Source organism: Indicator indicator, chromosome 4 (assembly GCF_027791375.1).
Source record: "Indicator indicator isolate 239-I01 chromosome 4, UM_Iind_1.1, whole genome shotgun sequence".
Classification (NCBI taxonomy): Eukaryota; Metazoa; Chordata; class Aves; order Piciformes; family Indicatoridae; genus Indicator; species Indicator indicator.
This window is the reverse complement of record NC_072013.1, coordinates 17,705,195-17,777,283: the sequence shown is the minus strand read 5'-3', so window position 1 is coordinate 17,777,283 and position 72,089 is coordinate 17,705,195. Positions and strand designations below refer to the sequence as shown.

Below are 72,089 nucleotides of genomic sequence, written 5' to 3'. Positions count from 1 at the left end.
AGGAACATTTGATGCCTTCTGCTATCTCTCTTAAGGTTTCTCTTTCATCCAGTTGTCTTCAGGTTTTCACCTTTGGGGGCACCAGCATGCATGAAGTCCAGCCTCTTAAAATGTCTGACCCTCAAGAGTATGCATATGCCTCCACCCTCAACTACCTTACATCACTGCTGAAATCCAAGAAGTGGTTACAAGAAAACCTGGCTTTCTTTGTAGACCTGGAAACTAGAGGTGTCCCATGGGGCCTGCTATTCCCAATATTTCTATGAAGGTACAGTTCATATCAGCCACCTAATTAAATCTCTGCCTGCTTTATTCTGAAGCTGTCTGCTTCAGTGAAATAAGAACATGCCTAAAATCTGACCTATCCCAAGCGCCTAGCACTTTGTGCATACTTTTCCTGGCAAGAAGCATTCACCTTCCTTCCCCACAGTATGGCTATTTGTTGTTTTTGGGGTTGGTTGGTTGGTTGGTGGTGTGTTTTCGGGGTTTTTTTATGTGTGGCAGAAGTATGCTAGATGCTAATAAAGCACTTATATTTAGTAAGTGCACTGTATGTACTGGCTGTGAAGCTGTCAGCAGTGCTGTTAAACAGCACAAGGCTAACACAAAGGTGCACTGCACTGAGAATGGAATTTTTATGCTATATAGAAGGGAAGTACATTTAATGAGTTTATTTTGGTTAGCCTTCAGTTTAGTTTCAGGTCTGCCAATACTGACATCATTTTTCCAAGCAGGGAGCACCATCTAAGACTTCTCTGCATCACTATCCTTGGGGTGGGCCTGTGTGTGGGCTGATGCAGCGCTCAGCACTCCAGATCATTTCACTTTGGCATCCATTCTGCTTCTGCTGTCTCTATCTCCATATTCTATTTTAGGTGCTTACAGAGCACCAATCTCCTTAACTAGAATATAACTGAAACAAGATATTCAGCATCAAATAAGCAAAAAACAAAAGACTCAGACTATTTTTTGTTATTATGGGGTTAAAATAAACATAGATATCTTTCTACTGCTACTCCTACTTCTACCTTGTTTTCTCCTCAGGGATGTACTGCTGGCCCACAAGCTTCTGCAAAAAAATGAACTGTTCCATGACGGGTCCATGAGTGCCAAGCAGCCATCTAGCCTAATTCTTGAAAAAAAGCCATTATCATTAGAATTTTGGCTGTCCCAAGATCCTTGTATCAATCCCTCAGCCTCCAGTGTGACCAGGGAACATACGTTAGAGTGAAACTCTTTAGATACCTTTGCTAGGCCCTTGTACAGGTTGTTCCATCTGGAAGTTTGATAACGTAAGGGATCTCAGTGCCCCAGGGCCAGCCACCGCATCAGCATTGCACTGGCACAAAGACACAGCTACAGAACCTGCGCTTCAGAGTGAAGTGTATTTGTTACTTCATCTGTCGCTATGGGGAAGGAGGTGGATTTTTAACCAAGCATCCCAAAGGAAGGATATAGAGAAGTAATTGTCAATACACTGAGGATTTCAGTTTGCTGCAGATCTAAAGTTGCTAAGACACCAAGCTTCCCTTATCACCTGCCCCATATTAGGGGGCTTACCTTTCTCCTTGGTGCCCTGCACTTGGCAATCAGCTCTGCAGGTACTGATGTTACTCTCAAAGGTGCTGTGGCTAATAATCGTTACTAACCGAGAGACATTACAGGGCTCTCAGCTGTGCCGCTAGAAAATACCGTTTGCTAGTTTGGCACAGATGGCTCTACAGCTTCTCCGGAGTCACTTTAATTTTGCCTGGGTTGAGCGTTTGGCTTGACTGGGCTCCGGTGAGGCTTCAGGCTCCCCGGTCTCCACGCAGGGCTGCCGATGACGATTAACGTTGTAACTAACAGCACGAGCCAGGATAGCACAGCACAAAACGCTCTGCTTTACCAGGAGCTTCCTGTAGCCTCCCAAGTGGAACTTTATTTTCCCCCTCCCTTTCCCGCAGCCAGAGAGGCCAGGACAGGAGGGCTCCGTGCGGGGCTGGACCCCGGCAGTGGCCGGTAGCTGCACGAAAGAACACGTCCGCCCCGCAGCCGCCTGCCGGCAGCACTCCACGCCCTGCCAGGTCCCATAGTGCGAGCAAGGGAGAGGCAGTAGTTCAGACTGCCTGCTTCCACGGGCGGGCTGGTGGTAACACCGCTCGCCTGCTCCTTCACTGCCGGCAGGGCCTATGTCCTTTCGCGGAAGATTACTGCCCTATGGCGGCGGAACCGACGTAAGCGGTGCCGAGACATCTGAGGCAGCACTTTGTCAAAGAACCCCTGATTGGCTAACGGGACTCTGCAATGGTTAGCTGGTAAGAGTCAAGCCCTCTGATTGGTTGCGCTGTACCTGCAATGCGTCAAGAGAAGATGCTGGAGTGCGTGTACTGGAGGGCTTCTGTGGGGATGGCTGCGGTCGCCAGTGGGAATGGCGGCGACGGTGGCCGCCCAGAGCCAGACCCTGCCCGCGCCCGCAGAGGCTTTCGAGGTCTTAGGGCTTTCGGCCTTTCCTGGCAATATCAGTAGTCGTAGTGCTCTATTTCCCGCCTCTTTGTGCTGCTGCAGCTTGCAGCAATAGCAATCGCTTGGCTCATGAGCCAGAACTGGCAGAAAGAAGCGCTTCCTTAGTTATGTGTTTAGAGTCAGGTTTCAGCATCAAAATGCAGCAGAAAGATAGTACTTCTTTTCTCATTCCTTCTCCATAGCACAAGGTGCCAGAGTTACAAAATGTGCCAGTGTAAATTTGTGTACTCTGTCCTTCCACTGTCAGTGTCTGAAACACTTCTTGGACTGCTGCTCGAAATGACAGTTTGAGTGACAGTCGGAGGAGGATATGCATGATGAAGCGATGAGTGATCTCTTAAATATCTTGCTGAAACCCTGCAAAATCTTTCAACACAAAGAGATGCTTCTGCAAAATTAAACCCAAGCCACAAAACTCTGCAGAGGCATGTGAGGTTGGCCTGCCTCCATCTGGGACTTCTGGACATTGTTGGGTGTCTCAGGCTTCCTTGGGCCTGGCCAAAACCCACTGCATCCCTGTTGCATAAGGAGCTGCAGGCATGCCGTAACCACTCATGCAGGGTCTTTCACATGTCTCTCATTGAAATAAGCATAGATAAACCAGAAGAAAACTAATAACAAAGCTTTCTCTGTGCCATTAAGAGGCTTACAGGTCTGCTTTAAAAACGGGGGGAGTTTCAAACCAGCAAAAACTTCCTGACGTATCTGAAAAGCTAGATATAATAACTGTCTAAACGTAGGTTACAGACTCTCATAATACTATCAAAATTCTTCAGTATTTCTGTAACTGGAGTGTTTCCATTGCTCTTTCTCAAAATCACATTCTTAAACAGTGACTTGGCAAGAAGTCTGTGAATGTGTCAGGGAGCAGTATTTTAAATAAGGTTTTGCTGCTAAACAATTATTGAAGACTAAGTTTACATATGAAAAAATAGTAAATTTGCATATAGACATAACAGCCCAATTTCTTGACCCTAGTGAAAGTTTTGTTCCTAATTACGATTTTCAGGATAAAATTCTCAGTGTGCTAATGAAGAATTTTGTGTTCAATTCCATGATAATTTGTTTCTTTTATTGTTTGCTTAGAGATCCTCTTTTCACAACCTTACTGAGTATAAACTGCCTTCTTGCTGGCATGAACACTTCTTATTGTCTTTTTTCCAAAGAATTCTTTCAAAATATTAAAGACAATCTAGCCACTTTTCCTTGTAGTCCTAGTCAAGTAGAACAATGAAACCTTTATGGGAAAATTATATGCCTGTGTAATTACAATTAAAATGTTTATGAGTGAGGGTTTGTGAAAGTGAAAGATAAAGGTGAGATTGCAGCTTGCTCCATTTCTTACTTGGTCATTTGAGGTATGATGCATTTTCATAAAGTTTATGTTTGAAAATATTAGGTCTAAAACAGCTCGAAGTCTTAACAAATTGAAAGGAAATGGCTATAATGCACTGGTAAAGGCATCACACAGTCTTCTCCAGAACAACCATAAACATTGTATATTAATTATAAGGCCAGTTTGTTTTATTAATTTACTATAATGACTGTACAAATAATAGAGCTACAGTAATGTCAGAGAACCTGAAAAAAGCTTTTAGAAGTGGCATCATCACACAACGAGAATTTAATATGCCAGTTTCAGGGTTAATAAGTAATTCATTGTTGCTCCAGAAGGTGTCCTGTAAAGCAGACTATTTAAAAGAGAAACTCAAGAACTTTCATGTGTTCAGGACATGTTATATTTTAAGAGTTAGCTTACTTTGAGCACAAGTTGCTAGAATGAATCAATGAATCTGTCAGAATAAATACCTCTGGTATGCTTATTCATTGATCAAGTTCAAGTAATCTCAAATCAGTTATTTCTAAGTGCTAATTCCACTTTTTTTTTTTTTTTAATGGGTGCTCTATGTAGGCCATGTCCAAAGCTATCACTGAATATAGGAAAGGTAATACAGAGTAATAAGCAAAGTTCATTACAAATTCTAAATATATCACATTCAGAATATTATGACTCAAAACACACACCATCCATTTAAAGCAACCATCTTAAAGCAACGTATTTACAGTAATGCCATTACATTAACATCTGTTAAATATATGCAGGTCTGCCATCTTATGGAGCCTGAATGGTACTGCCAAATAACAGAGTATGGAGCTACATGTTCATATTTGGAGAATAGCTTGAATTTTTCCTTTTCAGGTAATACATTCTTTCTGACAAAACTTGCACCACTTTGACTTACTGTATCTATTTGTTATGTATGTTTATTGCATTTATGTGTGCATGTGAGTGTACACATGCAAATTACACAGTCAAAGAAAGGCATTGCAGTTTCAAATTCAAGCATGGAAAAGCTGTGGAAGGTGGTTGTTTACATTATCTGACAGCCTTAAGCACCATCAGCATCTCCTATTTTCTTCTACAGAACCACTGTCTGATTAAATGTTCTGGTTAGGTGGTGCTATTTAGTGAAAAGCTGTTCAGAAGTTAGCTTTAGCCTCTTTGTTTTGGAGTGTGACTATGCTGTATTTGCTGCAAGCTACTCAAGCCCTATTCTAAAGACAAAATTATTAATTTCTATATGCGCTTTTCTGTAGCTGTTATTATTAGAGTATTATTATGAACAATTTTGAATTAAGTTTGTAATGGCCAAGGCAGACAATCATGATTAAGCCCAAGTGATTAAAGTTTGGCAATGCTATTAAAGTTGCTAAAATGGTGCTCTTTGATTTGGTTTATTTTCTATTTTTATAAAAAACAGTGTTAGATAAACCTGATATGTGACTTTTGGGTCAGCCAAGAACTAATGCACAGGAACACAAGAGTGTTATAATTAGTACGTCATGTATTAGTATACATTATTTTCTCTTTAACTGATGCAAAATTATTTTTTAGTTGAAAACAATTCCTTGGGAAGACCTTATTACTTTGCAACTGAATTTGATGATATGAAATACTGTTTACCATCACAATAAAAATATTAGCATAATTAGATTGTGTAAGAACCCAGGCAGAGTCTTCATCTTGTCAGTTACTTCCCACATATAGAAAAGGTTTTCACCACCATTTGATCGTGGTGGATTATAGTATCATATTTTTTTATGTGTCAGAGTCTAGTACTCTGACCAGGTTCTTTCAGATACTCCACATGAGGTTTTAATAGTTAGTATAAAAAAATGTTTAATAGATTTGGTGTTACAGGGGATTTTGATTTGGGATTGATTTGATTGGGATTGATACAGAAATCATGACACCAGGATAAAATATCAGTTGCAATATACAAGTGAATCACAGTACAAATATGTTTCTTGTTACAAGTCTCTGTATGCTCACCATCCTGATGCTGGGCATCCCTGTTCATCAGGAAGGAGTACATGGTTTGAAGCCAGCTCAGGCCCATTGCTCTATCCAAAGGGGGGTGGGGGGGATTGGTGGTTGCTCAGTTCCTATACTTTGTTCTGGTTTTGGCTGAGCCACATATACACTTGTTCCCTGCCACATTAGTCTGGCTAGCTCAGGAAGACATTATTGTCCAATAGTTATCTGAGGGAAGGCTGTTCATATAGCTGTATGTTTAAAGCAAAGTTTACCCTTTGTGTTAAGTTCAGCTTTAGGATAATTGGTGGTAATTTATTACAGTCTTCCTTGAGATTTTTTTTTTTTTTGTTCATCTCCTCTGACCTTTGATCTATTGTAGAGGGGTGTGGACTGGTCATGTTACACCCCTTGGCTTGTCCCAGCATTCAACAATCATTGGTGTTGCACAGTGAGGTTAATACTGTTGTCCTTTTGACAGGTACTGTATCATGTTTGAAAAAAAAGGTATGTGTGTAAAACAAATATTGCCACAGCTTTTGTCACAGGCTATCCTCTCCTTGAATCCCCTGAAGTAAATAGTAATTTTCAGTATGCTTTAGCCATTCCTGTACCCACTTGCTAGCCTTTCTGCCTCAAGTTTTGGAATACATTTATTTTAGCCAAATGATCAGCCATCAGATACCACTTTGCCTCAGAGTTACTAGTAGGTACATACACGTCACATGGATATGCACTTAGATTGGTCTGTATCATAAATCTTTTCCCAGTGTCTTTTTCCCAGTATGTCTCTACCATTTTCTTGCTGGTCGTTTTTCATCCATTTCTCCCACCACTGTGAACCAAATCTTTCTGTCTCACCTTCCCAGGGAAGCACATCAGTCTTTGGAGGGGAGGGCAGATAGGAGTATTCAGTAGGCATCCCAATTCACTTTACACTCTCTGATTATTTGTTTTCTTTTTTCATCTCATTACTTGTCACCTGGTGAAGCGTATACAGAGCCCCATCAGTGCACAGCAATTTCCTGGCCTACTATTAAGGCTTACCAGTTAAAATTGGTTTAAAAATAGTAACAGGAGGACATAAAACTTGATTTCCCTTTCTTGAATTAATGGCTCAGTAGTTAGCAGCCCTTCATATGCAGCTAACAGCACTTTCTCAAATGGACTGTAGTTGGAAGCCTTGCCATGATTTAGAGCAAAATGTAATAAGTAGGTTTCCTTAACTCGTACATCTTACTGCCATAATCCCCATTGCTATCCCTCATAACATGCCTATGTGAAGTGTAATTTGGTGTGCAGGGTTAAGGACTTCCATAGATTGGTTAGTAAAATGTCATCATTTAAAGCATGTCATGTTTCGTGATGATGATGTACCCAATTCCATATTGCATTTTTCTTCAGCAAACTGAAGATTCCCCTAAAATACTGAATCCAGGATTGTGTGATCTCCAAAACCCAAAAGTTCCTAATAAAGTTTGTAAATCTTTTTTATCAGAAAGTGACTGAATGCTTTGTATCTCTGCTAATACTGGTCCTAGAACAGTTTTTTTGTCTTATCTATCATGTACCTAAAAATGAAATTTCTTGATTTGGTCCTTGTCATTTCAAGTCAGTAACACTGGTATGTAATTCTTGTAAATGCTGGATGATAGCATTCACAGTTTAGTGAACCATTTCGTTGTCATGTCTTCCAATTGTTACTTCAGGTGGAAGAATGATAGATTATAGCTGTTTAGCTAACATGGCTTGAGCAAAGGTGGGGCCACGTTTAGAACCTTGGCATGGGTGATAAAAGGTATGGTGTCTTCTACTCCAAGTAAGTGCAAACCCCATGGTTTGTCTTGCTGTTGTATTGGGATCATAAAGACCATACCTTCTGCAGCTACCACTCCCACCTACAGAACAGCATTTTCATATCTACTATCCTGGGAACAAAGGCTGTTAAAGGGTTTGGTGCTTCACTGAAAGCCCTACAGTCAATAGTCATGTGCCATGTCTTCTCTGGTTTCTTAAAAGGCCATACTGGGCTGTTATATTGTGGATGATTTTTTTTTTCGATAGTACTCCATTGATTTAATTGTTTGACTGATTCTGTCATAGGCTTTATGGCAGGAGTTTATGGCTCTGAGCCTTCTTCCATTATGGAAGAGTGTTGATCAGTCACAGCGTGTGATCAACTTCCTGGGTATAAACTTTGCTTGTTATCCATCCCAGCATAGATTCCATGACAAGCAAACAGACTGGTAACAGAGCAAGGGTTCCCTGGCTTAATCCATTTCATAGGGGCAAATCTTTGGTGCAGCTGGTAGCATCAAACTTCTGTCCCTCAACTGATCTACATGGATGTGCAGGAAGATACATGCTTCCACACCTGCCCTCTTACGCCAGTTCTGGACCTGTGCCCATGCATCACGTATCAAAGCCTCTGATTTCAACTTGTCTTCCTCACATCTGCAAAAAAGAAAACAGCTCCATTCCTTTGTCCACCTCCACTCTATCCATGTCACATTGTCTTGCTCCCAGAGTCTTGGCTCTGACTAGGCTTCTACAGTGGAGGCCTTGGTGGTGAGGAGGCAGGAGCTGCTAGCCTGGAGAGTGCCTATCAGTGCCCATCTGGCTGGTGTTGGCTGCTGAACATGCACAACTCCAGGTGTAATTTGCTTACTCCATGCTGTTTCAGAGTAACTGCTCTATGCTGGAGTATACTGGAGATGCAGGGAGACTTTGGAAGTATGAATGGTTTGTGACTGCTTGGAACTACTTTTGTGGTGGTGATTGCTCCACAGCTCAAGTGAGTATGTATCTAGAACTTGTGTCATTCCTTGCAATTTAAAGGGTGTTAAGAAAGCAAAAATAATGTTGCTAATTAACAGAATTATTGATCTTGTCTGAATCTGAGAGCACTTCAGTAGTTAAACCCTCACTGCATTCCCTTGTTTAAATTGATTGGAAGCAGAATGTGGGTCAAGTTTTTGTGCACAGCTGCATTTAAAAAAGCCCCTCTGACTGCACTGTTTAAAATATAGTCAAGTTGGTATGTTGAGAAAAAAACCTGTAAACTGATGTCATTATTTAGGCACCTCATCTTTAAAATGGTTGTTACTGTTAAAGCAAAATGACAAAAAAAGTAACTGAAATTGGCATCCACCCTGCTTTCTTCAACTGATAAACAACAAGGAGCTCAGAGATTGATACATAGAAAATACTGTTTTGGACCAGACTTAACATCAGACTTGGCGACTGTCTTTCTACAGCTATGGCAAGAACCAGTCCTTCAAGAAGGTACTCACAGCTGGCAACAAAAGACAACTTATCCCCATAAAAGATTGTATTCTGCACTGTAAAATATTTTATCAGATTTGAAGCATGGCATGTAATAAGGGTTCCAGAATTATTGTGAACAACTGCAGCTCTGGGTAGTTTGTTACTCATGTACATTTTTAGAATTTACTCAGTTCTTGACCTCAATGAGTTACTGTGGCAGTATGTTTCACCACGTAATTACTCATTGATTTAGCAAACAGTAATCAAGTATATTACTACTTCTGCAAAAATGGTACAAGATTTGATGCGCCAGTACAAGGCAGGCAACATTTCAGCTCTTGTGGTTTGTCTGAGAAATAAGAGTAAACTGCCTCCAGCTGCCTGTATCTTTTAACTTGAGAAACCATAGTGGGATTCTGATGTTAATTTCTGGGTTTTCTAATAATTCAAACTATCTGTTTCTGGTTATTTTCATCTTTCCTAATTCTGTGGGGTTTTTTGTTTTTTATTTTTTACCTAGACATATCACAGATATGTATATCATTTAGTCCAGAATTTGCTTTACTCCTGTTTAACAATAAAAGCTTGCACAGATGGCTGCAAAACAGAAGCTTCAAAGACAGCCAGACTTGTACATTTGTGCTGATTTCTTGCTTAAGGGAATTCAGGTTCAAAATGCTGTACTGCCAAATCCATCCCTGCAATAATTCTTTTGACTTCAGTGGATGGCCACATGGGATTGCCTGTGGTATCTGGCTAAGCTAAGAAGTTCTGATTCATTTGACAATACAAAAAATGAAGTCTGAAGAGCCTGCTACTGTGTTAGGCGTTGGACAGTTCAACCATTTTGCTGTAGCTGAGAGAGCCGCTTTCCATTAAGAAACCCCAAGAAACAATTAAATTTTACTTTGATTTAGAAAATATTGTACTCACACTGAGTCATAAACAGGTGCAGACAACAGGAGGTTCAAAGAGTCCAGCTGGTTTTCTGAGGATTTAGAAATACTTCCAGCACTGAAAAAGTACTGTGGAAGCTGCTGTATTTCTGTCTGTGTGGCATCAGAAATACTGGAAGGAAGATTTTTAGAATACAGCTGCCTACAGAGAGTCTGAGAACTACAGGTAAATAAATTGTTCCTACTCATCTGAATTTCTTCGTGCTCCATAAATGAGGATGTTATGCCCATTCTTCCTAAATCAAGAGGATCATAACAAATTTCATCAATTTCATTTTCAAATGGAAACAACCTTAAAAATGTGGAAAGCTGGTCAATTCTTGGGGCCAAAATGAATTTGCATTACTACAGAATATAATATCACACAAGACAGCAACACAGGAACAGACCAGAAGGCTGTTTGGCTTTGTTGGTATTGCTTACATGGGGCAGACAAAACGTATGTAAGTGAAAATCCCAAAGCTAACTGATTTAATGAAGTTGTGCACATTATTTGAGTATTTGCAAAGAATCAATTAGTTTTGAATTGTTGACGATCCATTGAAGGCAAAGTGATGGCTACTAGTGTAAAAATATTTGTGTTCACTTGAAAGTTTGTTTGCTTTTCCATGGCAAACCATATTATTTTAAAATAATCCAAACCCATTTATGGTGCAATATAAATAATACAGAATAATCATCTGCAAAACTACTATATAGCACTAAAATGTACTTCCACACTGAGAGGTGATTGTTTTAATTGTAGTTTGGGGAAAACTAATGTGCTTGTAAGCTTTGAGTTAGCACTGTAACAGACAATCAAGAAACAGTCACCTTTTAACTCCAGCTTGATCCCCCGTGTCATCCAACTCAGTTAGGTTGGAGCTGCGCCAAAGACTGAACGTTTCTCAACATCCTACTTCTAACTTTAATATTTCCTGTTTTCTTTTGCAAGTAATACTTTCTAGTGTAAATTCTTCTCTGGTGGTGTCACGTAAGACATTGTAATCTTTTCATTCTGCTTCCACACTTCCCTCAAGAAACTGGCTAGGCTTCTTGTTGGTGTGTGTTAATTCTATCTCCTTAGCTCCCTGTAGGAAAGTTTGTTGGGTCAGATATCGAAACTGGATCCGTATCGTATTCACCTGACCTAAAAGGCCTCCCATAATCCCATGTGCTGGGGATCATTTCAGCTATCTCTACATGAAGCTGGCTGCAGTTGGCCTGAAGCCCAGCTACGTTTGAGCTGTTTCTGAGGGGAAGCAGTGAGGTGTGACTGCAGCATGCTGTCTGTCACTCCTGGTTCTGGGAACATGGTGAGGAGAAGCCTCAGCTGCTTCTTCACAAAGGCAACCTCGGTTCAACTGAATTTATGATCTCTGGCTCTGCATGAAGGTACATGTATTGTTTTCATGCCAGGCACAGTCTTGCAAGAGACATTTTACAGTGGTGGGACTCAGCTCATACCTATGCTGGGTGCAGAATGGTTGTTTTACATTTGTGGTATAGATAACCTGAAATGTAGATTATCTAATCATAGATAATTGTGACTTGGCTCAATGGGTGTTACAAGCCTGCTCTCACTTTTGATCTCGCATACGCCGTTATTTTACTGCTGTCCATGCAGCAGTATCAGCTTGAGGTATTGCTGCTTCCCTTTTTTGTCGTTCCCTCTTCTGCCTGTGGCATGTCGCCCATTCAGTTTAGTAGCACAACTTTTCGAGATTTTTTGATTTTTAATTGAATAAGTTCCCTGATTTAGTGCTGACAATTTTTAATGAGTGTTATTTTAAAAGCCCTACAAGCTATTATTTTGACTCAGCCAAGGGGCAGAGAGGGTATTAAGAAAGCTTTAAGCTATTACTGCCATTTTTTATTGTGAAACAGTAGTCACAGGGCAGCTATACTCCTGTAATTTCACTAATTTTAGTAGCTGTACCACTGTAAATTAGGAGTAATCTCAAATAAAATAATGCTTCCAGGATCACTACACATGTTTTCTCTGGGAAGGTGAAATATTAAAAAATGAAAATTGGTGGTAGGTAGCTGGAAACTTGAGAGAAGGTTTTTTCTCCCTTGCAAATAAAATAATTTAAGAATGGCATTAAGAAATAGAATTATTTCATTTTAGCACAGGAAAATGGTATTCTCTTTGTTTTTGTACTGAACCACTACTTAGAAAACTGCAGGGCTGCAGAATTACAAACCACACACAGTACTCTGTGAAAAACTACATGGCTTCACTGAGCCATGTACCACTGTGCTCTTCATGGCTTGTTGGGAATGAAAAACAAAGCCTTAGCTTTCCTAGTCATTTTTGTCAGCAATTTCAGTGAAGAAAAGGTTATAAATAAAGTGGCTGCAGGGGGCTCCCTGCCCCACAGGCACAGTTTCACAGGGCCAGAAATCACAGATAAATCCCTGTTTGTCCTTGCTGCTGCCTCCTCTTGCTCCACCCTACTTGTGAGGAAGGAAGATGTACAGGATGAGGGGAGACATGATCATCAGGCTTCAGAAGTCACTTCTTAGCATGGCATATGATAGGTCTAACCTTGAGAGGTTGAGAATTGTTTTGTGCAGACAACATCATTGAAAAGTAAAAGAGATCCAAACAAAGGCAATAAATACAGAGCAGGAACTTTGCCAAGGAGCAAAAAAAATCCCTTGACAAGCAAAGGAACTGATTGCTTCAAGCTGTTTCCTTGATAGGGAAGAAAGATGTCAGAATCTGCTGCAAGAGAAATTTCTCACCCAATGCAGCTATCAAAATACAGCTGGCAACATGAGGGAAAGAAATCCCTGAACAACAGAGATCACCTGAAAATACTGTATTACTCTTGACTTGAGAAGAACAATTTCTATTACCAGGAAATTCTCTATAGCTATTATAATTTACATTATTGGCATTCAGCAGCTCTCATTTTCTAACTCAAACCTTTTTTATTGCTTTCATTCCTTCCTTTCCTTAGGTCTTTCTCCACACTGCTCCCCAACTCACCTATGTTCCTGACAACTCACTTAACATATTGTGCTGCTTAGCTGAATGTGCTTATCTCCAGGCTTGTCTGCAACTCCTAGTGCTATTACTTTATCTTTCTAAAATAGTTGTGTACTGAATAGCAATAAAAAGTAATTACTTCTAGCAGCCAAGGAAAAGTCCTGCTCTTAGCATTTTAAGATATGATGCTTTCTAGGCTAGGTCTTAAAGTCTTCAGGGTTCATATTTCAGTAGTGGTACTCTAGTACAGGGCGTCCATTAATGATTATGCTTGCTCAAGTACTTCTATGTCATCGTTTGAGGTTTTTTTCCTTTCCAGTATATCATTACTGCTTTGTTTGCTCACAGATTTGGGATACCAGCTCACAAACGCAAGGTACAGTGTTCTATAAATAAACTTGGATGAACCTAGAAGAGCCTGCTTTATGCAGCTCTTCCTAAATGAAGACTGCTTTGACAGTGTTTAGAGATTCCATAGTTCATACGAGGCTACTGTGTGCTTCTGCCAAAGGCCGTAACATAGTTTAGGGTGGAGTGCAGCTTCCCCTTTCGGTGTTTAGATGCCAGGAGTTTTCAATTTAAGCATATGGTGTAGTTTCTTCATTTAAACACCAATATGCTTACCTCAAATGAAATACTTCAGTTTAAAACTCACTGGCACTCTTTTGGTATAAAAGGCAGCAGAATGACATTTCAGTATTATTTGGATTTTAGAACTTGGAACAGTCCCAAATATTAGGAATCAATAGTCAGAATTCCTGGGAAATGCAGCTGCAGTTTTTTATCACTTCCCATACAAGACCATGACTGGCTATACTTTAAAGATTAAGTTGTTTTAGATACACTGATGAACACCAATAATAATTTCTTAGTTATTAGTAAATTGCATGAATATGGTTAGGTATGTCTGTCTTAGCTGCATTTTTTATTTACTTCTATATTCTATTTACTTCTATATGGATTTTCTGCATTTCATTATATATGACATAGTTTGGAATAATAATGTAATTGCTAGGCTAAATTATACAAAGAACAGCTCATATATCTAATGCAGATAATAATGAAAGACAAATTAATGGACTTAGACTGTCTATCAAAGTAAAATATATGGAATAATAAACTGTTACTGAAGCACTTCAGAGGGTTCCTGTCTTTAAATGATACTCTTCTACTTGTACAAGGAATTTTTTACAAATAATAGTAAATTGTACAAGTTCAGTAGAATTTTATATTTTTCTGTTATCTTTTACTGTCTTGTAATTATTTTTCACATGATATTTTTCTACATGCTTCTCACAATTCTTTTTTCTAGTGGCTTTCGATCAAGAGGAATAATACACTTGGAGCACTGAGATTTTATTGGGTAATTTTCCCAATACTTTTCCTTCAATAAAATGAAAACTTCTCACTAGTTTGAAGAAGAAAGAAGACGATACTAAATGGAACTTTTTTTTTTTTTTTTTTCAGTCTAGTATTTTAAATCATGAGCAACCTTGGTCCTGTAAAGTTCTGGGATCAAGCCTCATAGATTCCAGAGGTGTTTAACCTTTAGTAGGATAAGGGTTAATATTTCCTTACTTTTGTTTTTTAACCTAGCCAGTCACAGAATCTCAAATAGCAAATGAACTATTTGTCTTCAAGTCTATAGTCAGAAGCAAGATAACCTATAAACCCAACATCTATCAGGTGCATATAAGGAATTAATCTGTTTGAATGGAGGTGCAGAGAAGCTCACATTCATTTAAATGGAAGGGGAGCTGTGGCTTCATTAGAAATACAACCAGAAACTACACCTCAGATGGCTACGCAGATGTTAAGATATGTTTAGCTAAGTACTGATGCCATTGCTCTCTTTTGATTCCGAGGAAAGATTCTGTCTTCAGAAGTTCAGCAACAAAATATGTTGAGAAATGTATCTGCAGTGGTCCTATACAGACCTATCTGTGGATTTCATCCATCAAAGCCTACATGGCTACCTCCCACCTTGCTGCTTTGAAGAGATGTGCACAGTAATTGGTAAACAGAGCATAATCCCAGACAGACTGGTATGATATGAGTGAAAAAGGAGATTATAATCTTTCACACTTCATATGTTTATCCATTCCTTCACAGTTCTGAACCACATATAATGCTTCTTTTGCATGCTTTTGAGGTTTAGCCTGGACTGATGTGGTGGCTGTTTGTCTTAGTAATGCTTTGGTTCCATTCCAGTGTTACAATCAAGCTTGTATTTCTGAGGGTGGATTTCATGTGCTGCCAAAAGTAAAGCAATGAAAATAGGTAAGAAGTCCTCTGACTAAAAAAGTACTTATTTATAGCCAGATCACTAGAAAATATTTCAGATAATAGCTGCAGCTGGGAAAATAAGCTCAGGGTTCATGGCCAACAGCTTTGAACAAAACTGATGATCTGAGAGAGAGAAAGAACCAGAGGAGAATTCTTAAAAGTAATATTTATTAAGGGAGGAAGGAGTATTTGAGATGACAGTGAGATAAACAATTGTTGTATGATGCTGACTGATTGCAAAAATAAAAGGAACAATACATGGTCATTTGTGAGCAAATGGTCATGAATGGTGATCATCCTGAGTCTGGGTACCTAAAAGCAAAATACAGTTATATGGGAAACAGATTTCTGACGTGAGCTATTTTACAAAAGTTTGTAATCTGGTTTTGTGCATATCTGCATGTGGAATAGTGGTTTTGAAAGATAGAATTTTAGAGGAAGGGAGCATTCATACAGTATCATAGCACAGGTCAGTTTCCAAGTGCCTTCAGAAAGTCCTCTAGTCCAGCTTCTTGCTCACATGGGAATGAAGATTGTTGCATCATTACTTGTGCATATTCATGTTTGTGATGCAGACTGAGTAGCAGATTTTTGAAATACTAAATTTTCTTGGAAATCCGTAAATTTCAAACTGCTCTACTCTGCTATGTGTGTATAAAATAAGCTAGGAAATACAAATATTTTATTTATTTCTTTTATCCATCCATTCCCTGATGAAAGTACATGGACATTGACATTATTCTGACTAAGGCTATTTTATTGCACTAAGAACTATGTTTGAATTGCCGTCAACCTTACTTTTCCTCCTAATACATTTAATTCATGTACAGCTGGGGTTTTCTTCCAGCTTTCTGAGCCAAAAAGAACTGCTTTTATGCAATTTAATATGTGTAGGAAAACACTAAGGGACAGGTAAGGTGAAAGAGAAGTGCATGAAAGAAGCATGCTCATACTTTTGAGGAAGGATCATAAAAATAACATGAACGTCCTTTCTTCTCTACATGAAAATTCAATCTCCTAATGCTGTTGCAGCGCTCATAAGGTGTACTTCCCTACACATTCTCCTCGAGGTTGTGCAGCATATTACTGCTCATGAGGTCAAAAGCAGCAGCACTTCAGCAGAATAACTGCAGTGTGTATAAAAGAACTTTCACTGCTAATAAGGTAAAGGATTTAATCTTAATAAATGCATAGCTGATGAGTCCTAGTTAATGTTTTACTGTGACTTGGTGATGCTGTCCATCATTTAGGTATGTTAGGTTAGTGTTTTTATCCTCAGTGTGCTAAAAGAATGGTGTAGTAATTCAGGACAGCAAGATTTCAGTTCGTTATATTGTAGATTTTTTTTACTGTGTATTTATCAACTATCAACTGTCACATTGGTTGTCTAGTAACAGCAGCCAGCATTCTGAGAGGTGACACTGCATATAGGTGCAGCATTATACAAATTTTAAAGTAATAAAACTTTTCAATACTGGTAATGGATACCTAAGTCATATGATTAACAAACTGAAATTTCCTAGAAAATGTGAGGAAAGATCAGGATCTTGATGGCAGCTGGATAATGGAATTTTGAAGCACAAATGGAAATTGGAGAAAGGAAAATCTCCTGCAAGCATCACAGGTCACTTGTTAGTGAAACATTGGGATAAGGGAGATTTCTGATGAGGCTGATGAGAGGTTCAAAAATGCAGATGTACAGTGGAAAACATGAGCTACGAATACCAGTACAGCCCATCTATTTGTGCAAGTGACAACCAAAGATCTTTTTTAATTTTTTTTTTTAATGAGCTCAAACTGATGTTATTTTAGTCTAGCTGTAGATAGGTAGTAATAACAGGGAGAGAGTTAGTTGTGTTTAAAGTAAAAACAGAGCAGTTCACTCTCCATCCCCATCTGTCTGAAAGATCAAAATTAAATGGAAGAACAAACAAATCTGTTTCAAAAATTAAAATTTTTGGAGGACTTTTTTTAATACTATAAGAACAAATGTTTATAGGTGAAATATAGTATTTGAGATATTTAAATGGACTGAATAAATTAGAGGCTTAAACATCACAGAGATCTGGGATTTATCTAACTCAGAGATGCAAAAACCATCTGGAATTTGCATTCTAAGTATGGAAGTGGGATGAGTAACCACCTCACAGCAGCAAGAGTGAAAACAAGGAAAAGGTCTGTTTGGTATTTAGAAGGAAAATGCATAATTGAAGAAAGCTATGGTTTAGAGAGACTTGGAGGCACAGGACTCAAGGAAGATTTGCCAAATCTAATCCAGAGCTAGATTTTGCCAAAGAGTAAAATGCAAAGCAAAAGACTATTTAGCAACTAGGTTGCACACCGCAACAAGCACAATAAGAAGCACTGAGTTTATAGATAATCTAGCTACATTCCCCAGCCTATTTTTTGCAACTTTCAGAACAAGCAAATACATAGAAAGGAACATCAAAGCTAAGTTTACTGTTAGAAGAGAATATACTCAAGGTGGAAAGAACCATGGCATGGAAGCTAAACTAGGAGAGCTCAACTTCTCAAATGGGGAAGCATTACTGGTCAATGAAAGAACTAGGGCATGAAGTTTTATGGCTTGTGGTAGAGATTCACTTTTCTTTTTATAAACATATATTTGCAATTATTCTGTTAGTATATAATAAAACACAAAGCTTTAAAACAAATTTTGAAAATAATTAACTTAGCCCATGACATAGATATAAATGGAAGATGGGATAAAATGCAGGCTAAGTTAACTAAAGCTAGAATATCAGTAAAGCACTTAACAATGTAGTACTTGTAAGATTATTAGTTGAAATGGGAAACAGCAAAAGAAATCTAGATAAAGAAGTGGCTAAAAGACAGATGTGCTGAAAGACAATCTATGCTGAAAGGGTGCTATGAGACCAGAGAGGGATTTCAAATGGAGTTCTTTATACCAGTATTTGACCCAGTCTTATTTAGTAGAGAATGGCACAAAAATAAGAGTGTGGTAATTAAACTTGCTGATGGCAAATCTGAGAGGCTTTGCCCACAACAATCCATATCAAGAATTTGATTCCTAGAAAACAGGAGACCTACCATCCTGGAGTAATAGAAATAAATTTAATACAGAACTCAAGGCCATGTCCTTAGGAATTAATAACAAGATTTTCTGTTTTATCAGAGGGATTCACCCAGGGACAGCAATAGATAATAAATGCCTGAGTGAGTAACTGAGAAAAGTGAAAAAAAAGTCAGTGGAATGAGCAACCTATCTTACAAAATTTTTAAATTGCTTACTAGTAGAAAGACTGAGTGGCTTATGATTACTGTCTGTGTGTATATTGCATCCAGGGTAGCACCCTAGTGAAGCAAAGAGCTGCTCCAAGCAGTAGGAAAATGCCAGTCCAGAAATAGATGGATATAAGCAGAGCATGAATGAAATTAAGGATGAAGTCAGCATGTTTTCAAGCACTGGAAAACCAAGGTTCAGGACTTATCTTGCAACAGGACTTGTGGGTACAAACCCCCAACAGATTTCAAAATGGAGTATATGAACATATTTATGTGGTACGGTTGTCTGCAGGGAACTCAGTGACTCAGACCACCCCTTCTAGACCTGTGTTCACAAGAGGTTAGAGAGTAGGGATAAATGGCTAGTTAAACTTTGTTTGGGGGGAAAGTCTAATGGGAAATAAGCATGGATGTTACATCAGAAATCACAACACTCAGGGAAAATGCAGGATTGATAACTGCAATGGAAAACTGAAAATCCTCTCTGTTAGTGCAGCCTATTTATTTTTCACATACTGACTATTTAAGCATACTGTTTCATAGGCTGCATTTTGAAAGGTTCATCAGAGATATTATCCCTCCCCCACGCTGAAGTATCTGATCCTCTGATCCCAAGATACCAAACACCCCATTACAACAACTGGAAGCTTCATCTACTGCTGCCCAACAAAACCACAAAGCCACCTCAAAATGTTGCACTAAGTTGAATGTTTTATATTGGAATTGTGTGCAACACTTGTTTTGATCTGACAGTAAAATAAGTACATAAAATGCATTTTTATTACAGGAAGATCTATTCCTCTGCTCTTTCAAAAAGGATCATGGGCCTCCAGCGTACAAGATACAAAAAAAGGCCAAAAGTAAGGGTTGGGCAGTTGGTTGGTTGGTTTTTTTCAGGATTCACATCCTGCAATAAGAAACTGGATAAAATTGCATAGTTTTGGATATATAAGAGGGTTTGATCATTCAGAATTTCTTTAAATTCTATAAGTCTTCATCCCAAGAAACTTTGTGTTTGCTTCTAACAAACAGAATGCTCTACTTAATGTCTGCAAAATGCTTCTGCCCCTACTGGATGTAATTTTGTTCACAGCAAAATCTCAGTAAGTGTACTTGGAACAATATCAAGACTCACTTTTTGTAATCTGTATAGAAATACAGACATATCTATCTGTATAGAAATACTTTACAAGTCTTGAGGTTTATGTCTAAAAGCCTAATAGGCCTATCTAGAATATGGCTTTGAAGCCAAGGGGTTTTGTATTAATTTAATTGCTGTTTCTGCTTTGTGTTACAGAGCACTGTATTTGTATTTCATACATGCATACAGGGTCAATCTGACTGTGGCTGTAGTTCAATGTTCAAGGCCAGCAGTGTCATGCAGCTTGAATAATCAAGATTTTTGAATGTAGAATCAGAATGCAGATCTGAACCCAGCAAGCTTATTATAACAGAAGATTTTAAAGACAAAAACTTGGATCAGTAGATAAATCACTAGATTTATTAAAGCATTAGAAAGATGGCCTGGCAGCCTTTGTAAAAATATTGGCAGTAATCCATCTAGTCTGTTTATTTGTTCATGGAAAAAAATGTTTGCACCATTTCTATGTAGTTTTATATTCTTGTTTAATTAATAACGTAAATTATTTTTTTTCAGGTATTATTTATTACATTTTAAGAACAAGGCAGTAGAATTTCCTGTTTTCAATGAGCAATAATGTAGTTTTTAAAATCTCTGCATAAAAGACTCTAGGAAATAGATACATATTGACCTACAAAATAGTACTTTGAGGGTAAAATATGATACATCAAATTTAATGGTGGTATTATACAATATCTTCACCTAAAATACTTACTGTATGTATAATACAATATAAAATTAATAACTGAAGAGAAAGTCATTAGTTGGAATTTGTGGTTAAATAAGGGTCAGCTATTTCCTGTCTTAAGACAGATGTAAAACAATTATAACTTTATATCAAACTATGTTCAGTTTTGATATGTCATTTTTGAGGATTGGACAAATAATATCTATCCATCTAAGAAGATTTTTTTCTTAGAAGCTTCTTGAGCTTCCTCTTTCAAACAACAGCAAAGCATGAAATGCTGAAGTGCTCCACATCATTTATTCTGTGAAATGTCCCAGCCATGTCTCGTCTGATGCACACAGCACGAGTCTGGCTACCTGGCGGGCAGAGGGCAGCCAGCAGCATAGCAACTGTGGCAGCCAGGCCCCATCCCGACTCAGGGCAGGCCAGGCCTCTCCTGCTTCAAGTGAACGGCAGAGGTGGGAAGGATGAAAGCGTGGGAAGTCTAACGGCAACTTCACAGTGGAGCCGTGGTGTCACGACTATGAGGACACTGACAGGTCTCAATACCCCTGCCCAGCTTTCCCCAGGGCCTCCCCAACTCTGCCCACAGCCCAGGACCCCCGAGGACATCAGCCAATGCTCCAGCAACTCCACAGCCGGGCTGCTCTCCAGTTCCCCATAGCCCTGCCTTTCCCAGCCATGGGCCCGGCTGAGGCCCCAGGCATACATGGGGGCCGGTGGCCCAGTCCACCCTCGGCCTTCACCCTCCACCCCCCACCACCAGGGTGGTGGCCAATTCTGGAGCTGCCCCGAGTGTGCCTGGCTGGGGAGCTCTTGTCCTGGTCCCTGTAGCTCCTCTGTTCCCCACCCAACCACACCCCCCCACCCCCAAAAGCTGCCAGCCCACAGAGCACCCTGACAGCAGGGTAGAAAGAGGAAATAAAATAGCTATGGGGACCTTATCAGGCATCAGTGAAGTCTCAAACACTGATGATATGTTGACGATGTTCCTGCAAGAGATGATCTCTTCAGCAATGTTCTGGTGAAGCTGGCAATGGGACCATGCTGCGTTACAGCTCAGAAGCAGTGCACCACACCTGGCAGGGCTGAAACCAGAGGTCTCACATTTCTACCTGCTGAGTGGGTCTCAATAAAAAATTACCCCTTGGTAAAATTACTTGGTAGATCTCAATACATATGAGTAGTGTTGGCACAGACAAAAGGATTTCTTCATGAAAGAAACCTGAGAAAGGGTTGGGAAAATGTAGAGGAAGGCTGGAAACTTGGCACACCATCAGAACAGGAACCTGTGTTATTAGAAACCCCATTGTGCTTCATAGGTCTCACTGCAGGGAGATACAGCTACAACACCCTCCTTTCAAATTTGTCTAGTTCCTCTCACTACTGGAATATGCTAAAGGTGTCTTATTATTAGAGTAAGCTGCACAAGCATTCTTATCATGATACTAATGCATAAACACATGATGCGGGCAGCGTTTGGTACGCCAAGGTTTGAAAATGTTGGTGGAGCAGAGTTAGAAGCCTGCTAATCTACCCTATACAGGTTGTTCAAGGGAGCAAAGAAGGTACATGTAAATACATCAAATTGTCCCTCTAGCTCTGTGGTCAGAATACATTTTGTGTCCTTCCTAACACAAACTCTGCTTGTACAGTCTTAGGAATTTTAACAGTTTAAAGATGCTTATTTCTTTAAATGAGTGCAATGTAGCCCTTACTCAAAATGGCTGCTATTATTTCTGATGCTTTTATTCAAGGTACCTGCTGTGTGTGCTTTAAATTATGCCATTTATAGTGCTGTACCGTAAGGCTTGTTCTGTAACTTTTTGCACATGAGAATAAACCCTCGTTTGAAAAGATGATGGTCTCTTAAGATCTTACAGAGAGAAAAACATACTTCTAGCAGGATCTACTCGATCATCGGAGTGCAAGGAAGAACTAACTACAGGATTTACTCTAGAGGAAGTAGAAGGTATGGAGGAACAACAGAAAATACAAAAGATAGGAGAACATGCTATCACAGCAAAATTTGTGTGTGTGAGGCCCAGAATCAAACCATCTTGCTCTGTCCTTTCAGGTCCTGTCAAGGGGCCCCAAAGTACTGTGTTATATGGCATCCATTTCACAAAAGTCAGATTCACAAATATCTCCTACAATCCTATTTCAATAAAGAAAATGTTATAGACCTGATGAGAGGAGGGGTTCAAACGTAATGTGAATTTTGTCAAAATATGCAAGAGAACTTGAATCCCAAATCTGCTGAAAACTATTACTTACATCTGCTTATGCAGTTCACTGCTTACTGTAAGATTTTCCAAAGAAGAAAAGTCCTTAAAATGGATTATTAATAAAAAAATATTAACTATACAAGACTTTAATTAATGTGAAATAGACAAACATAATGTAAAAAGCAGACCAGAGTATTCTTCAGTAAGGAACTTCTTAGTTCCTCTACTTAGTTTGTTCCTTTTTCCTCGGAACTCTTGTATACAGCTGATGTGCTTTTGTCTGTATTGTAAAAGGCTTGATGGTTTGCTGTTATTAGAACTGAAGAAACAACACTGAGTGTTTCAGGTAATACAGTTGTGATAACAGGAATTGACCTGCATTTATACGGTAGTGTTAAATAACCTGCATTTATGTGGTAGTGTTAAATATGGTGGGGTTTTTGATGTCACAGTAATATTAACAATAGTAACACCATTGGTTAATTTGGGCTAATTTCAAGAGATACAAGACATAAATCTGTATTTAGGATTCTTCTAAAGTCTCGCTGGTAATTTGCTTTACTCTCAAAAAGCACATTTTCTGTATTCTCTTTGTTGAGCTGCTCATAGGTCCTATCACTATTAGGAGCTGAGAGGCAATGTGAGTAATGACAATGACATTCAGCAAATAACTGAATATTTTTGTTATAAAATCCATTTAGTTTACCCTGCAACTAGAGCATCAGTCTTGAAACGGCTTTGACTCTGGTTTGTAAAAGAGTATGGAAATAAATTAATTTTATATGGATAAGTGATAGTTTTTCCAGTGCTGACGTAGGTAGCATAAACATTTAAAATTTTCAATAACTATCCAAGTTTATAACAAATATTTTCATGAGCAGAGGAGTTCTGACTCAGTAGGTTAGACTTTCCCAGTAGGTTAGACTCCCAATATGAACTACGTGCACACTGGAATTTTCCTCCCACTGAAATCCCTGTTCTGCATTGCCACCTGCTTTCATGTAATTTGCAGTAATTTAGTAACCTGTAGCCTCCTATTAAATTTGGTTGAAATTGGTCATGAGTTCTAAAACTATCTAGAGAAATTATGCCAGGCAGACAGACTGACAGATGCTTGTTGAGGTAGCATAATTGCATGGGTTTTTTCTTCTCAGGAAAACGTCCATAAAAGGTGCATGTGACAATTTTTCACATTGTCTCTTCAGAATTTGGTTACAAATTGGCGATGTGCTTCTTTTATGTTTATGCTTATCTTCTGTACCAGATCTAGCCATATATATTTCAATGTACTAGATACTGTATTTTCCACATTCTAATGTTTTACTGCAAAACTTGATAGATGTTAAGACTTGAACAAAGAAAAACCCCAATATAGCTCCAAATCAATATGTGATGTTTAAATCAGTATGTAACGTTTAAAGCCTATCCTTTCCAAACTGGCAATCAGGCCCCACTCATTTGCAGACTATCAGAGCCCACTGACCACTATTTTGTTCTGAATCCTCTTCTCCCTGTACCTACAGTCTTCTCTCCTGTTGATAACAATTAATAGCATTTTATAGAGTAATAATATATTAGAGCTAGTAAAGAAGGACTAAGAAACAGCTTTATAATTTTCTAAAGGAAGAAATCAACAGCAGGATTCCTTGGGTTCTGACTTCATCAACATTTACAAAAAGACTGCTAACAGCAGTGAACATAAGAGCTGACAGTCTGCAGAGGGTGCAGTATTTATGACAAATAACTGGAAAGCTGACTGAGAAAGATCACAGAAATAAATTTTAAAATTACTAAAAAAAATGAGCGTGGCAAGTGCAAAGCAGTGCGTATAGAGAAGCTAGTTCTAACATCTATACACAATGGTCACCTATTTTGACACACAGAAGTGGATTCTTAAGACACATTGTAGCTCAGGAGGGATCACAAGCATAACAGAATAAAAGTATTAAGTAAGAAGCAGAAAACAAACCAGTCATATAATTGCATATAATTCTTAAACTCATTGTACATGTATAACTTAATCACTACATGAAATTTTGGTCATGCAATTAAAATGGCTTTAATACATAAAGGGCAGACTTTTCCATTCAGAAAGAAGAATAATAAAGTATCTTAACCATGTATACATTTTTGCAGATATTTTTCCTCACTTGTGAGGCACTGAGCTTGATACAAAAATTAAATAAGTTTCAGACAATTCTTAATCAAAAATGGAACATCCTTCACAAGTAGGTGCACAGCATTCAAAACAAAACAAAAGCCCTCCTCCAATTTCTTTGTGTAGAGGAGACTCATGGATGCTATAAAACATGATGGATGACTCCCTAATCAGAAGCCCGGAGGTTCTTTCTTCCCTACGCCCTTGCTATCGGTGTTTGAGATACAGTCTGGCTATAGGGGTCTTCAAACATACAGCAGATCCTAACAGAAGCGATGTACTGGTTCTTGTGGCATTCCGCTCTCAGGAAACACTGCGGCGGTTGTTCCCTCACAGTGAGCCTTATGAAGGACGACAGGGTGCTGGGGAAGGCTAGCTCTAGAAAACCCATCTCGCCTTCTTCCCCCAGAAGTTCCCTCCTCCAGTCTTCTCAGCGACGGCTGCGAAGCGGGCTAAATACGCGGAAGCCTGAAGAAAGCAAGACGCCCACAGAAGCTGCAGCACTCGGCCGGCCGGCCGGCCGGCCTGCCTGCCTGCCTGCCTGCCTTCCCTCAGCAGCCACCAGACCCTGCCACCATTTTGGGCGGTCGAAAGGACGAACTACATCTCCCAGTATGCTCGGCGCCACGGTGCCATCTTGCCCTGCCGCTCCGCGGGGCAGTGCGGGAAGCTAGTGGCGGCGGTAAGCTGAGACATGGCTCTGTTCCCGGCTTTTGCCGATGCCGTCGAGTCCAGAAAGCCCCCGACAGGCAGCAGCGAGGGCTCCGGGAAAGGTAAAGTCCTGGGAGAATTCTATATCGCCAACACACCGCTGCGGCCCAACCCTGGGGAAGCTTTTCTACTCCCACTCGCCACTACACGCAGTCTTCCGCACCGTGCCGGCCCTGCCGCGCAGCCTGTAGGGCCTGCTTAGGCAGCCGGCCCGCCTGCCGTCCGGCGGGGTAACCCGGCCCACCCATGCGTGCCCGCGTTGGGGATTGGATGCGCCCCGCCTCCGGCATGGAGTTATGACATAGGTGGTGCTGCTGCTGGGCCCGGGACCCCGGTGTCTGGCGGGTGCAGAGCTCATTCGCCGGCTCGAGGGCGCTCGGTAAGCGCTGCTCCCGCGGCCGTTGTGCCGCTCGGCCCTGGCTTCTCCTTCCGGTGCACGGTACGAGTGTACGTATGGCGTGCACAGGCGTTTCACTGCCGGTTTGAACAAAGTTACCGTAGTTAACAGTAAAGTTACTTCCCCTGATGCGACTTTGGGGAGAGCCCGAAAGAGGGACGTTGCCATAAAAATGGTGCTGGCGGGCTCTCAGGTGTGTCCAGATGTGCTTCCCGTTATCTGCTGGAGGCATGGCTGTAGAAATAGTCATCTTCGAAAAATACTTGGTTAACGTTCTGTGTGCTGGAGCAGCTTTGCTTTAGGTGGAAAACGACGTGTTTGTTTGTTTTTCCTGTCCACTCGCCTTGGATTACTTAAGAAGTCTTTTCTCGTTTAGTTTCTTACTAAGCCAAATTTTAGTTGTAAAGGGTTGGTTTTGTTTGATTTTTTTTTTTTTTTGAGGGTTAGGAGTGCAGGAGATGATTACTTAGTTTATCGTGTTGATTTGATTGTCATGATTGCTGTCTGTACTTTCATTAAATGAGTAAAGAACCCTATGTGGTGTATTGTCAAACTCTGAAGCATGCATAACATTTGTTAGTTCCACTGGGAAATGTTTTGAACTATGCTTTTTGCCTGCCAGCTCCTACTACCCTAGGGTCTGTCTGATACCACAGCAAAGGCAAACATGAAGGAAATTGTTTGGGCTAAATTTCTTGTGTATTTGATCCAGTCAGTATGGTGAGTTTTGGAAGCTTTTAGCCATACAGGCTGAGGTTATCTTCTTGTTCTAACTAGTTCTGTGTTACTCTCTGATGGCATTGCAGCTGTTGATACTTGGTCTGCCTGTACAGAGATGTGGTCTGGCCACATTTAGGACCCTTTCTGGTAAAGACCCTTGCAAGGTGCAGGAAGTAGTGGATGTAAGAGGAAGAGCTAGCAGCTCTAGGAAGAGCTAAGACTTTGCTTATATTTTAACACTCTTGGAATGAAGCCTTTAGGTTTATTAGACAGGCAGTCTGTAGCACTGCAGACCACCTGTCTGGAAGATCAAAATGCTCAGAAAAAGATGTTAAAACTTACTTTTGAAAGTAATTTTGGTTATTGTCTCTGTTTATGAGTTACATTTTGGTCTACTGCAAGTTCTTTGTGTAAGAACTATTGACAGAACTTCAAGGAACATAATTTGTTTGATACATGTTTTAGCCAATCTTGTACTTTGCTTTTAACAACCACATTTGAGTTACAAAAATAAAATATTAACTCAGAACAACTTTTATGGTGGCATAGGTAAAAATTTCACATTTAAGCTTATGAGAACTTGATGGACAACTTTGATATCTCTCTGAGAGATGGCTCTATAGCTGAAGCCAAAGTCCATCATAATAATAGAGATCAGGTAATATGTTGTATTTAATACAATACGCAAAACTGAGGTGCCTTTTGCAGTCATTTAGGATGCTTCAGTTCTAAAAAAGTTGATGTAATAATGTAAATATGCTGGCTGTGTTTGATTTCTCCAACCACCTCTGTCTCATACCCTTACAAACCTTCCAAAACCATTTATAGTTGCTGCCTGAAATCAAGTATTGCTGTACGCTCTTCCTACCTACCTTGCCAGTTTGCTGAGTTGCTGTAACCTCTAGAGTGCAAAGTAATTTTGTACATGGTTTCTTACAATTATGTTGTCAAGCTTAATTAGCTTTTAGTAGAAGATAAATTACAAATTTATCAGTAGCCATGAGTGGAGCAGTGGTAATAACCCTACTGGCAATAAGCATTATGCACAGCATTATTTGTAGTCTGAACTATTTTACAGGCAAGACATAGTGATTTTTGCTGAAAGCAGATTTTCAGGATTCTGAGAGGCAACAAAAGGCTTTGCATTACTCTTAAAAATTGTTCCTGTAGATATGCACTGTAAATTTTTAATTAATTTTTCTTGGGAAGGTATAAGAAGAATGCCATTGGATTGCTTCTGCTACTGTGCTCATAAATGTGGATGGTAGCGTAGAATAACAAGTATGTGCATATTATCACAAAATAACTTGTATCTTTTATTCTTTATGTTCTTGAAGAACATAAGTCTGGTTTGTGAAAATGACACCTGACAAGAAAAATATCAAAACATTGAAAAGGTAGTTTTAAAGTTTGCAGTGTGTTTAGATGTTTGGAATACTTGTATCCAGCTAACATTCACTGGAGATTATTTACAAGGGGATTTGGATGTTCATACTATGTAATGGAAACAATTGTTCAGTTCTTTCCAGAGTATTAGGTCAGTTTGATTAAATTGCTCTGAAAATACTATAGTTGGAGAATTCTAAACATTTCCCTGGTATATCCTGGTATATCCATATATCAATATGCCAGTAGAGGCATATTGACTGTGCTACAGGGATTGGTTCTTGGAGTGTGGTTCTTCAACGTTTTAAAAATGTGATTTGATCTCATCTTCTTAGGTTAGAACCAAGCTTCAGGTGCAGTCAGGGAATTAGTGTTTATGACACATACTTTAAAAAACAAGGCATTTTGTGCCAGGGTGCATTGTTTTAAACTAAATAGTAGATTCTTATACTATTTTAGGGGGTTATTAAAATTTTACGTTAGTATTTCTTAAGTATTTTCCTGGATTGTGTGTGTGCCAGGGGGGTGTCAGGAAGAATCTCATGCTGATTGGCAACAAAGTAGGCTAGTGTAGTTGCCTTAAATTTGGTGTTTCTCATTGCCAGGCAGAAGTTACAATAATATACAACTGAATTTTGATTTTTATTTTGTGGTCTCCATCCTATGTTTTGGTGAGGTGGGAAATGGTGTTCGGAAGTGTATTGGTTGGGGCACTTGTGGGAAGAGTGCTTTGGTCCTGACAGTGCTATGAATGGTGTGGATTCTCCTCTGTACTGAGGGGAAGTGTCAAAGTGAACCAGAGAAGGTGGCTCTTCTTCATGGAGCCTTTGGTTGCAGGGCCAGTCTCCTGGAGCTTTGCTTGATTTTGTGTACTACTTGATGAGTTTAACAAACTGTTTTGCAGCCTGCTTAATTTTAAATCCTTTTGTGGACAACAGTGCAGGGACATGAGATGGAAGATTTTTTTATATGAAGAGCTATTTCTGAAAGACAGACTTTAGAAGGAGAAGTGATGTACAATTCGGCAGACAATGAGATCATGCTGTTTAAGGATTAGAGGTCAGCGTAGTCAAAAGCACAAAGACAGGAATGTGACAGAACACTAACGCAAAAATGGTTGCAGAGAGCACGGAGAACAGGCAGGGAGACCAAATTTGTTCCTTTTGTCGTTTACCTCCTGTGATCTGCAGTAAAGAGGCTGCTGTTAAATTCTGTCATTATGTGAAATAACACTTGTTTGATATGCTAGGAAATTTCACGTACTTGAAAGAATTCTAGACATTAAATGTCTATGAAGATTGTAATAGCAATTTTAATATCAGTAAAATTAAAGGCAAAAAATTCTCCCTCCACATCCTGTCAGTATCTAGGCTTATCCAGTGACTGGGATGGCTGAAGTTTAGATGCAGAGTGCTTAATGATGACTAGTATATGAAAATTAACATTAGTTAGAGTTTTACCACAGTATTTAAAAGTCTAATGGAGTTTCGGTGGTTAGAGAACTGAGAATCCAGTGACATGTTTTGACCTTCTATAAAATACTGTAGTATTCTTACCAGTAATGGATGTCCCTATGAATAAAGCTGTGTTAAAAATATTGCCTGTGCAGTAAATTGCATTTTTGTAAGTTTCTGTAGTTGTCTTGCATTTACCATCTACACCTTTAATTTAATGATGCCCTTTTGTATTTGTATTTTACTCTTTAGTAATTATAATTAACAATATATAAATTATATGAAAATATATTATAAAATCTTATCTAATTACATGTATGTAGCATGTATTTATGCAATACATACATATATAAACTTTTTTACATGGTAAAACTTCATAATAGATAGCTTTGGCTTTTTACAAATACATAGCAGTGTATAAAACATATTATCTGCTTTCAGTATGGATTTTTGAGTATTATTATATACTGCATTTTTTAAAGCTCCGATTGATGTCAAAGAGTCCAGCTCCTAAGTATTTCACCTTGTTACAACTTGCTGCTTTTCTAAATGGAAAGTTCATGGACTATTTTCTGATATACTCAGTTATTACACGACACAGTAACATTTGCTGTGAATGTAGTTGTCTGCTGACTAACTTAGCTCCCAGCTTTGAAAAGCACAGCACGGCAACTTGTATTGATCTCACACTTTACTTGCAGAATTGGACTGGCTTAGTAACCCAAGCTTCTCTACAGAAGATGCACTATTACTGCACCAGCATACTACAGAAGTTGCAGATCTCATCCCTGAAAAGTCACCACTAGCAAGGTAGAATATATTTCAATGTCTTTTAAAATAACCTCTCTCTTTCGTCCTGCTTGTCTTTTGTTATGTGAGACCAAAATCAGGAGCTTTTAGGGCTGCTTTTCATTCTACTATTCAGTATTTAAAAAGGCCTGATCTGAGTCATATATAAAAGTGTGAATAATGCTACGTCCATGTCCTTTAACTTAAGATAATGAGAAATTATACTCATGCAATTACATTCCCATTTTCTTTTTCTCACAGCTGCATTTAAATCATTGTTATTCCGAAATGGAAAGGGAACCGAATGATCATGATTCTTCATTATCTTTTGGATGTCCTAAGTGACCCTTGAAATAATGTAAAGATTAGGCATCATCTTCGTGGTTTCTCTGTGAAAACCAATACAATCAGCCATTTCCTAGTTTTTACTTTTTAAAAACTAGCTGAAGATGTGAATTAATGAATATTAGATGTATCAAGTTGTGTGGCTGTGTAGAACATGCTGATCACCAAACTGGCTGATTATATTATTTTATAAAAATGAGCTTTGAGTAGCCACATTTGCTGAAGAATTAGTTTTAAGTATTTTCACTAGTATAGCTGCTATACATGGCATATTCATACTGTAACTAGCACGCACTTAATGGAAAGAAGTTGCAGTTGTCAAGTTTAAAACCAGTCACTTTTAATTTGATACAAGCTCCTTTACTATGACCTTTGGTGGTCATTATAGAAAATGTCTTTGTTGGAACAATCACAGCTTTTTGTATACTTACTCTTACATTTATATCTATTGTGTGAATGATTGAAATGCAGTCACTGTTCTGTTTCAGTCATATATTCTGCTTGTAGATCTTTTCAGGACTTTATGTCTTAAAACTAAGGAATTTACACATTCCCATTCAGGTATTTATGGTGGGTTTTACTATGTCATTATAATTAATCTTTGAAAGAGAAATTATCAAACAGCAGCATACAGATAAGTGTTTGCTCTTTTTGCCTGTTGGTAGGGTGTGTTCTCAGTTCAATGAAAACTAATTACTCAATGCAGTTGATGGGTTTTGGTTTGGGAGAGTGTGTTTGCATTTTAAAGGCCTTCTTAATTCTTAGTGTCCTTAAATAAATTGTATAAAATTTTGGGGTTTTTTGAAGGTGTCTTGCTTCTGAAGTGCTGCCTTTTCTTTTATTGACATACTAGAAAGACTGAGACTTGTCACTCCTTTCCTTTATTGAAAGATTCCAGAAAAACTGTTCAAAAAGAACTTCTGTTTTAATAAGGATTAGAGAAGACCTCTATTATTTTGGTATGATAACAGGTGAATGTTTATACAGATCACACATCAAAATCTCTTTGACAATTAAAACTTTAAGACTGGTTGGCAATAATTCCAGCAGCTGAAAAATACAGGTAATTGTTATTTAGTGCAGATTTATCTCTCCAAAATTACAGAGAGAATAAAGGTAAAGGGTAAAATGTTTCTGAACTTTCTTGTGATGCTCTTTCCTTACGGTTTTACTACTTACATATACTTGTTTCCAAGCAGGACTACTTCAAGATCAGAGTTGTCAGAGGAAAGTGATACAGATGAGCGTCTGAAACAGTCAAGTAAAAAAAGGAAAAAGAAAAAGAAAAAGCATCACCACTATAAGAAGACAAAAAAGAAAAGCAAAGGGGACTCCAGTAGTAGTAGTGAATCTGACCTGGACACTAAACATGTCAAGGACAAAGCCACAGGAAATGGCAGAAATCGTGAAAAGGAAGCAGCAGCAAAGTATGTATTTGTTAATACTGTGAAAGATATGAATTCATTGTGTTTTTTTACTTGTCTCTTCAACTTTATGAATGAAATTCTTACTGCAGGTGGCTAGGTTGTTTTGTTTGTTTGTTTGTTTTTTCTGAGACATACATGACTAAACCTGCATTCAGAGTGATGGGAAATAGAATCAGTTGCTTAATTGTATCTGAAAAGCGTAACTAAAATATGCTGTGAAGCAGTGTTCTACAGAACAAAGCATGGTAGTAGTGATTGAATATATTTTTAAAGACATGTAGAGGCTTATGTTGAGTTTTTGTAAGCATCTTGTTTCTTTTCATGGATCTTTTGGGAGAGTTTGGAGAGGGATTGCATTAAACATTGTTTTTAATTAGTGCAAAAGTCTTAATATACAGTTCTGTATGCTTTGTAATGCAACTTCCTCCTCAGAATTAACGTTTTCTTTTTTCCATATTTAGACAAAGTTTGTTGTATGATTTAACATTTGTTATATGTCTGGCCATTTATTGCTCCATGCTGTATGCTTTATACTTCTTGCTCCTGGTACATCTAGATGGATATTTGAACAATTGAAATTGTTTGCTAGATCTTTTTCATTAATTCCAGGAGCTATAAAGCACTGTGTTTTACTGAAGGTGTTGTTGTTGGGGGGGGGGTTGTTAGGTTTTTTGGAGGGGGAGGGGAGGTGGATTTTTTTGTTTGTTTCTTTGGTTTTTTTGGAAGAAGAAAATAGCTTTGTAATGACTAGCATTATCTTTTAAGCAATAAAAGATGTTCTGTGAATGCAGTGATTATTGAATGTTGGCATACTGAGCTGTGCTTTTCTCAGTCTGTTTTGATTGTTTCATATGAAGTGCCCGAATCTAACTGGCTCTGTAAATCACCTTTCCCTATTTCTCAACATATCTGATTGTTTGAGCAGCCATTTTGCCTCTCGGATTCCCTAGTTTGTGTTTTTAATTCAGCATCAGCAGTTCTGGCTCTAATTCACAGCATTGCAGCTGCTCCTGGGGACAGAGTGAGGATTTGGTGACATTGAGTGACTGTTGTTGCAGTTGGATGTGGCCCAGGCAGTCCTTGATTTTTTTCCTCAATTTACTACTTTTACCAAGGCAGATTAACCAGGAGCTGAGAGCTCAGGCTTGCATGCATGCTTTTATATATACACTGAGGGATCTTCTTGGGTCCCTAACCGCTAACCACCTCTCTTATGAAGATTCTGTTCTTGGATTTAGAATATAGTTTGCTAAGCAACTGGTTGGTTAAATCTGGTTATTACCTTTCATAATTTTAAATCAGATTTTTGGAAGTGCAAGGATCATTTGTGTTTTGTTTTGATATATGTCTAGGTGCTTTTTTCCAAGGATTATGTGCCATGACTTTGAGTAAATTAAATTATTATGAACTACAGAAATACAATGTTTACTGGGTGTTGTAAATGCTGCATATATGCACAAAATGCTTAGAATATACTTCTGTTCCACAGTCTAGATAAGAAAGCATCAAATCTAACCAGCGAACGGTTTGTTTGGCTTGATGATATTCAGACTTTAACAGCAGAAACCTTCAGAATAGACAAGAAATCAGACCCTGCAAACTGGGCCTACAAATCCCTCTATCGAGGGGATATAGCAAGGTATGATGTTTTCCTTTCTATTGATATTCAAACTATGACAGGGTCACTTTTTCAGACTCAAGTGAATGAATGTTATCTGTGACATTTTTATGTGGAAGATGAGAAAGTAAAATAACTGAATAGCTTAATTCAAAATTTTACTTTGCAATAGGCATAAATATTTTAAAAGGCAAAAGATGCTTTAAAATAATGGGAATAAAGTGTGCAGTTTAATTTTTCACTAAAATCATTCTCTGTGTAGTAGGCTGCAGGCATGTGAGTTTGTAGGACTGCCATGTGGAGGTGACAGCATGGGGCAGATTCAAAAAGCACAATTTTTCATGTGTTGTTCAGTATCATCATCAACCATACAGCAAGACTGAGTGCACCCCTCAGCAAATTTCCACATGATACCAAGCTGGGTGGTATGGTGGTAAGACAGAGGAATGGGATGCCATTCAGGGGGACCTGGACAGGCTGGAGAGGTGGGCTGAGGAGAACTTCATGAGGTTCAATAAGTCGAAGTGCAAGGTCTTGCACCTAGGTGGGGGCAATCCTCAACATCAATACAAGCTGGGGGATAATGAAATTGAGAGCAGCCCTGCAGAAAAGGACTTGGCAGTACTGGTGGTTGAGAAGCTGGACATGAGCCAGCAATGTGCACTTGCAGCCCAGAAGGCCAGTTTCATCCTGGGCTGCATCAAAAGAAGTGTGGCTGCAGATTGAGGGAGGTGATTCTGCTCCTGTGAGACCTCACCTGGAGTACTATGTCCAGCTATAGGACTCCCAATAGAAGAGACATGGACTTGCTGGAGGAGGGCCACAAAGATGATCAGAAGGCTGGAGCACCTCTCCTACTAAGACAGACTGAAAGAATTGGGGCTGCTCAGCCTGGAGAAGACTCTGGAAAGATCTTATAGCTACATTTCAGCCCTTCAGGAGGGCTGGGGAAGGACTGTTTAGAAGGGCTTGTAGCAATAGGACAGGGGACAATGGTTTGAAACTGGATCAGGTTGGGCATAAAGAGGAAGTTGTTTACAATGAGAGTGGTGAAATACTGGAACAGGTTGTCCAAAGATGTGGTTGAGGCCCCGTCCCTGGAGACATTCAAGATCAGACTTGATGTGGCTCTGGGCAGCCTGATCTAGTTGGAGATGTCCCTTCTGACTGCAGGGGGGTTGGACAAGATGACCTTTGAGCATGCCTGCCAACCCAGTTCAATCTGTGAATTTTGAGGTCAGAAGTCCCAGGTTCTGTTATATATAATCTTTGGACAAGTGCCAGCTTGGATCTCTATTGTTCTGTTTCTGTATCTGAAAGAGAAATGAAGGTACTGATTATTTCTTACTGGATATGTAAAGATGTTTCCTTACTTGAGTAATTTGATATCCTTGCAAAAAAAACTTGTACCAAAGGGTATCTATGTTACATGTTGTTACATACATATTGATGTGCCCTATGTGATCCTTCTTTGGCAGGGGTGTTTGACTCTATGATGTCCAAAGATCCCTTCCAACCCATACCATTCTATGATACATTTCAAACGAGTATAGATGAAATTCTTCTGCTAGTTTTACAGTTATTGTTGAACTCAGAAACACCTTAGTATGATAATAAAATTGTGATGGCACTGAGTCAATAAATAAGATCTTAAGGAGAAAGTTACAAAGTTTTTACACTTTTGGAGATCTATGAATACATTATTTGGATCAGCTTGAATGAAAGTACTTCTTCCATGCTTTCTTTGAAAAAAATCTATTTTAACATGTGTTTTAGAAGATGTTTAATTGTATTCTTCCTTCTAAGATATAAAAGAAGAGGAGAGTCCTGTCTTGGCATAGATGCAAAGAAGCAGTGTATAACTTGGGACAGTTCTGCATCAAAAAAGAAGCAGTTACAGAGGCGACCTGAGCGTTACTTCACAAAGGCCAATGTGAAGATGCTGAACACAGATGGGATTCCTATTTGCAATAAAAATTCTCCATCTGACACAACTGCTTTTATACCAGTTTTCCAAATGGAAACTGGTGATCCTTCTGACACAACAGAGGTAAATCCCCTAGGGATTTATGATTCATCAACTACAGTGTGGCTACAAGGAAAAGGGTGCAAGAATGCAGATCATGAATCTGTAAATACTCAGCAAACAATTCAAGAGCCTGAGATAAACCTTAACTCCATTCTGATGTCAAAAGTGGAAGAACATAACAAGAAAGTCAGAGAAAACCCAAGAGATACTAATGCTTGGATGGAACTTGTTTCTTTTCAGGTATGTGTTCTGACAAAACTGGCTGCTTATGAGGAGTAAATACATGAACATTATATTGTAGTTTCATTTGGCTAGGGTCATACATCTTCTGCTGAAGAATGAGCTGGTAATTCATCTTCACAAATGTCAGCATTCTTGTCCTGATTCTAGTGATGATTATTCCTATATTATAATGAGTTTTCTTTTTGTTTTAAGGATGAATTAATGAGAGGACCTAGCCCTTATGCCAGTAAGGGAGAGCATGAAGTAAGAAGAATATCACTGAAGTTAATCTTAGAAAAGAAGCTGGCTATTTTAGAGAGGGCAATTGAAAGCAATCCAAGTAATGTTGATCTGAAACTCGCCAGGCTGAAGATTTGTGCAGAGTTCTGGGAGCCACCAGCTTTGCTCAAAGAGTGGCAGAAGCTAATTTTCTTACATCCCAATAATCCAGAGCTGTGGAAGAAATATCTCCTGTTCTGTCAGAGTCAGTTCACTACCTTTTCTGTTTCAAAAATCAATAGTCTCTATGGAAAATGTTTGACTACATTGGCAGCTGTACAGGATGGCAGCATGGTGTCACATCCTCTACTGCCTGGCACAGAAGAAGCTATGCTAGGTAAGATTCTTTGTTTCATGCTATGGTCAGAGTGGTCTTCACAAGAGTTGACTACGTTGTCTGTAAAAATAGACTTTCCTACATATTACAGGAAGTTTTTATTCTCTTGAAAATGTTTGGCATCTTAGCTGAGATTTTCTTACCTGAGAATTAAAGCAGGCATTCCACCCCTATATGGATATAGAAGATGCTTTTCTTCCCTGGAGAGTTTGTGAAATAACACCCAGTAAAGTCTAACATGCTGTGCATTTTACAGTACAGGTATCAAGGATGGAGATTTCCATCTGAGAGATGTGTTTTTATCTTTGAAAAAGGCATATAAAACACCCCCAAGAAACAAGTGCAAACAAACAAAAGAAACCAGCAAAGATTCACTCGTGGAAGAAACAGTTATCTCTCATTCAAAAGTTTTGTGGTTGATTACTTCAATCCAGAAAAAAGAAGGGACCGGGGAAGTATGGTGTGAAATTTTCTTGAGCCTCCCAGTTTGTAGCTGGAAAATTCTAAACTGTAATACTATGATTGTCACAGCCTTTGTATTTATTATATCCACATATCTAACACTTATAATTGAATATACAGTTATCCCTGGAAGGAAAATGAGTCACATGCTTAGGGCACTGGACTGGATCCAGGGGAGGAACAAGTTCATGGTTGGTTCTAGCATGGTTTCTGAATTTATTTGGAGCTCAGTAACTTAACCTATCTGATTCCAATTTTGCTTCTCTACCTTGGGAAATCATTGTGTTTATTACTCTATGAATACATTGAGGTGGGGGAAATGTTGGCATCCCCATGAAAGTGATGATGTCTGTTTTTTTAATTTCCTTTTAAAATTTGTTTAAAATCTGGAAGAGACTATTATGAAGCAGTCTGTGTGTGGCATGAAGAGGTCCAATGAACTTCTGTTTTTATCCAAGTCATGTAATTGCTATTTGAACAATACTGCTATCAGTTACACAACAGCCAGTCTGGACTTGTAGGTTGAGATGCTGGGCTACAAATTAGTTCAAGGTGTTCAGGTGTTCATTAGTTGATTCATCTTGGATCAAGCACTGGAAAAAGTATTATAAAGGAAAAATCCCTTGCTGTAGCAAGTGGATATTGTAGCGTCTGTTAGCTTCTAATTGTTTCTACTGTCTCTGATTTCCAGCACTTCAGTCACTTTGTACACAAATGAATGACACTCAGGACAAATGTTTTATTCAGCACCTGTTGTTCTCAAACAGAAAGATTTCTTGCGTTGTTTCCCCAAACAGAATATATTTAACTCATTACTTACTGTTTGTCAACTGCTGTGAGAAATGGAGTTCCTTTTAATGGAGTTCCTTTAACTAGTTAGCTACAATAGATTGACATTTTTCAAAATACTTGTTTCTTGGCAGTGTCTATGGGTAGAGTTGACTTCATTTTAATTTTAACCTATTTGTTTTTCTGTTCCACTCCTAATGTCTTCTTGTTCTGTCTTAAGATTGTAGTGATTTGTTCATGAATACTGTGAAGGGATTTGGTTTTGGGTTTGATTTTTGGGTTTTTTGTTTGTTTGTTTTTTCCTTTTGGAATTAAACTGATAGGAGTGGAGACATTTCCAGTAGGAAGACTCCTTGATCTGAGACTTTTTTTTTTTTTTTGGTGTGACTCAACTTTCTAATTCTTGGGCTGAATTTGTATTGTCAGTTAGGAAGATTACCGCATGTTCATTAACATAAATACACAGTTTCACAATTTAATTGAGGGGAGTAGCAATGTAGATGTATGGTAGGCTGGTATCTTCAACCTTTGACCTTTACTACTGACACATGCAAGAGCTAATTTTAATAGTGGTGGACTGTGCCATCTAGTGTTCAGTTCAGTGCACAGTACAATCTGCTTGGTAGTTGGTGGTTTTTTGAAAACATGACATTTAAGAAAGTAGTTAAAAATGAATTTAAAATTCTAGATGAATTTTTATTTAAATTTTGATATAACAATTCATAATACTTTGATATTAATAGTTCCTAATAACTTTAAGTTATTAGGATGAAGTTAAGCATTCTCAAATTTTTGCTGTGGAAAGGTAGTCTGATTTTTCAAATTTCACCTGCTAGTATGGGAGGGAAATCCCTATCTTTCAGGTCAGTTCGTCTGCAGAAGTCTCTCGGCGTCAGGGACTGAATTAAGTATGTATTCATGCTGTTTTCAGCTTTTACCATAAAGAAAATGCTGATCTTTGCATTTCTTCAAATATCCTTTTCTTCTTTATCATGCAGAAAATCTTATGGTATAATTTATTTTTGGCTCCAGTCTGGCAGCCAGTCCTGATGAGATATTCTCTACATCAAACTATTTTAATCAAAATTCATCTTTTTGAAGCTGAGAAACCAAGAAAAGGCAACTTTTTCAGTATCATTTGGGTACAGTGCCTGAATCTCTTAAAGCATTCTATATATACTTAAACACCCTTTTTTGTCGTTTAAGTATCTTCAGAAATCATAGTGTCTTCATTATCAGAAACAGTAACTGATTTTGCATTGAAATGGGATGAAATGTCCAGATTCTGTATTCTAGCTGAAGTCATGTTTTTATGTGCACGTATCTTGTGTAAATCTGAATATGAGTAAAAAGAGTAAATAATTTGCTGCTCCTTACTGTTAAAAAATAAGATGAATATTGGAATTAACTGATGCTAACCTAAGTTGTTACATGTGTTTGTGTAGACAGATACTTTGATTTCAAACTCGCCAAAGCATTTAGTGAAGAAGCAAAAGTTTTTCAGTAGCGTTTTCAGAACTCTCACTGAATTATTTCAGTCTTGGTTTATGGGGTTTGTTTTGGTTTTTTTTTTTTTTTTTTTTTTGTCAAGACTGGAGTATAATTTGGAGTAATGGAATATCTCTGGAATGTCCTTGACCTGTCCAGTAAGAGAGGTGTTTTTATAATACCTGTTATTCCTCCAGCTCTTTCATTTAAGATTCTCACTGCAAATACATGACTACAAAAAACTGGGGCTGAGACTTGAGACTCTGTATGTTGTAAGGATATGGTATGGTATATTACTAACGTATTACACTGTGACTGTTTCATGTGAAAATGAGGTAAAAAGGACTCTGTTGTAATTGATTAGTATGTGAATTGTAGTCATGCCTAGCATCTTTAAAGAGGACTGTGACCCACTTTGACAGATGCTGGATAAACTAGAGTTGGGACCATTGCATATAACTTTCATTCATCAACAAGGACTGTGGATGTCTGACATGAATAAAATGTCATCACTTTGGCATGTTTAAAGCAGGAGGTCTTAAAGTTAATAAATGATAGCAGTTTTGACATGCATTTATCCTATCCCTGTGATTTCGATTTTGACACCTTGATGCTTTGCAGCACTTCATGTATGGGGATTTTCTGTGTGTGTGTGTATTTGTGGGCTGCAATAAAATACTTTTCAGCAAAATTTAATTGAAATATTAAAATTTTGTCTTCTTTTCTTCACAGCTATATTTATTCAGCAGTGTCACTTTCTGAGGCAGGCTGGCCATTCTGAGAAAGCAGTGTCTTTGTTTCAGGCTCTGATTGACTTCACCTTCTTTAAACCTGACAGTGTAAAAGATCTGCCAACAAGAGGACAGGTAGCAATTTCCATTTAAATGGCAGTATGTCCTTGTGCATTACAGAGAGTGCAGTAACAGAAAAGCATTGATTAATTTTTAAGGGCATAGAGAAAGTATTTTGAATCACAGTGCACTTTGTGGTTCTTCAAGGCGATGCTTGCACTGGAAAAGTGTTTGTGGGTTCTCTGGAACTACATGCTAAACACCTGCTTCTGCTGTATGTAATAGAAATGCAATAACCAGTCATTTCATGTCATTTTTTTAGTAATTAAGGATGTGCTGGCTGACCAGTGTCTGTATCTAGTTAGCATTTTCCCAGCTTCTTTTCCCCAAAGCTGCTGTTGTGTGGTTACTGTTGATGGACAAAGCTGGTGGAACCTATAATTTCTTTCTGTTTTAGACAGTTCTTGTAAATGTTCCTTAGGTTCCCCATTACCTGTTGTTTACAGTAATTCTTTTATTTGACCCATGAAATTCCATTCTGCTTATTCTGTTAAAGTACTATATCACTTTTCCTCTTGATTTGCTCAGGAGAATGTTGGTCATGCACCCCACTAATAATCAGTAAGTGAATATTTATAAGGAGCTATTGCCAGCATAGCATCATCCCGCTGGATTGTGGGGAGCTGCTTCCTTTTCAGTGAGGGGAGGAAGAACCACCACTTAGGCCACTGGGCTGTTACAGGTGATGGAAATCGAATTTCCTTTTCTCACTGTCTTCCCCAGCAACCACTGCTGAGACTGCATTGTTTTTGTCCCTAGATTAATGCTGTTACCCACCAATGGAACCTTCTTGAAGTTCAAATGATAGTGGTGTCCTCCTAAAGAGCCAGAACTTTAGAGTTAAATCAAAATTATCATGCAGGAGGGAGGACTTGGTATATTTACACTGGTAAAGCTTGAGTTATACTTCCAGTCGTTTGAAAAACAGCAAGATTATCTGTAGTATTTAAAAATTCTTAAAGTAGGATGGAGAGGAATCTCAGTTTAGAAGGATAGTGTTTAAGTTGGAAAGTGCAGTTCTTGAGAAAGGGAATGTCAGATTTACAGCTGATTGTACATTCTGCCCTCTTAGAGAAGCGTTATGACTCAGTCTTGAATTGTTTCTGTACTGTTTTAGCAGTTCATTTTCTCACTTGGAGCAAAGCATAAATCCATGAGGAACAGAATTAGATTTTGTTGTTGCTCTAAGCCCTGTGTTTTCTGAGATGTTGATGCTTGATTTTCTTGGAGTAAATTTTATTAGTATTTGTCTTAACAGTCACATCTCCATATCCAAGCCGAGGTTTATTACATGGCAGAAGCTTAAAACAGGAGGAATGGTAATTACAGCTAAGTATATACAAAGCAGGGGAAGGAATTGGTGAATCTGAAGGTCACAGATTGCATATAGGCAGTGACAGGGTTAGGACTAGAACCCTTCCAATTCACAGGAAAGTGCCCTGAAATTGTTGACTGCCCTGAAACCTGGGACATGAAAAGTCTTTCTGATCTTTTCCTTTTATCCTTAGTCCAGTCATATTTATGTGCAACTAACATTTTTATCTGACCATAGGTCAGTGATTGGATGAATTATCATTGTTTTTCATGGTCCCATGGAAGACAGTGAGGAGGAGAGATTTGGTTTCTGAAAGCCACATCTTGAGTTACTTTGGTCCTTACTTTTGAAGGAGCTATATAGGACGTTTGGCACAAAAATCTTTTCCGTTCTCTAAAGCCTAATGCTGTTGAACAATCTGTGTTCATGAGAACAGCTGATGACAGTCCTGCTGTGCCACAGGCATAATTGAAGTACTCATTTTTTTCCTGCTGATTCTTAAGCAGCATCTAACAAGTTTTCGGATACAGAAGTTGCACCCAGATAAGTGATTGTAGGGTCTGGAAAACCGAAGTTGATCCACATATTGTCTATACGACAGCAAAAATTAATTTTCTATGTTTTGTTTGCCCAAAACAATAGGTGGAATTCTTTGAGACTTTTTGGGATAGTGGAGAGCCACGAATTGGAGAAAAAGGAGCAAGAGGCTGGAAAGCATGGATGCACCAACAAGAAAAGGGTGGCTGGGTCACTCTTAAGTCTGGTATGTCTGTGTCAATAGGTGTAATTGTATGCCCACATGTTTTTCTAAACATTTGAATGAGAATGACAGAAGCTGTTTCTCCTCATGTTTTTGCCTGCAAGTTTTAAGAAATGTTTACCAAGATTAAGCATCTTGCATTTCACAGGGCAAAGCGTATCTTCTATGTACAGTACTGCTTATGGGATATAGCTGTCCTTCCTAAGGATGAAAATTAAAGGAAAGGGTTGCTTATCCTCCACTCTGTGCTGAAAAAGCTATCTTTTATCATATTGGTATGCCAGGTGGGATTATAGTATTATATGATAGTTGCCTCAAGGATTCCCACCTTAATGGTTCTATTTCTAGAATCAGGTTTCAGTTTCTTACAGGAAATGCATAGAAAAAAATAGGAGAAAAACATATCCTTTCTCCTTGTGATGCAAAAAATGAAGGAGTTGCATCTTCACTTGATTGGAGTGTTTCTGGGTGAGAAAATGTCTCCCTGCTGCTTAATTCCACTTTGTCTTCTGGTTTGCAGTGCTTTCCTTAATGTCAAGGCCTATTTCTGAGATACATCTTGAAGGAAAGCAGGGGGCTGGATTGTGTCTGATCAGAGATGCACCGTGTCTGCTTTTGTTGCTCCTGCTGCTGTAGCTACTCTAATGAAGCAAAAGTTTGGCTATGCTTTTAGTAAACAAAGGAACTGAAAAATGATCCTGTACTTCCCTTGTCCCTGAATTAAGATGAAATTTCCTTGCTCCTTAACAGAGGTCAGCAGATCCACTGCTGATGGCTATGGGTTTTTTGCCCACAAACTGAAAAGACTAGGTAGAGAAGGACCATTGCCAATCTTGGGCAGTTCCAGCATAAATCAGTGTTTTTCCCCATAAATGTCAAAGCCAGAAGTTCAGGTGTGATTGATAATTGAGTGGAATCTCCAAAACTGTTGATTTTTTTCAGACTTTGGTTAGATCCTGGAAATGCTGCTGGTTTTCATACAGTTGCTGACTAAAGGAGAGACTATAGTTCACAATAAAATAAAATAGGTAGTAGAAATCTTGCCACCACTTGTTTGGTTTACCTGAAATTTAAGAACTAGGAGTGGACGTGTTTCACCTAGTTAATGGCAAATGTGAGGATCAAGAATTTGGAGGTGGCATAGAAATGGCTTCGGTTTTCTACCAAAGAAACCCCCAACAACCACCCAAAACCAACCAACCAAACCCAGACATCCAAACAAACAAAAACCCAAAAAGTGCAGATAACCATAAATTCTGAAAACTTTTTTTTTGTCTCAACAATAAGAAAGAAAAGAAGTATTTAAAAACTTTCTACAAGCTTTTTCCCTTAGTCTACAAGTGCTCATGGGTTTAAGCACAGAATCAATATATTGCTGTAATGGAAAAAACCATGCAATTTGTATATAATAGTCCAGAAAGACCATCATGAAAGTGTGATGTGATTAAGCTCTTTCTTTGTCTGTGTTTAACTACATTGCTTGTTTCAGTTGCACGAGTTAAAATGTTGAAGACACCAGGGATTTCAAAGCTCTATTGCTGAGCTCAGTCGCTGCTGGCTAACAGTGCAGCACTGCTTTTTTTTTACAGTGGTTTCCTCAACATGTTGTATGCACAGGAGTGTTCATACAATCTGTGATTGTATGTCCAGATATGAAGCGAAGAGCCTAAGCTGCACAAAAAGATGACTGAGTCTGGGCTGTTACTTGCAAACTGCAAGTAAAGTGGTTCACAGCCTGACAGTGTTTCCTGTTCTGCTGTAGGAGAAAGTTTGAGTGCTGACACCGAGTCACTGGTTAAAACAGTTTGGAAACCTCCTACTCTGACAGAGCTGGTACCAACACCCAGAACTGTGATGTGGAAATTTGCAGCTCTGTCTTGTGTCTTATTAGCACTTCATTTGTTTGCATTTTTTAAGTAGTCAGTTTGTATGTCAAGTCTGGCCTTTTGATATTGTGGATTAATTTTTTCATTAATAACTTTGTATGGGGGGGGGGGGTGTTTTCTTGATTTGTTTTTAGATGATGATGATGATGAAGAAGAGATAGATGAGGATGAAGAAATAAAGGATAAAACTCTCCCCAAGTGGCGTATTTGGTTAGATATTGAATACTCTCGTGAAGCAAGGCATTGGTTACCTTGGAGGCCTGACAAAACAAAAAAGGAAACTGAAGAAGATTGTGAAGATCCAGAAAGACAGGTCGCTGTGATACAAAAATCAAGGGGAAATAACAAGAGGAATTATCCTTTCATTTGAATTCACTGGATGTTTTAAAGCAGTGATCTTTTCTTTCATTTTGGAAAAAACACTTTTTTTTTTTTGTTTTGTTTGTTTAGAATTAAAAATTTACCCAGAGTTTCATGCTGAGACTTCTGAAATCCATGGGAAACTCATGGAAGACTGTGGAAAGAGCAATCGGCAAATAGTCTGCCTTTGCTTTCTGTGATTTCTTTCACCTGTATGTGGAAATGTCACAGAAATTTGTGTTTAAGAAGATATGTGCATTATGTAACAATGGTGCTATTGTTTTTGAGGCAGATATCTGGAGTTTTAAATTTTTTTCAACTTGTGAGATGCCTTGAATCAGATTTTTGGATAAAAATGTGTTAAATAGCCTAAGCAATGTTTTCCAGACCATTGTGTTTCTGTGGAAGTCTTTGCTACTCAAGGCCAAACAGATGTCCTGAAGAACATACTGCTTGTTTAACTTGTGTGGTTTTAATTTGAGTGATACTATGTTACCATTTAACACTAATTATAAGACTTTTATTGACATGAAAAGATTCTTTAATTGCATAAATTAAATATTTTCAAGTTTTATCTGATTCTATAGATTAACAGAGTTTGTTTTAATTTGGTTTTTTTTAGGTATTATTTGATGATCTTGGACCATCTCTAATCCGGCTTTCTAATCCAAATCTTCAACATCAGCTACTGTACTCGTTTTTACAATTCCTTGGAGTTCCATGTACAAGTAAACTCTTTCCTTCTAACCTCTATATAGCCATGGATGAAAATAACATCTTTGACAGTGTGCTTTCTGATGAGAAGCCACTGACTTCTGTTGGTTTTCCACTTTCTGGATTCAGCAGTATTGGTCATATGGACACAATGCCACGAGGGAGACATCACATAGGCCACTATAAAGAAGGAGAGGAGTTCATACAGAATGTTTTTCATTCTCTGTTTCTGCTGTTTCCAGGAAAGGAAAAATCTAACCTGTCCATTTTTTGGCTACAGTATGAAATATCTAAGGTAAGGAGCAAATCTGCAAATAATCACTTTTGTGAGGTGTGACTTTCTTGTGTATCGATGTTTATGTTGAAAAGGTAAATATTGATGAAAATAAGGTCTTGTAGAACTAAGTATGCAAATCACAAAATGACAGTTAAATTGCACTGAAAGTAAAAACAAAACCCCAAACTGTTTTCAGAAGGCAAGGTGAGTCAGCAAGTACTTTCACCACACTATTCTTCTAAACACATAAGTGCAAATACCATGATAAGAGAACTGAATCAAGAAACTTACAACTTCCTGTACCTTTGTAGTGCTATTGAAGGAAATAAATAAATCCATATTCAAGCAATAAGGTGTTAAGTACAACTACTCTAATAAATGCCTACAGAAAGTCCAGATTATGTTCCTAAAACTTCAGAGCATTTTTGTATTTTGTTTTTTTTATGGAGAAGTTCCCTGTCTCTCAGCCGAACACTACCTAACCAGAATATCTCCTGTGATATTCCCGTCCAATCCCCAGATTTGTCTGTCAGCACATTTTCCACTGTGAAAAGCTGCTTGGAGGTTTAGTTGTGCCAGTGCATCTGGCCAGATAGGATAGTTTATTTTCCTTTTCTCAACCATTACAATTTAGCAGATCTTAAATTTGAGCAGCCAGCCTTTTAAAAGAGCGAAATTTGATATTACTTAATGGCAGAGGCAGGAGTAAGAATGATAAACCTGTGTAATCTGGCTGTGTTGGAGGGAGCTCACAACAGGCAGTTGTGACAATTCACAGTACTTGGTAGCAACAGATCTGGTTGGTGGTGAAATACAGAACAATATGAAAACAAACACAGTAATGAAATTTAAGAAATGCTGTGAGTTATTTTTTTACTTTCTTCTCCCACCTCTCTCAAAATTCACTGTTTATTCTTCCCTGCAGGTAGTTCAGTGCTTCCAAGCAAAAAAAAAGAAGAAGCTAAAAGCACAAGGAAAGAAGAGTAAAAAGTTGGCCAAGAATCTCCTTAAAGCACCTGACAACCGAAACCACCTTTCTCTTTGGAAGCTGTACGCCTACCTAGAGTGGCTGCTTGGTAACATTACTGATGCCAGGAAGGTATTTGACACAGCTCTTAGCACATCAGGGACGGGAGGATTGAAGAGTCCTCAGCTCTGCAGCCTCACTCTACTTTATGCTCAGCTGGAGGTGGAACTGCTAGAAAGTACAGAAGGAGCTGTTCTGTCACGTGCTGTTCATATATTGACCAAAGTGGCTGAAAGTGGACCATATGTGCCTTATGGCGGACAGGTGTTATCTGTGAACGTCCTGAAAGCTCGTAAAACGTACGAGCATGCACTGCAAGATTATTTAAGTAAGATACCAATTTCTGATCAGGATCAAGTCAGGGATGCTGATCAGCTGGTTAACTTGGTTGGTTGTTATGCACTGTTCCAGTATTTGACTGTTGGGATTGATGCTGCGGTATCAGTATATGCACAGACTTCGGAAAAACTTGGAGCTCCTGGCCCACAGAAATGTGAAAATGCTGGAGAGAATGTTGGCATTCAAAATGTTCCTACTGTTCTTGAAGCTGTCACAATACTGCACACAAATTTACTTAGGTTCCACATGAAAATTAGTGTTTATCCTTTGAATCCTCTGCGAGAGGCACTAACAGAGGCTCTGAAAAGGTATCCTAGCAACCAGTCTCTTTGGAGGTCATATATCCACATCCAAAGGAAGTCTCACAGTGCCAGCAAAGCACGAAGATTTTTTGATGGTGTCACAAGGTCTACTGACTCTTTAGAGCCATGGCTCTTTGCAATCCAAGCAGAGCAGATGAGGAAAAAACTCATTGAGAATGTCCAGAGGTAATATCTTGCAGCTTCTTACAATTATGCTTTTTTTCAGTCTGATTACTTAACAGAGGAGGTAAAATGCTATCCTAGCTCTCATTGTGCAGATGAAAAACTGTAGGTAAGGAAGGTTACTTGTTCAAGACTGAACAGTGAGTCAGTGCCAGAATTCTGCATGCAATGAAAGATCTAGATGATTGTCTCATGTCTTTTCTACTGGATCAGATTGTGTGTTGCTTTGTGTTTTGATTCATTGCTACTGATAGCAAGATGCTGTGCATTTCTCTTAAGTAATTTTTAAATAACTTAAGATCCTGCTTAGATGACCACAGAAGACACTGTGATCTCAAAGTGCTGCATTTTAAACGATAGCAATAAGAAGTGTCATACAGAGTTACACAGCAGTGTCTGACTCAGCTTGCTGACCTACTTCACTCCTGGATCACAGAATACAGTTGTAGCAGATGTGTTTCCATAGTGAGTACCTGAGAGTTTGGTTTTCATAGGGGGCTGTTGCTAGGTAAAAGAGGCTGAGAATTTCCTGAGTATGCAGTGTGGTCTGGGGTCAAACCTTTTTGGTCTTAAGAAAGGAGGAAAGGGTAGAAGATGTGGGGAACAAAGTATGTGTTCAGTCTTAAAACAGTCTGTTGTCTGCCTGTTGCTTGTATCTACCTATGCAGTGCTGCCTACAGTTCTCTAATAACTCTGGCAGCTTTGTTCTTTGTGTCTGCACATAGCGACAGAGATTTCTAGGAAAACGTTATCTGGCAGCTCTGCATAGCTGTTAGCTCACAATATTCACAGTTGATGAAATTGCAGAATTATCAGTGTACTTCAAAGTGTTGGCACGCCCACTGCTTTGATTGCCACAGTCTGGCAGCAGCAACATTCCTGAACTGTTAGTGTGTGCCATCCTAAGTGACAATAAGAATTCTACAGCCACCAAATGTAATCTTATTTACTATTAATTACAGACTGACACTATGATAGATTTTCATTATTGTTAGTGGAAACTGATGTTCAAACTCCGTAATGATGATTTTCTCCCTGACATTTAGCTCCCTTCCACATTGTTCTCTGCTAGCACATGCTTTCCTTTGCGTCCCCTTTGTACAGGGACAAGTTGGATGTTGCAAGAGCAGATCTGAACTACTGTGATAGGAAGATAAATGGCCTGTCAGTCACGCATAAAGCTAGTGTTTAATGATGTTGTGACATACAAAGAAAATAAGAAACTCTGCACTGTGCATGACTGTTTCCTGTTTCATTTTGTTGTTCTGCTCGTTCAAGCACATGGAATTCACATAAAGAAATGAACATGAAGGGTAAAACAGTCACATATGTAAGTCAGCGTAAGGTGCAATGCTTCCAATGTCTGACTCCATGCAGAGAAGATTGTATCATTTTCCCTCATGACAAAGATTAAGATGAGAGGAAACATGACCTCAAAAACCCTTGAAGAAGGAGGCAATTTAGGAGCAAGAGTGAGTGGAACAAGCTGGCAGGCTAAGAGAGCACACACAGACAGAAGTGATGTTGCCATGAGTGCTCCAGGCTGTTTGTTCAAGCTTGAGCATCAAAAATAAACCAGTCAGTATCAGCTCTAGGTAGAAATCAGTGCTTCAGTGAAAAATGTAGACCTGCCTTTGTGTTTTGCATGGAATTTAGGGGATTTGAACATCTGGGTGAAAAAGAAAATTATTATTGTAACTATGACTGAGATCCAGAGCTGTAATGTAGGCCTTGATCCAAGACCAGCGTGATCTTACAAAGGGTACTGGGGTAAATTTGAATTGGCTTGCCTGGGCACCAGAAGGAAGGCTTGCTGGCCTTGACTTAAATCTGGTGGGGGCTGCTATGCCAAGCTTGGAATGGTAAATGATCTTGAAGGAAGACTTAAGATACATGTGTTAAGATCATATGATAGTGAATTATTGTACTGAAAGAGAAATTGTCTCCCTCAGTTGGACAGAGTTTATTTGCAAAACACTAAAACGATTTTCACAAAAATACCTCTCATCTTTTTTAAACTGATTTTGCTATTTAGAAACATGTTGATTAGATTAGCAAGTGCTAGAAATCTGGCTTATGACATTCAGAGTTTGTAACATCCTGACTATATTCAGTATGGTGTGAACAGAGACAGTACATTGATCTTTGCCCTCTCTTTACCTGGATGTGGTCCTTTAGCTTGGGTTTAAGGGACTGTGCTTTCTTTTTTCCTCTGTGTTTCAGGGCAGATGTTGGTGAAATCCATTCTACAATTCCTGAAACTGGCTTAACAAATCGTATTATAGCGCTATTTGAACATGCAGTTCAGAGTGAGAATGGTACCCATTGTCCACTGCTGTGGAGGATGTATCTGAACTTTCTGGTAAGCAGTGTATCACTTGCAGGTTTTGAGAGTTTTTTAACCATATTTGGAATTTCTCATGAGCCCAGCTGCAATACTATATAAAAAAAAGGAATACTAAATGCTGCCATTCCTCTCTGATTTGCAAGGTGAAATACCTGAGAAATAGTGCTCTTTATTGCTGGGAATGTGAAGGAAAACATAATTCATGTGGATTAGGAGTAATAGATTCTTGACAGTGTGAACAGATATATGCAGGCAAGGTATTGTGGCTACCATCTTGCACAGATAAAAAATACATTATCCAGGTGTCAGTAGATGGATTCCACTCACACTTATAATATAAAGGTAAGTGGGCAGGGGAGCAAAATTTAAGAAAACAGGAAGCAGACTGTGGGTATTTAGGATGTTATTATTTTTATGCAAGTAAAATCAGCAAAGATAGCTTTCTGTTTTAGACCTACTTTAGGGTTCTGTAAGGAAATTATAAGGACATGGAATCACAGAATGTTTGATGTTGGAAGGGACCCCTGGAATTCATCTTGTCCAACTCCACTGATCAAGCAAGGCTGCCTAGAGCCAGTTGTCCCTGATAATGTCGAGATAGCTTTTGACTATCTCTGAGGATAGAGACTCTTTATAACTCTCCAGGCAACCCATGCCAGTGTGCAGTCACCTTCACAGTAAAAAAGCATTTCCTGATGTTCAGACATAGCCTCCTGTATTTGTTTGTGTCTGTTGCCTCTGTTCCTGTCACTGGGCACCACTGAAAAGAGCCTAACTCCCTCTTCCTTATATTCTCACTTCAGGTGTTTGTATACATTGACGTGATCCTCCTCTGAGCCTTCTCTAGGCTACACAACTCCCACTCTTAGCCTCTACTCGTAGGACAGATGTCCCTGTCTCTTAGTGATCTTAGCGGCCCTTTTGTTGGATGCTGTCCAGTGTGTGCATGCCTGTCTCTTACTGAGAAAACAACTAGACACAAGGTAGCAGGTGTGGCCTCACCAGTGCTGAGGGAAAGGATCACCTCCCTCAACCTGCTGGCAGTGCTTTGCCTATTGCAGCCCCCAGGGTACTGTCAGCCATTCTTTGCTGCAAGGGCACATGGCTGGCTTCTGTTCAACTCAGTGTCCATCAGGACCCCCAGATCCTTTTCTGATGAACTGTTTTTCATGTGAGTGGCCCTCAGCATAATCCTGCTGTGTGGAATTGTTCCATCTTGGGTGCAGAACTCTGCACTTGTTGACCTTGATGAGGTTCCTGTCAGCTCATTTTTCCAGCCTCCTGGGTCCCGTCTGGATGGCAGCATGACCCGCAGGTGTATCAGCCACTCCTTTCAGTTTTATGTCATCTGAAGCTTGCTGAGAGCACACTCTGCCCCATCAGACAGATTCTGAAGATGTTAAGTGGGACTGAACCCCACATTGACCCCAGGGATACACTGCTAGTTACTGTCCTCCAACGAGACTTTGTTTCACTGTTCTGCTACCCTTCTCTTTTTGTGCTTCACGACAGCTGTGTACTCTGTACTTGTATCTCATAGTTGAATAGGTACTTAGAGTTTGAACTCCTTACAGATTAGGATGCTAATTTGGCGCACCCATTCTTGTATGTTAGCAAATTCAGCCTTAACAAGCACATGCTGAGTAAGCAAATGTATGTGCATAATCTCTTCAGTGCACATAAAGAAGATATTCTCACCTTCACTGCACCAAAAATATTCTTGTGTAGTATATGTGTAGCATATCAGGTGTAAGTTTTGGTCAACGATTTGCAGTCTTGCCCATTGCATAGGCAAAGGCACTGACTTAACTGAAATATTCCTCAGAGGCTCTTTCTGCTAGTCTTTGTTCTAGTACTTGTTTTACAAGTAAAGCTCTGAAACTCCTTAAAGACATCTCTTCAATTACATTGAAGAGTGTACAACCTGTCAAATCGCATAGCTACTACAATAAGGATTCCGCAGCAGAACGCTGAACTTGTCAGCAGTAATTTGTCTCAGAGATAATTTTTATTGTTTCAGCCATTACTGCATTGAAATATGAACATTATTTTCTCACACAGGCTTCACTAGGCAAAAAAGAACAAAGTAAAGGATTGTTTTACAAAGCCCTTCAAAACTGTCCTTGGGCAAAGGTAAGCACAGAAGAAATACAAACCTGTTGTGATACCTGTAATTTTTGAAGTTCTGTATATGAAGGGGAAAAAAAAAAAAAGTAGAGTTTAGTAGTTGTTGTAATGAGTTTGATAGCAATGAGAGATTTCTGAAGAGGTACTGTAAGGTCTCAAAATAAGAGTTGCATATGAAATAGAAACAAACACAGTGGTCATTTCAGAACAGAAGGGCGTTGTGTGTATTGCATGAGGCAAGGAGGTAATGAAGATCTCGGTGTGATCTAGAAGGGATTGTGTCTTTCAGACCGTTTTGTGTTTTATCATGAGCCCAATAGTAACAGGAATATAGGCAAATAAAAATGCGTTTGGTTAATAGTATGAGGAATTATTCAGGAGGACCTGCAGCTCCTCAGGTAACATCTGTATATGCTGCAGATGATCCAGCATCTCTTGACCTATGTTCTATCTTTTCAAAGAAAATTACTTAGTAAGAGTTGGAAATAAAATTGGTCAAGCATCTGTATTGCTGTCACTGTGGAAGAAGTAATTCTGTTTGTATTATTTTAAAGAGGTATAGAGTGCTTCTTATGTGCTTCCTGCAGAGTTGTTTGCACAGCTATCTACTTCTTTATACTGCATTTCTCATTGTGGTGGAAAGATGTCACAAAAAAATGTTCTCATTGTCTTTCTAGGTACTCTATATGGATGCAATAGAGTACTTCCCTGATCATCTGCAAGAGACACTTGATCTAATGACTGAAAAAGAATTGAGAGTGCGGGTACCTATGGAAGAGTTGGATCTGCTGTTAGAGGTTTAAAAGAAGACTGTAGATGAGTGGAGAAAGTACAGAAACTAATTCTAAACAGTTAGACCTGTCACTTTTCAAACAGGAACTCTGTTGGGATGAGAGGACTTAGGTACTATGTACTTTTTTTTTTGTTGTTGTTGTTATTTTAGGCTTTTATATAAATTGCTATCAAAATTGAATTCTACTAGCTGCATGTATCCTGGAATCACATCATGCATTTTGCCCACAAAAATGCATCCATTTCTCTGAAGTATTGCTGGCTCATGCAGGAGACCCTCTTATAAATAGCCTCCTGTTGAATGTTGCCCAGATTTCTTATTCTATTGTTTGAAGTTACATTCCCTAGAGCTCAGCGGTACATGCCAACTATGGTTTGGTCAGCAGCACAGGAAATAAACATCTGCCAAATGGATCCTCCACTGTCCTCCAGTTGGCAGACTTCAGTAATTTCCTTCAGCTTGGCACACACGTGTGCATGTATATATAACTACCAAGTCAAACAGCCATTACATCTGTACATACACTGTTAGTAAAAGCTAAGTCTTGGCTTGGGCAGGCACCTATTTTGGACTTGTATTGGTATGTTTTGACAGGTGACTGTTTTAATATGGATATTTGTGACAAATCTACCTTAATATTTGAAAATTCCAAAGGAACTTGCATTATTTTTTATTTCTTAATTAAATAGAACTGTGACTGTATTAAAAATGAAAATATATCCATAATGCATCTCAAAGCAGCTCACTCTATACAAAGCTTTTGTAATTGATTACTCACTTTTGCCCCAAATACAGGCAACTATCCTAAGAGTAGAGATATGGTCTGTTTTTTATTCTCACCAGAGAAGGCAGAGTTATCATGTGGCAGTTTAGGCTGGGTGCCCCTTGCTACTGCCACATAAATTACACCTCTGGTGTCCTGGGTGCCCACCCAATAGGGGTGGACACAGGAAACGGCGTATTTCTACCCATAAATCCTGCGCCCTATAAATCCATCTGCAAAGTCATTCTCTTCCTCTTTCTTCCCTCTCTGCCCCCGTGGGAGATGTCCTCTCTTATCGGGTAACGGTGGGGGAGTATCTCTCTAGGCCACTTAGGCCTGTCTAGGCCTAATGCCAGGAGGAGAATGGGGGAGGGGAGGGGGGGGGGCCAGTCTCAGACCTGGCCAGCCTGAGACTTGCCTAGCAGTGGGAGGGGGAAGAAAGAGCCCTGGGGGTTTTGGGTAGACCCTCAGGTGGGAGAAGGGAAGGATTGGAAGCCTCTGGGAATTATGTAAGGGACTGTGTATGCTTTGGGATATTCTTTGCCACTATGCTTTGTAGTTTTTCTGTAGTTTCACCAATTGCTTTCCCATTTAAACTCTCCATCACTCTCCAATCCGTTTGCGTGTGTCATTCTTTTGTCCCTTTCGGGGCAAGAGATGTTCTGGCTGGCCTCAAACCAGCACATATCAAAACACGATAGTTTAATTATTAGCTTCTATTCCATGAATCTTTGGGTAAGCTCCTAGGGCAGTGATGTGAAATATGACAACAGTTTAAAGGTATAGTAGTGTTATATAAGAATATGCAGAAATATTTAAAAGAGTGCTTGCAGCCCTGCTCTTGTGACCCAAGTACTCAGAGACTGGATCTTCATCTGAAAAGAGGGTACCTTCAGAGGTATTCCAGGTGAAAGCCAACTGTCACTACTAACACCACTAAACCATTCAGAACCCATCTAGCTGCTGCAAACTGATTACATGGAAAGCTGTCTGGAGAAAGCCATCCAACCCATGGCTCAATTTCGCCTGCAGCACCACCATACAAGATATACCTTAGTTTTAGGCTGCACTTAATTTATTCCTTTCTAATAATGTTTTATATGTTATGCAGAATTTTAGATGGCATTACAGCACTTCAGAGCCATGTAAGATTGCTGTGGTTGCAAGTGAGTGTTTTGTTCTAAGAGCAATTCATTAGTCTTTGTAAAAAATGCACATTTTGTTTTTAAGGTCCATGCTTCTTTCAGAACTGACAGAGCTCCTGCACTGGTGTGCTCTGAACAGTAACATCACTAATAGTGCCTTTTGCTCTCCCATTAAAGCAGAACGCTGTTTCCTCTAAACACCTGGAGGGATTTGGAGAGGGAGGAAGCTTCACTGAGCTTCTGCTTGTGTTTCTCTTCAGAGCCATGCAATCACAGAACAGGCCAGGTTGGGAGGGAAGTTGAAAGAACACTGGTCCAACCATTTGTGGAGCAGTGAGTCTAGGTGTGATTTTTCTAGCAACCTGTCCAATTGCATCTTGAAAACCTCCAGCAATGTCAGGGGTTCTCGTTCCAGTCACTTTTCTTATCTCTTCACACCTTGCTTTGGGCCCCTTCCTTTGCACAGCTTCTCCCAATGCAGCACTAGGGCTGTTACCTTCACTTGGATGGTCAGAAGCTGTGCAGTTAACCGGAGCTCCTAAAGTCAGTCCTGCCTTTTAATTCAGACCCCAACAGCTGCTTCTGCCCTTATGGGGAATAATACTGTTCACTTTCTCCTGATCTTTATTAATTTTGTCTTGATCTTTGTGAGTCAAGTTCAGGAATGTTTGGAGAAAGTGTCAGAAGTTAAATTCTTTTGCAAAAGGTAAGAATTTAGTTTTCAGGTATGTTCCTATTTCAGTTACTGTTGTGGCAGTATACCAGAACACTGTTCTTGGTCAACCTTAATACATTGCAGCTTACCTTCAGGCTGTTGAACCAACCTCTGCTTCTAGCCAGCAGTAACAGCCATGTCCCACATTACAAAAAAAAAAAAAAGAAAAAAGAAAAAAAAGGGGGGAAAAAAAAGCCTTGCTTGCCAGCTCTTCAGATCCTCAAAGAATGATGAGATCAACTGCTATGATTAGAAAGTGCTAAAAAAATCACTGGGCTTTTGTGACCTTTCCAAGGAGATGGATCTCATAAGGTTTGTAAGAATGGGTTATAAAACTTGGCTGCTTGTTTTTCTGTCTCCAGCTGAACAACAGCTCTATTTCAGGGTTCCTGTCATCCACATTAAATAAAAGACTCCATTAATCTGGAGGGTTTGCTTTTAACAACAAACCACATTTTTTTTTTTTTTTTTTTTTACATAGTCAAAAAGAAGCTCTTGGCCTTGCTGCAGCCATTGTTCTTGCAGCACTGGTAGTTATCAAAGGGACTGCTCTGTGTGCAGCCCTCCACTGTCTGTCACCAGCCAGTGTTCACTCCCACAGAAAGCTTCCAGAACAAAGACTGCACATCGCTTAACTGTGGCCTGTCTACAAAACTTTATGTAAGCCTAAACAATCACATGTGCAGCATTGGGAAATTAATTATGTAGAATTAAACAAGCACTTCACAGAAGTGCACTACACAGAACACTTATGTGACAAAACAGACATTAACTCTTAGAGGGATGGAACAGCAGGCACTAGATTAGGGAGTAAGAAATCATTTTGAGGTCATGCTGCAGAATACCAAGTACTTGACTTGCAGTTTGCCATGCTGTAGACATGCAGAGAGATTCAAAGCCTTCAGCTGGGCTGACCCTTTTCTATGCCTTAACAGCATGTACATCTTGCCCTGGGCAGCACGGGGCTATAGAACCACCTCGTGTGTTGGTTCCCTTGAAAGGCAGCTCTCACTCAGAGCAAGCAAGCATGGTTATATAATAAACTGTAGCCCTCTTGGGAAACAGAGATTTAGTAACTCTTCAGCAGTTACAAGTATATTACCCAAACGTGTGCAGATCATTAAAGTGATTGTCCACATTGCTTTCTATAAGTACAAGTGCTAGGTGGACATGGGTACTTGTAAAGTGTCTCTTACTTGGGGCTGCACATTCTTTTTGTATATAGGACTTAAGATGCTGAGGTTACTCAGAAGTTAGTTACTTTAGGCCTAGGTAGTTGGCCCCTAAAAAGAACTATATAGAACATCAGTTGTGAAAGACTGACAGTTGGGGAAGCTGTTTCTGCTCTCCTCCCTGCACAGGGTGGTGTGTCAGCAGTGGGGTTTGGTGGGCTGGGCAAGCACATGTAGAGTGACTCGAGCAACAGACAGTTCCCTGTGAAAAGAGCCAGGTCTGTGCCACCACAACAGTTCAATCCAAAGACATGTTTTATTGTGAAATGAAGCGTTACACTGACTCAATAACCACAACTGATCAGGATTTAACCTCTTCAAGAACGAGAATGAGCTAGACTATGTGGTGTTGCACGAGACTGCCATCTACGCATAGTCCCCAAAGAGACATAACTTAAAGATACAGTCCCTCGGGGGTTCCCTCCTGCTTCTTATAGAGAACATTCTCTTTAGACTTCTTGAAGTCTTCGTTTGTTACTTTCATTCGCCGTTCCCTCAAAGCCATCAGCCCAGCTTCTGTACAAATTGCCTGCAATAGAGAAAGAAGTTCCTATCTCTGTGCAACCCCTTCAAGCCACACCTCAGAAGAGAACAGCATCTTCACGCTGCTGCAACTGACTAGCGGAAGTGCAGGGTGTCATCGTTTACATTCTTTAGTTGAGTTCTGTTCAGTAGCACTGAAGCATGTAAAGCAATCTGGATAAAACTAAGTATGTCCTTCTGTAGGCATAGTAATGCTTTCCTTCCTGTGAGGAACAGATGCACCCAGCTCTGTTAACAAGGCCGTGACAGAGTAAAGTGATCTCATGTTTGGTTAAGCTCATCAGTGTGAATGTGGTAACTCTAGCAAGGGCTCGGTCTGCCTCAGAAAAGCAGACTATGTATGCCTGAAGCTTCCTTTTCTACAGTTCCATTTTTACCTGCTTGCAACATAGTCTTGAAAAATGCTTCTTTTGCACTATGTTGTTGTGTTTAAGAGATTTTTGCACATTTGTGCAAGATTCCAAATTCCCCTTCTAATTTTCACTTTCTAAAATTTCACATTCAGAGAACACAAGCACCTACTCCATCAACACAACCTATCTCATAATTACTGTTCTGATACATTTCTCATTTGTAAGGCTGAGTACGTGGCACTCATGAACGGGATCTAAAGCCACCCAACTGTCCCTCAGTGCTGTAACCACAGGCAACTAGAGAACAGTTACTTCAACAGGTAATGTTTTTGGATGCAGTAAAAATGCAATTTGTTTTGAAATATAAACAATAGTGATGTACACAGACCTTAATATCTGCACCACTGAGATCATCTTTTGCCATAATCAGCTCATCCAAAGTCACATCATCTGCCAGGGTCATTCTGCTGGTGTGGATCTGAAAGATGCGTTTCTTGGTCTTCTCATCAGGCAGAGGGAACTCTATTTTCCTATCGATACGTCCTGTGCAAAAGAGAAGTTCAGTCTTAGATTTTTTGCATGCAGCTATTGGAAACAGAGCAGGAAGAACATTTCAAGGTTAGACTAGCAGTAACTGGTTCTTCACAGCACAAATGTCTTAGAGTAGAAGGTGAGAGAAGTCTATTTGCCGTGAACAGGAAGCAACTGGAGCTGGAGGACACCGTCCTGCTGAGAAAGTCTGTATCACAGCAGGTAAGAGACGCCTCACCTAGGAAACATGAAAAGCCTTCTCTGAGTCACATATAAATAGAAAAACCCCAGTGTGTCATAGCACCAAAAATACCTCTTCTTGCAATAAAACTTTATTCTGAGATTATCTTTAGTTCTCAAGTTTTTCTCTTGCACACACACAAAATCAATCCCTGTGGCAATTTGAAGAACTTTTCCTTCCTATATAACCAACCTAAAAAACCCCCCATAAAACATCCAAAAACTGAAGAGGGCAAGTTTTGCATAAAAAGTTCTGTTGTGAGTCCCTACCAGATAGTTCCTTTATGTCAATAGGGACTGGGGATGTTCTGGTACTCATTGCTCCCAACTTCAGGGGACAGACTTTATAAGATAATCAGCTCACTCTTTTTTTCCTGGTTTAGATTATCTTAGGAGGGTTGATGGCACCACACACGCTTCTCCAGACTACCGCTCACAATGGTGGATCAGTTTGCTGAGCGTCTGGCAGCCGCCTCGGTCGCTCACCCAATTCTCATCATTTAAATACTCAACTGGTAGGAAGTTTCCTTCCAACAAATTTTAGATCATCTTAGCTTGTCTTTTAATACTGGTATAGTGTTCTCTGTACTCTTAACAGCACTGGTTTTGATTTGGAGAGGGTATGGCTAACATGGTGACAAAATCAGATTTCTTTTGCAACTCACAACTAACCCTCAGCAACCTCATCCTGTGGGCCTGTTTTTTTCTAAATTCCTTGCATCCAGGTAGTCCAGTGACTCTTCAGAGTAGTTCTATTGACAATTTCATCTTAAATTTACTTTAGTACTTTAGAAGGAGTATCTCTACATCAATACTTAGTTTCCTCAAGTAAATTCCGTCAGGACGCTTAGCTTAATGCTTTGATCTCTGCATAGCACAGACCCCACAGATGTATGTTCCAGTACATTTTTAGTGGCCATTTAAAAATACTGCTTGTGCCTGTTCAAGCTCCTGACTTGTAACATGTCAAAACAAGATCTTTATTTTCCCTCACTTCTCCCCCAGCTGACAGCAGTATGCCTGGAGGCAGACTGGTTTCCTTGCATCACAATCCAGGCTCTGATTGTTAAGCCTCAAGCTCTCTTCTATGAAGCACAAGTGGTACTGCCCTTGTGGACCTCCCCCACCTGCTGAAGATGTTAACAAAATTCTGCTGCTGCACTATAGTTTGCCAAAACAGCTGTGCCATCTTCATACAAAGGAAGACTATTCAAACTCTGTATATGCAAGAGGAACTGACATTTCTTCACTTCTGCAAGTTTTCCTCCCATTTGGAAACTTGTGCATGGGTTCTGATTTTAACAGATACACCAACACAGATGACACGGTGAATAAAGACAAACCAGTAACTTGTATTCATTTTACCAGCCCACATTTGAGAAATTGTGAGCAGTCCTCTCACAAGAAAAGTGCCTTAAGGATACACACAGTGAATTCTCTTACCTGGCCTAATTAAAGCTGGGTCCAGTGTTTCTATTCTGTTTGTAGCCATGATAACTTTAACATCTCCCCGGGAGTCAAACCCATCCAACTGGTTCAGCAGCTCCAGCATTGTACGCTGGATCTCTCTCTCACCACCTGAATTTGAGTCATACCTTTAAGAAAACAAGAGTCAGAAAAAACACTCCACAAATTTAAGAACATACTTCACATAACTGCTACAAAGGTATAAACAAGACAGTCTGGGGGTGTTTTGGGTTTGTTTTTTGGTTTGTTTGTTTGGGTTTTTTTTGTTTAAACATCCATAAGAGATTTTTTTAAATGTTCACCTACAGAAAGCAAAAAGAATCATACTGTGACATTCTGGTAAGTGAAGGGACCCTGAGCTATTCTCAGAGCTGGGAGAAACACCAGCAATCACAAGAAAGCAATCAGTCCTTTTTCCATGTTTGCATGTATTTGGAAACCTCTCCCACATAATAAAATTAACATAAGGACACCCCCCCCATTCTTAAAAGCACGATTCCACTTCCTAGAAAATGAGCTTGTCACTCATTTCTCCATTTCAGAGATCTCCTCATGCATGCAGTTGTAGCCATATGCCCTTCAGCCCTACTAATGTAGATCCTAGTCTAACTGCTCCTCCCGAAACACAGGTGCCAGTGGCTGTACTTCTCTGCTATTTCATTTTGCCAATATTGGACTAGATAATCCACACCTGAAACAGCTCAGCCACATTTAGGAACAGTCTGACACAACCTTTATGAACTCCACCTGTTACTCAATCCCATGAGTCCAATCCTTTCTACAGATGCTGAAATACATGGGGCAGAAGCTGCCTCATACTGAGGCTTCAGGCTAGTAGCTGTGTAGTGATTTGATTGAGCGCCTTTTCTGTTTATTTAAACCCCATTTGACTACTTCAAAGATGACTTGTATTGGACAATTCCAACCAGCACAGGGAATTTTCAAAGTAACACAACTTGGATACAGGCTGAACAATAGGCAAGTATGGCACAAGCAATGCTTCACCATAACATCACACTCTACTACATAATGTTCTAACAACGTAAGTATTTAGTCACCTGTCTGGAGAGACAAATGATAAATGGATGTATTCTGCATGAAGCACGCTGCTTTACTCACTAAAGCCAACTGCTGTACATTTGGATTTGCACTTAGAGGGTACCATATGAATTTAAGCACAGTGCCTCTCTCTCTTAAGACACTAGCAGGGAGATGCTACCAGGCATCGAGATCAGTCTGCAATCGTAGCTGTTTAATATGAAAAGGCTGGTATACGTTTTAGTTTCAAAGTGATTTGAGATTTTACTTGATAAAAACACTTTACATAAAGAAGTGTTTCTAGTAAAGCTTTTATTGTCTCTGCCATACCAGTGTGTGAGGTGGAAGCTGGAATACTGTACCTCTTGGTACCAATGGCATCAATTTCATCAATGAAGACAATCGATGGAGCATGCTCTTCAGCCACACGGAACAACTCGCGCACAAGTTTTGGACCGTCACCCAAGTACTTCTGTATGAGTTCTGAACCAACCACTCTCAGGAAGGTTGCTGAAGTTTGGTTTGCTACTGCTTTGGCTAGTAAAGTTTTACCTATTTTTAATTGAAAAGAAATACTGTAATTTGTCTGGCAGTGGGGGAGCAGGGGGAATAACAAATTGCTTTAACAAAACAGCCACATGTGTGACAGACTTGGCAATGCTTCCATACTAAGCATCATTCATTTATTCGTGTTAGCTCAGCTCCATTGTTACTGTTTGCAAGGTACCTGTGCCAGGTGGGCCGTACAGAATGACTCCTTTGGGTGGCTTTATACCCATCTCTTCATAATACTCAGGATGGGTGAGAGGAAGCTCCACAGACTCCTGCAGTGCAAGAAAAACAAACCTGCTTTTTCTAAAGAGGAAGCACTCTCCACAGAAGTTCTGAGAATCCTGAGAACAGCATTAGTAAAAGCAATGAAGGCAAGAACTTAGCAGATTTCTAGACAGACCTCCAAAGTATGGCTCTGCTGCCCCCAATTCTAATGCAGACAACTACTTTATCTGAAGAGGTCTTCCACTTGGCATGTGTAAGAGAAGCAGGGAGTGTTTCGCCTTCCTCCAAACTAAAAGCATCATGACAAATTCAGAAACCTGGAGTTCCTGACTGCTGAACACTCACAGAGGGCTTTAGAAGGATGCTTTCCACCATGAGTTACCAGATACTACACATCACTATTTAAGATCACTTGTGAATTTGGACACATACTCAAAGAGAAAAGACTGAGTTTTACCAGGGTTCAGATAAAGCTCTGCTGGTAGGGAAAACAACCACCCCAAACCAACTAAACACAAACACCCTCCAACGAAAAAACAAACAAATGCAAACTCAAAACAAGCTGAAAATCCCCTCCCCACTAGATCCTAGATTGCACAGCATCAGACACTCAAACAACCTCTGCACTTTTTACAATTAACTCTCACAACACTCAGTGATTTTGTATGTTGCAAAATAAGTTATTGCAGAGATTTTATGAGCTCAGAGCTCTGCAGGTTCCACAGCAACTGTGAAGGTTTCTGTGTGTACAGTTCTGAATGGGTGTGCTGCCCACTTAACAGATCTAGATCTGTGAGTCTGCCTAGCAGAATCAAAGATGTGCAAGACACTACATGAACAGCAGTTGGTCCTGCTGTCACACTTCTGAGCTCCCAGCACTACAACTACTTTTTTACCTTAACAGGATAAATTAGTACAACTGAATACCTTGATTTCTTGAATCTGGTTGTCAAGGCCACCAATGTCAGCATATGTTTCTTGAGGAGCTTTCTCCACTTTCATCACCGTAACTAAAGGGTCTGTGTCATCCATCAGAACTCCTATCACAGCATGAACCTAATTCAAGCATTAAGACTCGTCAAAGAAAGCAAGCATTACAAATATAAGTTCAAGCCTAAACCAATGCCCACCTAGGTGTGTGAAATAAACAGAGCTCTCAGACCTTCTGATCCTGTGACTCTCAGGAAAAAAAGACCAGTTAAAAACAGTACAAGAACTTGTGCTTCGTTTTACAGAAACAACTCACCTTGTGATTTAGCAAAACAGAGCAGCCTGGCTCTAGCAGATCCTTGTCCACAAAAGACAAAATACTGACATAGTGTTCTGATCCTACTGACGTGGACACAATAGCATGGTTGTCATCAATGATCTCCTCCAAAGTACCCACAGACATTGGTGTTCCCCTCAGGTCATCCACCTTTGATCTTTCTTCCTGTTGTCAAGAAAAATCAACTCAAGAACACAGGCAAAACCATTCTTGTACAACAATGGCTCTATAGTTCACACTAAACGTAACAGAACCAGTCTTTGCTATTGCTACTTCACTGCCCCCAAAGGGTATAAAAGCACAGGCCAGTAGCAAAATCCACTATTATTTTATTCCAGTGCTACAGACACTGCTCTATGGATGTGCCTAGCTGGAACATTAGTTTATTCTCTGTTGATGGGTATCTGAGAGCTGCACTTTGACAGACTGCTTAAGAAAAAAAAACCACTGTGGCCATATCTGTAGCAACACAATGTTTTGACTAAAAATCATTAAATCACTAGAAAAAAATCCCTTGTTTTCTGGACAGTAATCCTTCTTCATGAATCTCACCTCTTGTTTTTCTTCCAAAGGCTTCATCTGTTCTTGGTTTCTGATAAATTCTTCCTCCATCAGAAGATAATCTTTAATTCTCTCCAATTTCAACAATTTGAGTCTGCATTGTGTATGAGGAGTCACTGTAATCCAAGTAAAAATCACAGTATTTTAAACCAAGTTTAACATAATACCAACTACTCACTAATTCACTATCAGAAAATACAAGAGAATTTCTGGTAATAACTTCTATATGAGCACCAGTCTCACTGCAATTCTAGGTAAAAAACAATTGTAAAGATAGAGTTAAGAGAGAGAAGAAATGCAGGGAGAAAACTTTCTCTTGCTCAGGCTTCATCCTGCAAAACAATAATCTTATTTTGCGTTTTTATGTTAATTAAAATTCCATTTGACTTTCTGTTTAATCATCTGTGACCTACACAGAGACAGATCTATGGGAAAGACAGATCTGCACTTCTCAAAGAGTGGTGATTCACAGGACTGCTGGGCAGGCAGAATACTCACCCAGGGGGAGTTTGCTGGCAGCATCTGGTCCTTTTGTCTTCTTCTTCTTTTTCCCCACTCTCGTTGGAACTGGAGGTTCGTATTTCTTCTTCTTATCCTTATTTGTAAGAATAATTCCATGGAAAAAAAAATCAGGACATTAACAACGAAAAAAAACATACAGATGTTATGCACACAAGGTGAGAGCTCAACTTAAGCTGAATGGCTAAGTAACAAAATTCACTCCTTTATGATAAATAGCAAAAAGCCCCCCCAAAAAAGATTTTTAAAGTTCAAAAATTTTTCCTCCTGCTTATTTCAAATCCTTCTTTTAACTAGATTCCTGCCAAATTTCAGTGAACATAAAACATGTAACACTAAAGACTTAAGTAAATCACAAATAAAGCTCATATACGGAAGGATGAGGGGAAAACATTGACTCTGAACATCTCCCCTGCATTTCAATCCAGAGGTAATGCACACTCAGTCTGCCAGCTTAGACATCACTTGTGACATCTGTTATACTTCCATCTCCAAAAGAAATTGGAAACGGACCTTGACATGAAGTATAGACCTAAAGCAGATGACAGTGTGATGTCATTTTTCAAACCAAACCCAGCTACATGACAGTTTAAAGGTGAGTACTGTTTGCTAAGCCAGATATAGTTTCATTCTTTTAAAAAAATAAATTACTACTGACATTTTATTTTCCTTTACAGTTAGAGTCCTTTTTCTATCTTTGAACAGCAACCTATTTCCTCCAGTATGCATCCAAAAGACATAAGACATTCCATCAAAGCCAGCAAGAGCCCGGTTTTATGCAATTCTGAGTACAAGAATGAAAAAATATTGTAAAGTAAAGCCTTTTGCTGCCAGCCTTTACAGTAGCACACCTTTAGGTCATCCTACAAGTAAAAACATTTGTTTTATTTTTACTTACCTTGTCATCCTTCTTCCCTCCACCAGGACCATGTCCACCGCTCTGACTTTGACCCTAAAAGAAACCCAAAACAACAGCTAAATGGAAGTACAATACTATGAATCTTGAAACTTATGGATGGTTCTAAGCTAAAGAAATGCCATAATTATATTTCTCCTATCTAAACAAAGTACTAACACAAGTCAATTAATTGTGAATGAATAAAGAGAAGTATGGATTTATGTGGCAGGGAAGGACATGTTCATTGGATTGGGTTTTGATCTATATGGCATTGTACTGTATTGCTACATTGCAATTTTAACGCAATCCTTACTAATGTGAATTAATGAGCACCACTACGTAACGTGCATCACAAAACGATTTCCGATCAGCTAAGTTACCTCCCATTCCTCCCACTAGCAGAACAAACCAGTGTCGTTGTCTGCAAACACCTATTACCCCTCTCTGCAAGAGGCCTGACCTCTCCGGGGCGATGCCCAGACCCACTGGGGAATGCTCGCACTGCTGGCCGGACGGCCTCTGCAGACTCACGACTACAAAACTACTTTGTTCTTACAGCAAAGAGCAAACAGGCGAGCCTTCCGCGACAGCAAGCCCCTACTCAGAACTCTGACTGGCCTTCGTGTAGCCGGCCGCGCTCGTCCCGGTGCCACTCGCCGGAAGCGGCCTAAAGCCTCAGTGCCGGCGGTGACTACGCAAAACTCCGGGTGATGACTGATCTTGGCCAGATGCCTGAAGTAGCCCGTGTCCCCCCAGCATCGCACGGTGGGCATGGCCCCCTGCCCCCACAAAGGCCGCGCTCTCGGGACCCAGAGCAGGCCCGGAGACAGAGTGCCCGTCTTACCATCCTGCCTCGGCACCACACCGGAAGTACCGCCCTGACGGCTCCCGGCGAGGGACGCGGTGATGACGTCACTACGGGGTACAGCGAAGGCCAAACGCGCCAGGGCGTGAGGCGCCCGGGTGACCAGCAGCCAGCGGGTCGTTGCTTTTTCCCTCAGCCCGCTGTCCTGCCTCCTGCCCTGCGATCAGCCACTGCTTTCTAGCCTGCCGACACCCCCGGGCTCGGACCTTGCCCATCCACCCCCGCAGCCATCTGGGAGGCGCAGGGGCCCTTGAGGCCGCGGCTCGGGTTGTAGCGCCGGCAGCGAGCAGCAGAGGGCTGCCTGCCACTGCGGTGGCCACCGGCAGGGAGCGGGGTCCTGCGAGTGCCCGGCCGACCCGGTTTTCGTGATTTCTTTGAAATGCTGTTAGTTCATGAGACCTCAGGATTCTGGGCGGGGGGTGCTTCCTGTGTAAGCGTGCTAGCAAAAGCCATGTGGCCCTGCTGCTACTCCTGCCTCCAGACGGTTCAAATCCCCTGTATGAGTTCTCTATATTATCTCTCTTGAGTACAGCGAACCGTGGTCTCGAGAAAAAGTGGTTTATGCTCTGCTGTTACATCTCAATTACTATGGAATTTGAAATAGTTTACAGCTTAAGATTAGTAACACTTTCCACCTATCTTAACCGCAGAAACGTAGCAGTGGCTAAGTGGAAAAGAAATTTTCAACTGGCTGACAGCAGCTTTTGCTTCAAAAGTGTGAAACTGCTTTCTTCACCATAGAAACCTAGAAGAAAGCAGAGTTCTTTCCCCGTGAGACATTTCTCGAGTATTTTTAGGTTCAGTTCACATCAAAACAAGAAGCCTATTAAAGCCTATAATAACCAGCTGCCACAATGTTCATAAAAAGGATATTAAAACCTGAAAATGCTGGGAAAGTGTGCCTTAGCCCATTCAAGTAACCTCCCTTAAGCACTACTACTTAACCACTAGGAGATGGATGTTCCTGAAAAGACCCAAAATACTCTGGTTGTGTTGTGCCACAAGTGGCAATGTTTATTAAATACTTGGCAGTGCTTGCCTGGTTTGTGTGCCTGCTTGAGGAGTGGTTCTGGGTTTTTATGCTATTGTGAAGAATTCACCAATCATAACTTAGCCTTGCACATACTGCAAACTGCTTTTAATGTGTGGTCTGGTACTGTTGGAGAAGATACATGAACGCTGTAGAGGGCAGCAGCTCTACAACTCAAGAGAGTAGCCTGATATATTGGAAAGGTGCAAAAGCAGAGCTAACGTTTTACAATGTTAGATCTTCTGCTGAAACCATGTCTGGACTATTACTTTAACAAATTAAAATAATAGATGATAGAATTGTTTTGATTGAAAGAAACCTTTTAAGATCATCAAGTCCAACCGTTAGCCTAACACTGCCAAGTCCACCATGAAACCATGTCCCTCAGCACCACATCTACACATCTTTGGATGTGACTCAACGACTTCCCTGGCGAGCTATTCCAGTGCTTGAAAACCGTTTCTGTGAAGAACTGTTTCCTCATATACGGTCTCAATCTCCCATGGTACCACTTGAGACCATTTTCTGATTCCTCTTGTCTTGGTACTTGGGACAAGAGACGCCTCACTTCAACCTCATTTCAGGTAGTTGTAGAGAGTGAGAAGATCTCTTCTCAGCCTCCTTTTCACCAGACAAAACAATTCCAGTTTCCTCAGCCACTCCTCATAAGACCTGCTCTCTAGAATTTTCACCAGCTTCTTTGGACATGTTCCAGGACCTCAACATCTTTCTTGTACTGAGGGGCACAAAACTGAACACAGTATTTGAGGTGTGGGCCCCACCAGTGCTGCATATATGGAGCAATCATTTCCCTGGTCCTGCTGATCACAGTTTCTGATACCGGCCAGGGTGCTGTTGGCCTTTTTGGCCACCTGAGCACACTCCTGGCTCATGTTCAGACAGCTGTCAGCCAGCATCCACAGGTTCTTTTCCACTGGGTAGCTTTCCAGACTCTTCCCCAAGCCCATAGCATCACATGGGGTTGTTGGAACCCAAGAGCTGGACCCAGCACTTGGCCTTGTTCAGTCTCATATAGTTGGCCTCAGTCCATCAATCCAGCCTGTCCAGATCCCTCTATAGAGCCTTCCTGCTCTCAAGCAGATCAACGCTCCCACCGAACTTCATGTTGTCAGTTAATTTAATATCATGTTAATGTAACTGGCTGGGCTGTATAGGAAGATGTGAGGTTTTGATAATTTACTTTGGTTGGGTTCCATTTGTTCACAAGGGTTACTGCTTTGCACTGTGGGTTTAATTTGACTTTTCTATTATTTTTATTCTTTTGTGAATTAGCTGCATTTTTGTTATGGTATCAGCTGTTCTGAAACTTTTGAGGACACTTGTAATTAAATTAAATCAAAACAGATGTTGTTTGTTTTAATAACATTCACTTTATGGAATTTACTGTTTTATAGCAATACCTTACAGTGTACAAATCTAGAACATCCTATCCCTCAAATATATGCAGCTTTTTCTCTCTTCAGCCTCACTTTGGATTCAGACACCCATACTTATTTAGAAGTGTACCTGTAATTGGTAGTGCTGGCTATGATTCAGATTTCTTTTCACATTTTTTTCTTACAGAACCCTGACTTTAGTCACTTGTGGCTTTGAGATCATTCAAAGTGGGAGAATTACTTCGTAAGCTGACCAAAATGGCCAGGCTGTAGGGCGAACCTAAAAGCACAACTTTGCATTTGTGAGACACATCTATGACAGCATATCAAGTCTGTAGCCTTTATAAATATTGGGGAATTACATATAGGAGAACAGTAAAAGTATGTTATCAAGATTGTCTCCCAGCTCATTCACTTAAATATTGCTGTGGAACAGCCGTGGCAGAAAATGGGAGTCACAGCAGGGAACTGCTGTGAGTTTTGAACCGACTGCCTGATTTGGTGTGATCCGAATAATGGCTTTCACTTTTGGGGGTTAGCAATGCTGGCTAACTGTAAGTTCTTTAACCTGACTGCTTGTCTATGAGGACTGCTTACCCTACATCCAGATTTTGTATTTGATTACAGAGTATGGATAATGTCAAAATAGGAAATTTAAGCAATAAATATGTTTAACGATCCAAATGCCTCTGATTTTTTGTTACCCTCACTAGGAAGAAGCAAAATAGTGAGCAAGCAAGAGTAACAGGAAAGAACACACAATCCTTGTTTGCTGAAGATGAACAAAGCCTTGGGGCAGCAAAGCTTCTCATCATATAAAAAAAAAAAAGTCTCAAGAGTTTTTCAGGGAGGGTGTTTTGGGGCTTTTTGCTTTGTTTTTCTTAGTGTTTTCTACTCCCTCTTCTTTGTTCTGAAGTAAGCTTGCTGCTGATCTTTTAGGCATATTTTAAAGCCTCCATCTCTGTTCCCAGGCTTTTGAGGAGGAAGAGGGCAGCTGAGGGCTGGGGAAATATTGGAGTTGGGATTAGTACATAGCAAAGAGATTTATTTCTCTTTGCATATAGAGGAAATTACTAGGATTGCTCAAGTTTTTGATGTTAATTTGTCTTTCTTAATATATGTCTAGGCACCTAGAGCTTTTGTTTGTTTGTTTGTTTTTTCCATAAATTTAAATCTACAGATAAGAAAGAGATTAATCTCGCTACTGCAGCTACATATAGTGGGTTACATTTTCCGAAGTTGCAATTTGGAGTCCTAATAAGTGGGTTATGAACTAACCCCCTTCAACAAATGAATAAAACTGCAGGCTATTAAGAACTATTTGGAAAATATTTTAAATTGTTTCTAAAAGTCTGTGTATGGCTAAGTACTCAATTAACCATTCAGTTTGTGTGCTGAATACAAATTGTTGAAACATTTTAGCAATGAAAGGTATTCCCACCACCTACACACTGGCATGTACCTATGTGATGGGTAGCTGTTAGCAGGGCAATATACTCCTTGTAGGCTTAAAGTCATTTTCCAGATTGACAACAACTTTAAATAAAGCTGAGCAAAGCTGGTGTTGGTCCTATAGCCATAAAGACCAAATTTAATACATTAAAGATTTGTTTGAAGGGCGAATGATGCCAAGTCGAATGGACTAGAGGAAACCATTTGTATCTGCAAAAGGCACATTCCAAATATTCCATTCATTCCAAATATCATTACAGATGGAGAAAGATATTCCACTTAAACATGTATGTTTGACAGGGAGGTCAGGAAATAGGGAAAAAATATCAACTGCTGAATAGCAAGAATCAAGGAAATATTAATATGTTTCTTTTTTAGCTTAACAACGAATAAGGGGACAGCTGGATTAATTACACCATGCCTAACTACAGTGCAAAAAGGATGCCATAATTTATACTTCCCCTCTCTGCTCTAGAAGTTATGTACTGAGATGTTGCAAAATATCTGTCCCATCCCATTTCACTGCTGGCTGTGTTCAGAGCTGATTTGTGTCACAACTGATATGTTTAAACCTATTTTTCTGTAGTATCTATTCATTTGGGTAGTTCACCTGAGTTTCCAGCTACTGACTCATCTGCATCACTTTGTCTTCAAGTACTTTTTCCTCTACACAACAGCTCCCACTGATAAGCACTTGTGTTGAGATGTCTGAGTACCACTGAAAAGCAGGAAGAATTATTTGTAAGTGGACAAGCAGAATTCAAAACGTCTAAAGTGAATGGATGGTTTAAAAAATGTTTATAATAAAATTCTTGTGAATGTTTCAGTGCTGTAGCCAAGTCTGACACTTGAAGACTGACTCATACACATTTTCAGAATGCTACAAAAGATTATATTGAAAGTTACGCTTGTAATGTGCTGTGCCTTCATATGGTCTCCTTTTGAAGTTTCAAAGCAACACACAATTTCCCTAAGCTTAACCTCATAGTCTTGTAGGCAGGCATGTAGGTGCTGGAGACTCTCTCAGTCTCATCTAACAGCTGAAATTAAATCACTTCTCCATTAGTGTAAGTAGTATCCAATTCACCTGATGCCAAATACATTCTTGTAAGCAGTGGCAAAGTTTGGCCCAAAGGGTTCCAATGAATGAAAGCACAGCAAAGGCATCCTAAACCAAATTGGAAGTGAGTATAAGAAGAAAATGCCTTCCTCCATAGTTTTGAAACAGGGGTTGGCAAAAGGTAGTGTGTCTTACTAGTTCTTGAACTTCTGTAAGAAAAGATCCTGTGGTACTTCAGCAACGAGTGAAGAACAGTGTTGCTATGGTGACACTTTATTGTGTGGCAGGGAAAGATAATAATCAGTTGATTTGCTTGTAAGGTCTAACATATTATCCAATCTGTGCTTTGTAGGGCTTTTGGTAGCTTTATTAAAGCTGATACAGAAGACTCCCTGATGAGAAAGTGACTGAATTTGGGGAAAAGAGAAAAAGACAAGTGAAGAAATATTAAGATATCATCTAAATGGAATATAAGAGTTCTTTACCTGATTTATGTTGAAAAGATGCCATCACCCAAGCACTCCTCAGAGTCAACTAATTGATTTGCTATGGTTATAATAAACTGAGTACTTTATCATTGATTACACCAACATTCACATAAATTGAGTTTGTTCCAGAGCCACTTTGCAGGACTCAGTCAGTTAATCAAGAGACACTGAAATAATTTTCATGTAAACAGAAAAACACTAAATAGGGTTTCCCCTTATTTTATAGAAAGTAATATTTCTAAAGATACATATGAGTGCTTTCTAAATATTATACTGATCACTACTTGGGCTGTGAAATTCTTAGACAGTAATGGGTGTTTATCAAGTCTGTGCACTCCATTGAATTAACTACTAATGATTTGCATGTTTTTCCTCATGAAAGCACAGAGTTGTTGCATTTACTTAACTAAGGCTGCAAGTGCTCATGCTCTGCAAAACCCAAGAAAGGCATTATGCATGCTCCATGGCATTTCTCACACTGCAGTGTGGGAAGGAGGGAGGCCAGAGGGCAAAGCACATCAGTGCAGATACAGCAATGAAGAGTTTGTTAAAGACAGCAGTTTCGAGAAGATAATTGGAGTTGGAAAGCATTTAGCAACAGACCCAAAACCCACTGAAGCAGATGGAAAGAAAAGCTGAATCTAACAATGAATAGCATAAGTGGATTGAATGCACGAGAGGATTAAAGGGAAGCAGAAAGTGGAGAGAAGGGAGAGAGCTGTCATCAGTGTAGGAGAATAGCAAGTCATTGTCTGAGACATAAGGAAAAAGTGGAAAAATCTGAATGCCCCTAGTAACCTAGGGAGTCACTAGCTTCACCACCTTGCCACTGAAATTGAGGTAAAGATATGCTGGGTTTAATTGCTTCTCACTGAAGTACTGCTTCTGCATTAATCTGTTTTCCATAATTCCTCTCTGTCATTTCCTGCAGCACTGTAATCTAATACTGCACAAGCTTCTCACCATGTTCACATCCTCTATTGAATAATTGTGGCTTCAGTTTCATGATGCATAGTCTGTTCAATCAGCCTGTAATTGCAGCACTATCTGGAGGTATGGTTGATACACCTATGTAATCATGTTTATTGTTAATAATACAAATTTAATCTGTTGAGTTAGTCAAATCAGTCATCCTCACTTGCAAGCAGCAGTTTCTTCCACTGCTGAAGAACTGTTTTTTTTTTTCTAGTTCTATGCTCATTCACACAAAAGATATTCTTGTTGA

General features: G+C 39.6%; 2 protein-coding genes across 3 annotated transcripts; one reads left to right on the top strand and one right to left on the bottom strand.

Annotated features, from left to right (window-relative positions):
• The first annotated feature begins 25,482 nt into the window (after positions 1–25,482).
• On the top strand, positions 25,483–53,138 carry NRDE2 (NRDE-2, necessary for RNA interference, domain containing). Of its 2 annotated transcripts, none has more exons than XM_054400130.1 (14): positions 25,483–25,562; positions 30,159–30,267; positions 31,791–32,018; positions 33,508–33,657; positions 35,443–35,905; positions 36,101–36,503; positions 39,975–40,108; positions 42,051–42,171; positions 44,189–44,367; positions 45,037–45,423; positions 46,331–47,259; positions 49,480–49,618; positions 51,665–51,736; positions 52,408–53,138. In XM_054400130.1, exons 1-14 carry the CDS (start codon positions 25,484–25,486, stop codon positions 52,531–52,533), a joined length of 3,519 nt encoding a protein of 1,172 aa, XP_054256105.1. In that variant the 5' UTR covers position 25,483; the 3' UTR covers positions 52,534–53,138. The 2 variants fall into 2 exon arrangements, with proteins under 2 accessions (XP_054256105.1, XP_054256106.1); XM_054400131.1 differs by having other exon boundaries at positions 31,788–32,018.
• Positions 53,139–56,632: 3,494 nt separating this feature from the next.
• On the bottom strand, positions 56,633–65,442 carry PSMC1 (proteasome 26S subunit, ATPase 1). Its single transcript, XM_054400773.1, has 11 exons — positions 65,417–65,442; positions 64,573–64,626; positions 63,654–63,750; positions 63,147–63,271; positions 62,574–62,759; positions 62,255–62,383; positions 61,278–61,374; positions 60,913–61,102; positions 59,489–59,640; positions 57,663–57,817; positions 56,633–56,907 (listed from the first exon to the last, which is right to left on the bottom strand). Exons 1-11 carry the CDS (start codon positions 65,417–65,419, stop codon positions 56,773–56,775), a joined length of 1,323 nt encoding a protein of 440 aa, XP_054256748.1. The 5' UTR covers positions 65,420–65,442; the 3' UTR covers positions 56,633–56,772.
• Positions 65,443–72,089: the final 6,647 nt, after the last annotated feature.

Bases quoted from the DNA above. Each gene is read 5' to 3' on its own strand.
- NRDE2 (XM_054400131.1), top strand. From the start codon at position 25,484: ATGGCTCTGTTCCCGGCTTTTGCCGATGCCGTCGAGTCCAGAAAGCCC. The intron at 25,563-30,158 runs GTAAAGTCCTGG...CTTTACTTGCAG, and splicing joins CAGCGAGGGCTCCGGGAAAG to AATTGGACTGGCTTAGTAAC. The intron at 47,260-49,479 runs GTAATATCTTGC...TCTGTGTTTCAG, and splicing joins CTCATTGAGAATGTCCAGAG to GGCAGATGTTGGTGAAATCC.
- PSMC1 (XM_054400773.1), bottom strand. The intron at 63,751-64,572 runs GTAAGTAAAAAT...CTTACAAATAAG, and splicing joins GAGGGAAGAAGGATGACAAG to GATAAGAAGAAGAAATACGA. The intron at 61,375-62,254 runs GTATTCAGTTGT...CTTGCACTGCAG, and splicing joins ACCAGATTCAAGAAATCAAG to GAGTCTGTGGAGCTTCCTCT.